Raw genomic sequence first — 71080 nt, 5'->3', positions numbered from 1 at the left:
ACAACAACATAATTACTGAACCAAAGCATATAGCAAACATTTTTAACAACTACTTTGTATCTATAGGTGAAAATAGCAACCCTTCTGGAACTGAACCAATGGGTGCTCCGGTAGTTTGCCCTACAGAAAATACTATGTTTCTCAGACCAGTGGACGGATACGAAGTGAACCGAATTATTAAAAACCTACAAAATAAAAAAAGTCAGGGTATTGACGAACTACCCCCGTTGCTAATTAAACATTGTGCCGACGAACTAACTATACCCTTTTACCTTTTAATCAATCAATCATTTGAAGAAGGAATATTTCCTAAAGAATTAAAAAAAGCTTTAATAAAACCTATCCACAAAAAGAATGAAAAACAGACCCAGTAACTACCGCCCTATAGCGTTATTACCTACGGCATCAAAAATTTTTGAGAAGGCAATGTGCAACCGTGTATACTCCTTTTGTGAAAAATATAAAATATTAGACGATTGCCAAAACGGTTTCCGGAGAAATAGATCCACAACCTTAGCTGTTTACAAATACGTACAAGAAGCCCTAAATATGATAAACAATAAAGATTATGCAATAGGAATACTACTTGACATGACTAAAGCCTATGATAAGGTGCAGTTTAAAATACTTCTAAATAAACTACACGGGATCGGGATACGGGGAAATGCTTTAAAATGGTTCGAGTCCTACTTAAAAGATAGAGAACAAATTGTAGAAATAGAATATTATAACGAAAGCAATAACAAAATACAACATATCAGATCAAGCCGTAAAGCAGTGAACGCCTCTATCCCACAAGGGAGCGTTATAGGATGCCTTCTATTTCTCCTCTATGTTAACGACCTTCCCAAAACAATCAACGGACCATGCGTGTTATTTGCAGATGACGTCTCCATACTCACCTCGTGTCAAAAAGTTGATAATATAAATGAAAAACTAAACTCTCTTCTTACTTCAACCTTTAGCTGGATGGAAAACCATAATTTAGAAATAAACTTCTCAAAAACTAAATTAATTACCTTCCACCCCCATCAAAAAGCCCCGATAAAATTAAACTACTCCTACAATAACACAAAACTAGAACAAGTCAATGAATTCACACTCCTTGGTTTAGTAATAGATACACATGTAAATTGGAAAGCACACATACAAAAAATTCGAGCAAAACTATCAAAATTCTTATACGCCTTATGCGAAATTAAAAAAACTACCAACCTACAAACAACACTTGCCACATACTATGCCTACGCCCAAGCGTGGCTTAGTTATGGCATCATATTATGGGGTAATAGTACAGATTCGCACACCATTTTTACCTTGCAAAAGAAGCTCATCTGGATAATAACCAATATAGAACAAACAGACAGCTGCAAACCACATTTCCAAAAGCATAAAATTCTCACACTTACCTGTTTATACATCCTAGAAGTATGCAAATTCGTCCGTCATCACCCTGAATTCTATACTACCCGACAAGATATTCAAAGTAAATATAGCCTACGACACAAGAATAGATTAAACCTACCTACATCCCACCTTAAAATACATTCTTCCAGTCCGCTAATAATGTCAATAAAAATATACAACAACTTACCTAAAACGATCAAAGATGAAACGAAAACGACTATGTTTATAAGTAAATTAAAGAAATTTTTACACTCTAAATGCTACTATACAATAAAAGAGTACATGGACGATAAGTCAATAAAAAAATAATAAACACCAATACAAACAACTTTACAAGTACATACACACTCTCACGCACACACACATACACAACAAACACACACACACACACATAACAAGATAAGAATATAACATGTTAATATATTTCAGTCTTTTTTTTAGTCTATATCTATACATATAATAAAACTGTAAAAAAACTGTGTCTGTACATTGAATATATTAAAAAAATAATAATTGGGTGGGGTTTAGAAACAGTAATGGAGCACAAATCCAAAAAAAAAAATTCTGTCTGTATGTCTGTATGTCTGTTTGTTTGTACACGCTAATCTTCCGAACTACTGAACAGATTTCAATGATTTTTTCTTTGTTGTATCAGTATTAAGCCTGGTCAACATATAGGCTATAATTTATCTTCGAAACTTGAAGACCTGATGCAGAACTCCAACAGACCAATAAAACTATAAGAGATACAAATACGGTGCCGTGGCAAAATTTGTTTCATTTGATGAGCATTTTCAGCTGAGATAATAAATTTTAAGATCTGGAGCACCTGATGTGGAACCCCAAGAGCCCAGCTTCTCTGTACCATATACAGGTATGACGTTTTAGCAAAAGTTGTTCAATTTGATAAGCACTTTCTATTGACTTATACAAATTGAAGATCTAAAGCATCTGATGTGGAACTCCAGGGGCCCAGCTAGACTATAGCATATAGAGGTATGACGTTTTAGCAAAAGTTGTTCAATCTGATAAGCACTCTCTGTTGACTTATAAAAATTGAAGATGAAAACACCTGATGTGGAACTCCAGGAGCCCTGCTAGACTATATGAAGCATATGAAGATAAGACGTTTTAGCAAAAATGGTTCAATCTGATAAGCACTCTCTATTGACGCATTTTTCTTTTCTCTCTCACACAAACAAATAATAACGAAGATACAACAACGCTTGAATTTCGTGTTAAGTCACAGCTTAGTACAAATTTTACATACCTAGATGTGGCGTCACGAGCCCCCACTCTCTAACTTTGTTGCGTTATATCTCATTATTATTTTGTATGTCTCTTCCAGACCTCGGGACTACAGAGTTCCGAATTTTTGGGAGGCAAACGTGGGGCCGAAGCCAACACGCTGAAGTCCTTTTGAGACAACTTTAATGAAATGGTGACACAAAACCGACGATTATCCCTTTATACACTATAGAAATGAACCCAAGGACAATCCCCGGTGGACGTCGTTAAAAAAAAGACAATCCCCGGTTCTGTGCTAAACTATTGCTAACTATGGAGGAAAACTACTTGGGCTATTGTGATGGGATGTTAGTGGATGACAATGTATTAGGTACATGTAAAAACGGCAGGTGGAGACTCGCCACCTCATTTACTGGGCCCCCGGGAACCAGTCACTGAATAGCAACAAGAGGGCAACAGGGACATGAGCGGCTGAAAGGTGAGGATACCTCGGCGGACTTTAAACGCAGATTACGCGCTCCCTGTGCTTACCATGAGGCACCTACCCTCCGAGCACGGCTACTAATCCTGCTCTAGCGACTCCACTCTGGACGGCCAAGCCAAGCCAGAGGCGTGAGACCTACCCCCGTCATGGTTCACTCCGACCGGCCGGAGATGGGGGACAGTATACACTCCCTGGAGAACTCAGTATATATAGCCCCGCGGGGTCGCTACTCCCCGTCATCAGCCTCAGATGTTCTGCGGTGCCTAAATCTCATTATTATTGTCGTTATTATCTCAAGAGCCTTTGTCCCAATTATGTTAGGGTCAACTTCCAGTCACGATGCAACTGAGTACCAGTGTTTTACAAGGAGCGACTGCCTATCTGACCTCCACAACCCGGTTACCCGCTCAACCCAACTCCCCTTGGTAAGACTTACTGGCTTCTGACTACCCATAAGGACTGCCAAGAATGGAATGTTCAATGACAGTCGGAATCTACAGTTTAACATCCCCTCCAAATAACGGTCATTGGTATCCAAAATATACGTAGAAAATACATACGAACTTAGAAAAGTTGCATTGGCAGGCACGTGCCAGACCTGGAATCAAAGACGCACGCTCATACTTAAGAGATTGGTTCTCTACCCACTAAACCACCACGAATTCCACTAAGTCACCACGACTTTGTCATCTATTTAATGTTTTTTTTTTTCGTAATATTTTTGCCACACACAACATAAATGCGGACTAATTAGAATCACTACTTTTATCCCTATGTTCACGTCTATTGCGACCATTCAGATCTTTGATTTTGCTGACCCCGTAGTCGCTGGCATAAGGGACAGGATCCGCGTACGAAGTCGCGGGCAGAAGCTAGTAATAAGTATAGATTTAATAAAACTAAACTAGGTAATAATGATAAGTACTGCGAACCTCTCCTACCTGTTTATGCTGTGCCCTACCGGGTTCATATTGTTTCTAATATAATGTTTAAACTTTATAAAAATACCACCTGTATTACATATGGAACGCAAATAAAGATTTGAACTGCAATAGTGGTACAGATATTACTTGGACCTTCAGAAGAGTGCAGCTTAGCGCTATGACGCGCAGAGAGGAGTTTTTAAGGTTGAAGTTGCAACTTAAAGCTGCTTTCAATGGACGCCATGTTTACAAGATAATTATTTATTAGTAATCGAGAAATTTATAGGTTTTTATCGCATTTGTAGTAAAATGTATCTAAATATCGAACAAACAACTTACTAAAAACGAATGTAGTCCAGTATGTAATTTCAATATCGTGTAGGTATGTGATACAAAAATATTGATATAATAATAATTTATATATTTTACGATATTCTGAGGTAATTATTGAGGCGCGTTAAAAATACTTCAACAATATCAACTATATTCACGATACATTCCATCAGGCAGGCAGGCTTTTCCATCAGGCAACTCCAGGAAAAAAGCCGAGAACAAGGCCAACCTTTGTGTATGTGCTTCGTGGACTTAGAAAAAGCTTTTGACTGCGTGCCGAGGGAAGCCCTCTGGACTTTACTGGCAAAATTAGGTTGTCCTGAGAAGTTTGTGAGAATGATTCGCCTTCTGCACGATGAGATGACCTGCTGTGTTACCTATAATGGTGACCAGTCAGAGTTCTTTCCTGTCACCTGTGGGGTCAAACAAGGTTGTGTGCTTGCGCCAACACTGTTTGCTCTCTACTTTTCTGTCGTTGTCAGTGAAGCGCTCAAACAAACTTCTGCTGGAATCAAAATACGTTTCAGGACTGATGGGGGACTTTTCAACCTGGCCAGATTAAAAGCATATACTAAAGTATCTCATGCTCTTATAACAGAGATCATGTACGCTGATGATCTGTGTTTTGTTACCAACTCTGCACAAGAGCTCCAGAACCTGATGACTAACCTTCAGGGAGTCTGTTGTCGTTTCGGTCTAAAAATCAGTGTTAAGAAAACTGAGGTAATGGCAAGCGACTCTCAAGGAGCTACAGAACCTGTCAAGGTAAACATTGGCGATACTGAGCTGAAGCAAGTGAATACCTTCAAATATCTGGGCAGCACAATTACATCCAAGTGTGACCTTGATACCGAAATAAACCATCGCATTGGCGCTGCATCAGCTGCTTTCGGTAAATTACGAGCCAAGGTCTTACACACACATGATTTGAAGCTTTCGACAAAAATCTCCGTTTACAAGGCCATAGTCCTCCCAAATCTTTTATACTCGGCTGAAACATGGGTCCTCTATCGGAAACATATACGGGCGCTGGATCGATTTCATCTAAAGTGCATAAGAGACATTCTGAAAATCAAATGGTCGGATCGGATTAGAAATACCGAAGTGCTACGACGCGCGAATGTCTGCGGCATAGAAGCGTACCTGATGCGGCGACAGCTCAGATGGTGCGGTCATGTTTTACGCATGGATGATGATAGGGTGGCCAAGCGCATCTTCTTTTCTGAACTCCAGAACGGCAGACGGAAACAAGGTGGCCAGTTCTTACGCTTCAAGGATGTTCAGAAAAGACACATGAAAAGGTGCAACATTGATCCTCAGAACTGGGAGACAAAAGCCATTTGCCGCCCTGAATGGAGAGGCCTACTTAAAAATGCGATCAAAGATTTCGAAGAGCAAAGGAAATCCGCACTGGATGCGAAGCGTGATGCTCTTAAGGCTAAAACACCAGTAGCCATTCATTATAACTACGTGGACGGTATCCTAACGTGCAGCCAATGCTCGCGCACGTTTACGCATAAAATAGGGTACTGCAGCCATCAAAGGGCGCATAGAAGAGCTGATCATCCTAGTTCTTCTCTCAATGATAACTGAAAGCAGTCACCATAGCCGAAATCGGCAGGGAAGTATATATTCACGATAAACTGATCTGCGTTTGTAGCTACTTACCATATAATACAAAATATAGCTCAAAAACACTTACCTTCACTTAATATTTATTTGTATTCAGTAATGTCTGACTCAGGAACAACAAATATATTTTATAAATGAGAGACAAGGTGAACGATCAGTGAAGTTTTCTTCATTCAGCTAAATTTGTCATTCATTCAATCATCGCCATAAGAGCTTTAGTATGGTGTTAATTATTAGTTGCCTGTATCGCTTTTATGCCTCTACTATGAAGTTCTAATGGAACTATAGACTGCAAAAAGTTGTGCCCCTTTGGCTGCAAAGCTGCTGCATAAGGTCTGTAGTGCACGCTCTGGCGCTTAAGCTTGGCACCTTTAGTAATAATCGGATTGGCTCTAAAGCTCTTAAGCAACAGTTTTGTGCTACTTGGGTAGTGATCACTAATCAGTAGCTGGTGATGGTGACTTGGTCTCGGTCGCGTCACCGCTGTCGTCCGCGCGACACGTGCGACACGCGCGACTCACTCACGGCTTCAGCTCGGGTTAATGTACGACCGGCCAATGTATCGCAAATATGAAGCCACAAAATTGAAAGCTTGTCTGTTTGCTGAGAGCGAGAGACACAGAAGGCTCCCTGGTACTGCTGAATAGAATTGCACGACCTCGATGGCGCAATGGTCACCATGCCGGATTGCCGAACCTGAGCTCCCAGGTTCAATTCCCGGTTCGGTCGACATTTGTGTGATGAGTATGCTTGTTGTAATATGTGTCTATGTATGTAGTTTATCAGTTGTGCTAGCACCCATAACACAAGTTAATTAATAACTTACCATGGGGCTATCCGACCGTGTGTGAAAAGTACTTTTGGAATGGGCAACTAGAATCAACTTTATTTATATTTTGTGTGCTTTAGTGCTTGTGAAGGCCTAAATGAAATAAATGATTTGACTTTGACTTTGAAAGGTGTCCCCATATACATGTTATATTACCTATCTTATTATGTACTAGCTTCTGCCCGCGACTTCGTACGCGGATCCTGTCCCTTATGCCAGCGACTACGGGGTCAGCAAAATCAAAGATCTGAATAGTCTGATATTGAATTTTAAGAGCCTGTTGACTTGAAAACAACGGAATACGCATAGCCATTAGAAACGTTCCATATATTTAATTTTTGTACTTTGACGGCAAAAGCACAGCAGACTAAACAAAACGCTGAGAACTGAACCGCAATAGACGTGACCATAGGGATAAAAGTAGTGATTCTAATTAGTCCACATTTAAGTTGTGTGTGGCAAAAATATTACACGTATTATTACGTAAAAAAACATTAAATAGATGACAAAGTCGTGGTGGTTTAGTGGGTAGAGAACCAATCTCTCAAGTATGAGCGTGCGTCTTTGATTCCAGGTCTGTCAAGTGCCTGCCAATGCAACTTTTCTAAGTTCGTATGTACTTTCTACCTATATTTTGGATACCAATGACCGTTATTTGGAGGGGATGTTAAACTGTAGGTTCCGGCTGTCATTGAACATTCTTGGCAGTCGTTATGGGTAGTCAGAAGCCAGTAAGTCTTACCAAGGGGTATTAGGTTGAGCGGGTAACCGGGTTGTGGAGGTCAGATAGGCAGTCGCTCCTTGTAAAACACTGGTACTCAGTTGCATCGTGACTGGAAGTCGACCCTAACATAATTGGGACAAAGGCTCTTGAGATAATAACGACAATAATAATGAGATATAGGCACCGCAGGACATCTGAGGCTGATGACGGGGAGTAGCGACCCCGCGGGGCTATATATACTGAGTTCTCCAGGGAGTGTATACTGTCCCCCATCTCCGGCCGGTCGGAGTGAACCATGACAACGGTAGATCTCACGCCTCTGGCTTGGCTTGGCCGTCCAGAGTGGAGTCGCTAGAGCAGGATTAGTAGCCCTGCTCGGAGGATAGGTGCCTCATGGTAAGCACAGGGAGCGCGTAATCTGCGTTTAAAGTCCGCCCAGGTATCCTCACCCTTCAGCCGCTCATGTCCCTGTTGCCCTCTTGTTGCTATTCCGTGACTGGTTCCCGGGGGCCCAGTAAGTGAGGTGGCGAGTCTCCACCTGCCATTTTTACATGTAGGTACCTAATACATTGTCATCCACTAACATCCCATCACAATAGCCCAAGCACAGAACCGGGGATTGTCTTTTTTTTAACGACGTCCACCGGGGATTGTCCTTGGGTTCATTTCTATAGTGTACAAAGGGATAATCGTCGGTTTTGTGTCACCATTTCATTAAAGTTGTCTCAAAAGGGCTTCAGCGTGTTGGCTTCGTCCCCACGTTTGCCTCCCAAAAATTCGGAACTCTGTAGTCCCGAGGTCTGGAAGAGACATACAAAATAATAATGAGATATAACGCAACAAAGTCGGAGAGTGGGGGCTCGTGACGCCACGTCTAGGTATGTAAAATTTGTGACTTAACACGAAATTCAAGTGTTGTTGTATCTTCGTTATTATTTGTTTGTGAGAGAGAGAAAAGAAAAAAAAAAAAAAGTCGTGGTGGCCTAGTGGGCAAAGAACCAACCTCTCGAGTATGAGGGCGCGGGTTCGATTCCAGGTCAGGCAAGTACCAATGCAACTTTTCTAAGTTTGTATGTACTTTCTAAGTATATCTTAGACACCAATGACTGTGTTTCGGATGGCACATTAAACTGTAGGTCCCGGCTGTCATTGGACATCGTTGGCAGTCGTTACGGGTAGTCAGAAGCCAGTAAGTCTGACACCAGTCTAACCAAGGGGTATCGGGTTGCCCGGGTAACTGGGTTGAGGAGGTCAGATAGGCAGTCGCTTCTTGTAAAGCACTGGTACTCAGCTGAATCCGGTTAGACTGGAAGCCGACCCCAACATAGTTTGGGAAAAAGGCTCGGAGAATGATGAGAGAGAGAAAAGAAAAATACGTGTCCATTATATTAGGGTTATCTAAAAGACGGACTAATTACTTTTTTAATACCTATTTCATAACATTCATTTCTATACATTTCTAGTGTAGTATTGCTCTTAAAGTTCCACATCAGGTGTTCCAGATCTTCGATGTTTATACGTCAATAGAGAGTGCTTATCAGATTGAACAACTTTTGCTAAAACGTCATACCTCTATATGCTATAGTCTAGCTGGGCCCCTGGAGTTCCACATCAGGTGTTTTAGATCTTCAATTTGTATAAGTCAATAGAAAGTGCTTATCAAATTGAACAACTTTTGCTAAAACGTCATACCTGTATATGGTACAGAGAAGCTGGGCTCTTGGGGTTCCACATCAGGTGTTCCAGATCTTCAAATTTATTATCTCAGCTGAAAATGCTCATCACATGAAACAATTTTTGCCACGGCACCATTTTTGTATCTCTTATAGTTTTGTTGGTCTGTTGGAGTTCTGCATCAGGTCTTCAAGTTTTGAAGATAAATTATAGCCTATATGTTGACCAGGCTTAATACTGATACAACAAAGAAAAAATCATTTAAATCCGTTCAGTAGTTCGGAAGATTAGCGTGTACAAACAAACAGACATACAGACATACAGACATACAGACAAACAGACATAATTTTTTTTTTGGATTTGTGCTCCATTACTGTTTCTAAACCCCACCCAATTATTTTTTTTTTTTATATATTCAATGTACAGACACAGTTTTTTTACAGATTTATTATATGTATAGATAATAATTTGGCACTTGAAATCATGAAGTACTTTAACTAAAACGGCATCTCTGCTACGGATACTAATTTTGAACTGCTAAATAACAAATTAGCAAGCCGAAGCCGAAAATCGATCTCAGTGGCGTGCACTTGGAGAGGCCTATGTCCAGCAGTGGACTGCGATAGGCTGATGATGATGATGATGATGAAATAACAAATATAACTTCATTATCTTTTATGCAACTTTTATTTTGTATTTAATAAGAAGCCATATTAGAACATAATAATTCGTGGCAGTCGGGTAAAGTAGTTAATATTTGCCAACTCGCAATGATACTTCTGCAGGAGTGCTGCTGTGTTGGACATAATTGTCACGATTATTGTTGATATTTGTTGTGTACAACTTTGTTACACTCCCAACTGCTGTTTTACTTTGAATGAAACCCGATGGCAGACAATTGTTTTATCATAATGTCTTCATGATTGGCACATAGCGACGGTGACAACATTCATGTAAATACACATCCTTCGTTACAATTTTGATAATCTAACACAATACTATATTGCGCTATAGTTTCATGACCTCTCTTGAGATACTCGTATTAACTCATTGCGAAAGTTTAACAGAAACGTTACTAAACTATAATAAACTGAAAAGTTGTGAAATATTGTTCATATCCAACTCCGGTGATCTTGTTGTCGTACTAACTCAACGATTACTGGAATGATATACGTGAGTCTCCAGCGAGGGTAATGTTCGCCTAATATACGCGACTAACGTATCCGAGTGCACATTATGCACAACTCCGACTATTCTTTAAATTGAACTTCGCAGAGAAACTGCATAAAAACCCGCGGACGTTATCGCCGCGCAGCCATCAGCGCGGGCGCCGGGAGTGGGGGCGCGCGCGGGGGCGGGGGGGGGGCTGCTGGCAGGAGTACCGGCTGATAAGGCAGATCGCTGCAGCTCGCGACGCTATCTGCTCCGCCGCGCCATGAGCCGGTGCCTTGACGCTTAATTGCCCAAACTCGACATTAATGTTACATTTGTCGATATTGATTTCGCGTTTCTTTGTTAACTTTTATACAGCATTGAATTAAACAACATTATGTCATCAATGATTATCAATATATAAATGATGACGTCACTGGCAGTCGCGTGGCGCGCACCAGTTGAGCGCAGCGGTACATATTCATGCGCATCACTTAGCGACGCATTATGCGGCATGAATATGTATGTGCATGCCCCCCCCCACCAACACGCTTTATAAATACCACATTATTATTTATGAGTCGCTAAATTTACTCACTCTTATTTGTGAAGTGGACAGACGAAGACTCGAGTGTTCACACCTTAGCGGCTGAATGTTAATGCGAGCCGGCGGCGCCCGCGCTGCAGCGCTTCAATATTAATGTCATGCAAGTTGCTAACTTTACACCTCGCGATAATGCTCACGTATATGCAATCTATTTCTACTGCGTAGTTAGTACACGAACACATTAACCTGCAAAGATTAAGGAAAGTATTAGTGTGTTAGATACGTTCCTCGTTATGATAGGTAGGGTGTTATCTCCACATTAGCCGCGACTGTGCTCGAGCACTATACTATATAAACTACTGAGCTTTAAAAGTTCGCACTCATTATGTACCGAGTGCCAAATATTAGGTAAAACTATCTATGCTTGTCAATAACATAATGCGATGTCTTTGAACTAAACGTGTTAACAGTTTTAGAATTAGAATAGTTTGGCTATATATCACTATTGCGTAGCAATAATGCTATCGTAGCAGCTACGTCGTAGTAAGTGTTACGGCGTAGTAATGAATGTTGGTGGAGGGTCAAGGATTTGTAGTGAGTGAGTGGTGCTGCAAGAATTGATGTCTAGTATATATTTCATGTAAATGTGGCGCGCACCTCAGCGGCGCCTGATCCCCTGACTGATGGCACTCCCTCCCCGCGCCGCTCCCCCGCTGTACACACCGACTGACGCCTTGTTGTTGTTGAATATTATACCTACTGAATTTACTTGGCCACCTTTAGAATAAAATAATGATGACCCAACTTGCTTCGCTTCATACAAAAGTCATTGTTCATTCCCTGCCTCATTTTATATTATTATAGAATGGGTGCTCGTGGCGTGAGTCGCCTGTCGCCTCGTGCTGAGCAGTGAGTGTGTCTGTCAGCGGCGTGACGTGTGCGTTACTCGTCTGACTCCGCTGGGAACAGGTTACAGGATTTTCGGCTTAGGCACCGACAAAATTATTAGCAAAGCATGAATAAAGCGATCTTGTTTATTTTCCTCCGCGGAGGGCGGCTTGTTAATATTTGATGCTCCTTCATTTTTTACTAGCTGTACTAAACTCTCCGCATAAAATATTCATTTTTACGATCACCTTATTTTGACATTGAACAATAACTTGTATACAGCAAGTTGTTCACGAAGTAGCGCTTACCCGCACCGTGCGGCAATGGCTCACTAGTTGACTAATGTAATGTCAAAGCGATCACAGTAATGACAGTATCGTTTGTCGCGCGGTGCGGTGCGGTGCGGTGCGGTGCGGTGCGGTACGACGCGGTGCACTTTTTGTCCGCGCACCCTTTTGTCCGGCCGATGTTGGCCTTTGACGGGCGCTTGTGTCCCCGACAGCCTCTCAGATTAGCCTTTATCTGAAGCTCAGCTCGTGGCGGGAATTAATAGCCTTTTACGACGGAGTTGCGGACTGTTGCAAAGTATCAGCGTATTTTTTTTTTGTTTTAATAATAACATGAGGTTTTATGGGTAGATAATTGATAAAGTAATTTTGTTTGTAGCTTAATGAGCTTTTTTATTGAAATGAGGGTCTAATAAAGATATTTAAAATCTTGTTGTAGCATAATAAAAACTCGACGAGAGGCGGACAGCCGGCGGCGTCGCGGCAAGTTTTTATTACGTCATTAATCTGTCTCCGGAGGTCGATGGAAATCTTATAAGCCTTGATCATCTTTGTCTGCGATATAACTAAACATTGTTTTAAAATTAATGATGACCAATAAACGTGTTTCCCAACGGAATAAGTACAGCGTGGATATGCTGCGTAACGCTAATATATCGTGTCGTAGAGGGCGATGTGAGCGCAGCACACGTGCCCGGCGCACAGTGGCGCCCTCGCTGTCGGAACTACATCACAAATGGCTATGAAACCACATTATAGTAATTTACTGGATCCAAGCTCCTGGCCGAGCGACTAGAACAAAACTTTTCCATACTTTAGCATAGTGATCCACTCTGTGCGTATTATGCGCTCGCGCCGGCTGACAGACTCTAATCCGCTTCGAAATAATCACAACTGTCGTAATTTTTGTGAACGCAAAAGTTCGTCCCATGGCTCTTTCAGTGAAGTACAACTAGTCTTTATCTTAAGAATAAGAAAATTTTATTTGCACAGAATATGAGTATACAAAAGATGGACACAAAAAGTTTACAGAATCATCATATTCTACCTGGACCAGGTGTACAAATTTATGATTAAGTGTTATACATATATTTATTTCCGATTATAACCGAAATTTATCTACAAGCGTATTTACCACTAATACAAATAAACAATAGAGACACGTGGTACAGCCAGCTTCACGCGGTACAGGAGCAAATAATTAGGTAAATTTAATTAACACGAATCACATGAAGCGTAACCGATTACAGTAATTTGTAATTAAAATTAATAACATCGGCGTGACGCGCTATCAGGCCGCGGCTTATCGCGCGAGTCGCGATATCACGCGCCGCGGGGCGGGTTGCCGCGTCAGTGTGATCATTATCTAAAAATTCTGAATTATTATAGGCCCTACAATTTTTTGATGGAGACATATTTTGCATTACAAATCAAAGGTTATTTCAGTCGTTTCAACTGTGTGCTTTAAGTTACATTACCTTAAAAGTATTTGATCCAAGGAAATACTCCTATAACGTGGGTAAAAGAGTTATATACATAAAATCATACTGTATAGGTAATAGAGTTATACATATAAAATTTTAACGGAAGATATGATCACATTGTTAAGTACATATGTTCCTGGTGAGTATTTAGTGACACGAGTGTTTGTCAACACACAGCAGTATGACGATGCCGGTGAGTGGTGAGGCTCAACGCGTCGCCGACACGTCACTCACACGTCACCGGTGGCGTCAGGTAGCGAGCTGACCTCACTGTCGCTTGCTCTGCTGCGTAACAAACGACCACAATATTCTATAGTGTCTACTGCCAGATGATCATATATCGATATGATGATCGTAAGCTGTTTTTCAATTTGAACTTATCTCGAGTGTAACGGCGGCCACCCACGACACCTGTGCATGTGTGAGTAAGGGGGCACTACGGCCCGGGGCGGGGGGTGAGGGGTGACACGTGCATCGGGGGGGGGGGGAGGACAACAATTAGGCGACATTCCGCCGCCTGCAATCTAAGTGGAATGCCTTTAGGAGAGCGAACGATTTATCGGCCGCAAGCGCTTTGTAGGCAAACCACCGCCGACCGCTTTATACCGCCTGTAGCCAGTCTTACTCGTCACAAGACTTCTGTGGCTAATACTAGTCACACGTAGTGCCGGACGATGCCAGATCTTTCTAATTAGCTGAGTCGCATGCGCTTTGAAGCTCTGCCCCACAATCAATAGTCAGCATTAGTTTCAGTAAACTACGTATGTAAAATAAAGCAATAATAATACTAGTACACTTTACTTTATTTGTCAATTAGAGTACACTTTACTTTTTTCTGTTCTTTATTTTTTAGCTTGTTGGCTGTGGCACTGAAGCCTGTGCCAACAAAGAGCTGGCGAAGTCAAAGTTCTGGAGTCACAAGCACACAACACAAACAGTTAGACAACAGGTACGCGGCGCGGCTCCAATAATTATGTTCAAAACTTTGCTCTGCACTAAGCGGTCACTTCACGCTACGCGGCGTGCTACGTGCTCGTAGCAACATGCTACGGCGTAGGCGCTACGTGTAATATGTTCTAGCTACGCTTTTGTAGTTAGAAAGTTTATTTACTTGTGGCATTCATAAAAGTGTGTGCGTGTTTTATGTATGTACATATTACAGTGATAGATTTTGTAACTTGTCTGCCAAGTAGTGGCAAGCAGTACATATAGCTACCGTTAGAAATCCCCTCGTCATCCGTAAACATACACGAGTTGCTCGTCGTTTGTTTATTTAAACCCCGGACGGACGCCATCGCCCACTATGAAAATAAAATAATCCTAAAATATGTATTATCCGAGCATGTTTTCATTAGAGCAAGGGCGAAGGGTCACATTAGTTAAATATTCATGCGCAGGCCTAAGCCGCCTTATATTAAAACTAGCGCGGCTGTCCGCACACTTGAGATTAAATTATTTGCCTTAATCTGTTCCGCGCGGAGCGTCCGCGCCGACGTGACGACACTGACGAGGGTGGCGTCACGAACATTGTGTACATTAGCGTGCATTATTTGTGTAACTCTCAAATATATAATTTTATTAGCAATATTTACGAGCGATGCGCCTGATAGTGCAGCATCAGATAGCGCGATGCATGCTCTCGCGGGATTTATTATTCATTATAAATCAAACGAGATAAAATGCAAATCCACCGCGTGCGCCGCCCATCGCTCTCATACAAAAGCCTTTCATGCTGCGTACAAGACATTACTGTGTATTCACAATTCTATTTGTTAACTTTTAGTGATTGTTAATTAATGTCAATAAAGCCATATAATGTTCAACAAATAAGCAACAGTACAATTCGGTTCGCAAGTGTTATGCTCACGGATATTTCGTGAATAAGTGCAACTGCTTACTAATTCACACCATAACTCATAAGACTTGGCAAATATTGGGATTAACTCATTATTTCTAACAATCTGAGGACGCCTCTGAGAGCAGTAAGCGTTGCTCTCACCTATCTACCAACGAGGAGGATTTGATAAATAAAGCCCACTACATGATGTAATGTACCTCCAGCCCCACGAGCCGGGTGTACCCGGGCCGCACACTACAGGTACATACATGTTGCGTGTCCCGGCGCCACGCATGAGCTATGGCGCAATACATTACGTTTCATAAAAGGTTTCCCATCATTTGTTGCGGTTCGGTCGCGTGCCCGCGGGGGGCTCCCGGCCCGGGGGGAGGGGGGAGGGTACATAGAACTAATTGAACGATAACTCAGCTCCGCGGGGGAGCGGGGGGGGCACACCTGGACACAGTGGAGTGGACACCAGCGGAGTGCCGGCAGACAAGACAAACTGCTCGCACAGGTGACTGACGAGGAACTGTCTCCCTCACATTGTTGCCACAACAATATTTGTGAATTCTCTATCTATTGTACTCTCCACGCCTATTGTGAGGTTCCATTAATAAGTAAGAATTTTATCAAAATAAATGAACATTCTCTAACACAATTTCTAAAGGAATTTGAAATCAGTAATGAAGTAGCTTTACCAGATAAACTCTGCAAAATTAATCCTAAGAAACCAAAACTACATTAACAACAATTTGTCGACGATTACAAGGAATAGAGTATAGCTATAAGAGTGACCTCCTGCAATGGGCACTATACTCCCTTATTTACCACCCTTATGTACTCTGTTATAAGGAATACCCCCGTGTGTACTACTCCAATACTTCCTTATGTACTCCCATCACACCTGAGTTAATGTGTATGTTACAATCATATGTGATGTATGTGCCACAGTTGTCGAGCGCTGTGTCCCTGTCGGGAGGTGAACCCGGGGGACATACTTAACGTAATTACATCGGTGACGTCACGCCGCCTCACCCGCCATGCTCCTATGTACAACGTTATTGCTTTTTTGACCTTTCATTTATTTCCTATAATTGAAAAATTATTGACCTTTAATTGCCAAAATTAATAACTAGACTTGTAAGACATAAAGGCAGATCAAAGTTTATTTTATGAATAAATACCTGGTATATCAATAGATGTTACTTGAATTTTATGTAAAAATCGACCTCTATACGTCCATTGTCAAAATAATAATGAGCCGTCATATGAGTGGGGTCGCACGAGGCGCGCACTGTGTAACGCGACGCTTCCAGTACGAAGTATTGGCCGCGAGTATATCACCACACACGTGAAGCATCGGCCGCGTGCGAGGCCTGTGCGTGATGTCTCCGCTTATCGAGTTACATTCAGCGGAAATAAGAACAATAAAAGCGCTTACAAACAACAACAATGTAGTAATAATGTTCGTTTGTCGTGCGTTATGAAATACTTACGACGTCAGGCTTTTAGCTGTTTTGTAAGAAGCACACGACACATAAGTGCTCACTCGCGGCGGAGCACGAGGCACTCGCCGCGGTACAGCATAACAAGATGAGACAAGTGCAGGCTGCGGATAACTTGTAACTTGTTTACTTCTCAATGGAACAGTTAAAATAGCCGCTATTTTGTCGCTTTACAAGTTGTCCCGGCGACTCGCTAACTTGTTGCGACGCTCTCCTCTCGACGCTCTGTAGTACAGACATTACTATTCCTGAGCTTGTAATATCTTTTCGACTTCCTAGTTAGATAGTACAAGTGTTCTAGCGTTATACTAGACACACACAGAGCTTGTGAATGACGTCGGGACATCACCAACCACTTTAGTAAATAAAACTGTTAGATTAAGCTTCGCATACTGAATAAGATAATTCTTCAATTACAAAAGCTTAAAATACTCATTAAAACTTATTTTAATGTAAATGAAAACTTATTTTGAATTGAGTTGTTACTAAAACTTGGTCAGATAATTAGAAAATTCCATCGCGATAAATTATTACTTGAGCAAAATTACTTGTAGAGTGTAGATGCTTTCATTGTCTAATTTCGGGTTCATTTATTCATTCTTGAATTCTTTAAATGAGATTTGAGCCTTCCAACATTCATAGTAGGTATTTTCCAAAAAGACTAGAACACATGACAAATTATTATATTGTTTTTAGGGAAAATACCCTTAAGTAGATGTTGATTCGCAAGAATAGAAGCAAGTTAGTGGACAGGCACAGATTGAGCGTCAGTACTAACATCCCCCTCCCCTCCTCCCCTCCTCCCGTCAGGTCGATTGCTACATAAGTACGTCGTCGACTATCCTTCATATCCTCAAAATAATAATTTCCCTCTGTTGGTAAATTTAATGAAAGTGCTGAAATATTGAACGTGAGGTCGGCAGCCGGCCCCGGGCCTCACGCACACTCGCTCATGTCCAACAGTTATTGGAAATTATTTTGTAAGCTTTATTAATGTTCCAGATTTTTATAATAAAGAACCACGGAATCAATTGAGATATTTTTTTATTACTGATGGTGTGATTTGTTTTATTAGTTAATGTAATTAAGTGCTCCATTCCATATTCGTATGATAACCGTTCGAGTCTCACCACGATCTCGTACAAGCGACGCGCGGTGAGACTCGTCTAATAGAACCGACACACGACTGTTTTATTGGACACCCACCGTATTACATTTTATGTTAATTTTTTGCGTATTTCGGACGGAATGCGGTCAATGGCGCCTCTTCGGACACAGAATACTTGTCTTATACAACGTTATCGCATCTATTCAACTCCGCCAATAGAATCTGTTTTCGCGTTTTTACTTCGTACGGCGATATCTTTTCGTGTAGTTCGTTAACAGAATTTGTTTTCCGCGCTGTGGTCGGTGACACAATACCATAGATTCATATTCCAGTCGCTGGTACATACATCTGGTACAAGGTATACATGTTATACAACGGTTTTGCACTTAGTTATAGGACTAAGCAATGCAAGCTGTGAGCAATTGCATCAGTGCAGTATTTTAACGAACATCTCGTACCTATATTATTTTGTATCTAAATAGGTATCTACGAGAGTGCAGTTACAAGAGCTGCCCCATTCGTTATCGCTGTTACGAATGTAGTAGCACACCCTCCTCGTGCCTCGTGCCTCGTGCCTGTTGCCTCGTGCCTCGTGCCTCGTGCCTCGCGCCTCACGCCTCGTACTAAACTAGTTGAACATTCCACGAGCAGGAACATATGGAACAGTAAATGATAAGTTACACACGCATGAGTACAGCCGCACGGAATATACTAACATTATAGAAATATACCATTTGTACGCAGATACGTATGTTACACGCTATAGTTATATAACTTATAAATATGGTATTCTTACGTACAGTTACACACTTTACGACTCGCGAAGGGCGCGGGGTGCGGGGAGGTGGGGGTGGGGCTTGTTTTACGACACCGATATAAACCTGCATCATAACAGCGGCTCCACACTCAACCCGATAATGAGATTACGTGTTCCTTTACATGCGCCATACAAGCGATCACGATTGATGACATCACGCACATAAACTAGAATAATTTTGCCGAATATCAGCTTCCTAATATCAAAATCAGGAAAAAGTGAAGAAAAGTCCACTACTGGCTGCCATACCCTGCACTGTTGGAAAATAATATATTGGTGTAAAAGCAATTAAGTGATTGAAATGAACATGTTTATGACATTGTTAGCTAGAAGTTAGTTGAACTGGAAGAACACGGTTGTGTTACGTATCGCAGGTACAGGCTCGCTACTCAGAAGTGCTGTTGTATTTGTGTTGAGCTGTGAGCTGGCAATATGAATAGTTTCACCGCGTGTACTTCACTTTACAACTCACAACAATGTTTGAAACGGCTCACGTTATTGTTTCATAGTCCCGACACCCGACACCCGACACCGGCTCGCGGCGCGGGTGTCACGCGCTGTGTCGTGTCGCCGAGCAGCGAGCCCTCGCACGATCACCAGCATTGCGCATGAGTCAAGTGAGTGTCACAAAAGAGTTTCAACAAAAATTCACCGTTAACATTTTCCAAATATCGACGTAGAAATTTATTTGTTACTTACATATATCTTCAATACAATATGAGAGAGGCTGAAGCAGAGTAATATGGAGTTATTGTCTTATTAGAGCAATAAAGAACAAAGTAGTAAATGATGTCAGGTGTGCGAGGTCAACGCCCCGCGCCATATATCCACATCTCGGTATCAGCGCCACTTCACTGTACCTTTTTGTGAGATAAGTGCCGGCGGCGGGTCGCCTTCACGCGACAATTAGCGAGTGAACATGATTGCAATCCCGTGACACCACCACTGACCCACCAGCGAGCAGTCACCCCGCCCCGACGACTGGTGCCGCTACACCTGACACTGATAGCGATGCCGGATAACTAGCGGTTACGACGAGATACACTTTTTGCTCAGATACCCTCCTACTACCGACATTCGTTTTAATGGGCCGATTAAAATGTTCATTGTGATGTAAAACAGGGATCCGCGGAGGTGAGGCGGCGCGCGGGAGACCACGAAAGATTGGAAAAACGCGGGTAATCAAAGAATTAATTGATTCGCGGCCGGCGGTCGGTACCTTTGTTCCTCGTTGTGGAATGCTCTTAAAAAAAGGGGATTACGTTTGTTCCTGAGGGGTTTTTAAGAAATTAATTGTTTTATAATTGTTGCCGAGGAGAGCTGTTTGGAGAGCTGCGTTTGATCGCCATTGGACGGAGAGGCGCGGGGGGGGGGGGGGCTTTTGCATGTCGATATCAAGTTAATTGATTCTTGTATCAATACTCATTCTTTCTTCTTTAGCTTCGGTCATTCTATGCTTTAGGATGATTCATAGTAGCTATCTATTTGATAATTTATTCAAAGTATATTTTTAATAGTGTGCTTATTAGATACTCATTCGCTAACCTAAAGATTTGTTCAGGGTCTGTGAATTGTCCTCGCTCACAGGCGTCGTGCTCGGGACACTTCGAGATCTTCGCTAAAGCATCCGTGCGAGATAGTCTGACGCTTCACTACGATAACTTTGCATCGCATGTTGGGATATTATGGAAGTTGTGCGCTAATGTGCATATGTTGTTCGCAGCAGCGAGGCAGCTAAACGCGCCAGTTAGTACGCGCTGTACGCGACGCGCGACAACTACCCTATAAACAGAACGTGACATCGCTCCGAAGCGATCAAAACTTGTGCAATGTTGGAGACATCATGATTATACTTTAATAGTTAAGTGTGGTGACTTAAGTAATAGGAACTTAGTTGCATCATGTGTACAGCTCGCGTGTCGTGTGCGTGCGCAGTGCATGCGGCGCGAGCGAGGGGCATTAAGCGAACAAAGCATTTGCCATCGAATAATTCACTCGGCGAACTAGCAGCGTTTAAGTGCCCTTCAGCCCCGGTCTAAGCTTTGTTTTCATACTTCCCGAGCATCTCACCAGGCACATATTCAGAATTGTTTCTAACGTGTATTGAAATAAGGTCCGAATTTGTTTGCTGGCAGTCGTGATTTACGTCTTTTACGGTCGTCAAAGGAATTTCTTCCGAATGTCTTCTATATATCTCGGCGGGTATAATCCGCTGTATTCGCGGGAAAAATCTCTATTGCACCGGGAACAGATGCATTTCCAGTGATTTTCCACTTTCACCCCCTCCCCCGGCCCCCGCACCCCGCGCCCCGCGTCCCTCGCCCCGCGCCGCGAGATCTGCTCAGGTTGGGTCGTTAGGTTCTCACAGTTAAACTCTATCAGTTTTGTTACATTAACTGCTGGAGTTAGTGAAGTCGTTTTCTTCGTCACAACTTGTTACTTGGCGCGCCGCCTGTAAGCACAGTTACTTACGTGTTCTATATGAGGTAGGTACTACTATATCTGTAAACTATCGCACCCTTCACTCCGTATAACATAATTAATTCCATGTATATATCTATGTCGCAGATTCGAACGGATTTGAATCCACGTGTTGGTGATGTTCATCCGCCATCTTAATATTTCTCGGTCAGTGCGCACACCCGGCGCCGGCGACGTCTCAGGAGCAAGAGAGCGAGCTCCATCGACATTCACACTACTGACAGATTGAAATGACACAGACAACTGTCACTGTCAAACATCAATATGAAGCTCACAACATTCAGTCTAGTGTTGCTACTCGAAAAATAAATAATTATTCATTCTCCGACACGGCCATACTGACAATCAACGCGCTCTCGCGTTGTCCGTTGAAACCATAGAAACAACAGGTCTGTCTCAGAAACTTAAATGATTAACCCGCAAAGCGTGGAAGCTTTCAACATAAGGACCTTGATAACACGTTAGCTTAATAAGCCTACGAAGCGTAGAAGCTTCCAGGAGACACACCGGTTCAAGCAGCAAGCTTTCAATCTATGCCTTAGACAAAGCGTACTAATTTTCAGGCAAAGCGTAGCAGCTTTCAGTCAAATTCTCAGACAAAGCGTAACAGCTTTCAGTCAAATTCTCAGACAAAGCGTATCAGCTTTCAGTCAAATTCTCAGACAAAGCGTAACAGCTTTCAGTCAAATTCTCAGACAAAGCGTAACAGCTTTCAGTCAAATTCTCAGACAAAGCGTATCAGCTTTCAGTCAAATTCTCAGACAAAGCGTAACAGCTTTCAGTCAAATTCTCAGACAAAGCGTATCAGCTTTCAGTCAAATTCTCAGACAAAGCGTATCAGCTTTCAGTCAAAGTGTAATAAAAAGTTCTCACACATTACAATCCACTTATTTGGGTTGGGTCACAATCACAATCATTTTTAACCCCCGACGCAAAAACGACAGGGTGTTATAAGTTTGACGTGTCTGTGTGTGTGTGTGTGTGTGTGTGTGTGTGTGTGTGTATGTGGCATCGTAGCTCCCAAACGGATGATCCGATTGTAATGCGGTTTTTTTTGTTTAAAAGGAGTGTCATTCGGGAGTGTTCTTAGCTATGTTTGGTGGAAATCGGTTCAGGTCTTCAAGGTCATCAGCTCGTTTGTTAGGTGTGAGAAGAATGTTACACGCTCAGTTTACTTGCAAGCATGTGTGGGATCTGAAATTTGAAACACTAATGTCTTCTGGAACCACCGAGCTGGTCTGCTGTTAGGGCACGAAGGTAGGAGACGTAACCCTGAACTGCCTTTTAGTAAACCCATCGAGTTTGGGCTCGTTGAATTTGTCTTGACTAGTTCTCTTCAATTTACGAGAACCTGATACTGGAAATGGGATGTGGCGGATGAAACCCTGGAATGCCGGAATGAAACGGATAAACCGATTTATATCTTCGCTGAAAATCTAGAATGACCAAAGGTTTATGTTTCCTCAATCTGTGCAATTCTCCCAGAGCCAGTATGTTATGAGGATTGTTAAACAGCATCCTTTGTCCGAGATCGCATAGAGCGACCCCATCTTAAAATAAAAGAAATTAACTGAAAGAAGAAAAAATTAAGGAGCTCCTTCAAAAAGTATGAAATAAAATTAAATTATAAATTTAAAAAAACCCCCGACCCAAAAAAGTACGTAATTAGTATGACAAAAGGTTAAAAACGCTAAACCCTATAAAAAGCAAAAAATAACTTTTAACACTACGTAAGTACCAACTAAAGCATGTCAGACTAAACTAAATTTTGACGTGTCGGGGGACCGCTTTTTACCTTCAAAAATACTTGCATAAATCAAATGATACCTACCTAATTACAACATTAGTATAAAACAAAATTATATACACAGTTATAAGTAGTATATACTTAATTACTCCTAACGTTAGGCTAATAAATTATATCAAAACAAAAAGCAAAATAATTTGTAATTCTTATAACGTCTCAATCAAACAAAGGAGGTTAGGGTATTTTTAAGTAAATCTGACCGTACCTGGGCATCCGTAATACCAGAAACTACAACTTCAAACTTGTTGGACTCGTTCCAGCCAGTCTCCAGCCGATCTATCAGCGCCAACTTATTCGTAGCAGCTAGATCGCTCTTGTACTCCACCATGTCACGAAAAAGTTCATGAAACCTTTCTGTTACTACAAACTGCCGTGTAAACCGCTTTCAGTTTTCTAGCTAAGCCGGCACTCGTTGAAGGTTGTTGGTTAGAATTCCCAGCTCCATCAGCCATATTCTCTCGCGCCGTAGATTGGGACGTAAAATATCCATGTTCTTGTGTACCTGGCATCGCAGTAGGCTCGCAGGTTGCCCCTTGGGGTAATCCCACCGCTGCTGTCGCAGATTCGAACGGATTTGAATCCACGTGTTGGTGATGTTCATCCGCCATCTTAATATTTCTCGGTCAGTGCGCAAACCCGGCGCCGGCGACGTCTCAGGAGCAAGAGAGCGAGCTCCATCGACATTCACACTACTGACAGATTGAAATGACACAGACAACTGTCACTGTCAAACATCAATATGAAGCTCACAACATTCAGTCTAGTGTTGCTACTCGAAAAATAAATAATTATTCATTCTCCGACATCTATATCATAAAACAATTATATAGTTGTAACTGATAAAGAAATTATGAAAATGATGTCATCCAAAGAGTATTCAACCGAGCTAACTGTGGTTGGTTATAGAGGTACATAATATTTGAAAGACATTACAGCCGTTAAAAATCACAAATCGAAAGCCAAATCAAAGATGTAGAACAATCCACTGTATAAGATGGGCTCCGTGTATTGTGTCGTTCATTGGGCATATTTCTCGAGTGAAGCTGCACTGTATTGTCGCGGCTGCACTTTTAGACCTGCTCAAATATGTGAACACAGCAGCGGCCGGGACTCGAACGCGCATTACTTGCAGCGCGCGATCAAAGCTCCGCTCATCTCACACACATACACAAGCCTGGGGATACAATGGATTATGTCTTAAGTTATTTCTAAGTTCATTAATAATTTACTAAATTAGATCAATTGTTGTGACAAAGATCCTATTGTGTCAACTTGATTGTAATCTCCACTGTATCTGTAACTTTTATTTTGAACTATTGAACTATACATATAAACAGCATTTTTATCTTAGTATTGTTTGTGAGAATTGTCTAATTATTTAATATGGCAGAACTCAGCCCCAACAACTTGCTGTGTGCGCGAGGCAGCTGCGTCAACAACACGACGGCAGTAAAAATACGTTGCGTTGTGTCAGAAGCCAAAGGCTTTAGAGGAGTACGTGTCGGTCGCGGAGCACGCGCTTCAGTGGCGCACGCGCTGCAGAAGCACATCGCGTGCACGCCGCGTGCACACCGCGTGCATGTGTGCGTGCGCGCTGCTGGGATACCTGCTGAGTTGGCCATTTTACGAAATCCCCAACATTCGTTAAATTATACAGGTGTGTACTCACTCACATAAATTACATTTACCATTCTGCTATCCACTGTACCTGAAAATTTAAAACCCGCCCGGTTCCTACACTCTTTTATTATTTTAAGCCCAAATAAATTTCAAAGTAATTATACGAACTGCGGTCGTATGTTATTGTGTATTTTATACGTCATGCGCCGACGGTGGTTATTACTATTTATGGCTTGGACTTGTTCCAATTGTAGTGTTTTTTGTTTTGGTCGCTTAGTTCCCGCTGTGTGCACGGAACATGCACGCACAGGTGAACTAGTGCTTTGATCTACGGCGTAGCAAAGTGCTACGAGCTACGATTACTGGCGTAGCACCGGAGTGGCGTAGGCTGGGAAAGCGATAGTCATTTGTTGGTTGAGTGAGGCGATACGAACTTGACAAGATGTCAATGATCTGTCCACGGCACATGATGCCACAGTAAACCGGACAGCGATCAGTTGTAGTGTGTAGCCGACCTTACTCCCGATCTATCTATATACATGTACTTAGTATTAAGCTTAGGTTAATGAATTCAGTACAATATACGCCTTAGACATAGCAACACGTCTCTATCATTCATCACCTATAACTCCCCACATTGCACAGTACTCAAGTACTAGTTTTGGCAAAATTCTTAGTAACAGTAAATAATAAGAGATGATAACTTTCTCGCGAAAGATAACGTGGGATCGAAAAACCTTCTGCTTCTCCAAAAACAATTCATCAAGCTAAGCAAATATAACAATTATCACAACGACGACGGGAGGGGGGGTAATGAACCTTTCCGTTGCAAACAAATATTGAATAACGTTAATTAGTAGCGCTAATCGCGGCCCCGCACGCGCCGCGCCGTGCTATGTCACACCGTGCCGCACCGTGCCGCACCGCGCCTCACCGTGCCTCACCGTGTCACACCGTGCCTCACCGTGTCACACAGCGTGACCACGTGAACTCCCGGCGGCTGCGAGTTCTCAGTGCGAGTCACAGTTAAAAGCGTCTTCTAAAACTGCGTCTAAATACATCAAAGTGTAGCTCTCAGTGGTGCATGCCGATGTTCTGAGAAGTAGCTCGCGCTCGAGCGAGTCGCTTTGTGAACACACAGCACCACGCGCCACATGCTCCTTCAATAAAATTCTATACATCAAAGGTAATCTCAATTGAAAACCGTAAACACCTCAACTTTTACTGTAGCATAATTCTTATCATTACTAAGAAAATAATACCGAGTACATACTTCGTAATGAACCGAAACGTGCGACATTCAGTGAGACCTCACGACGCCACTCCGCCCCGTGCTGCCGCGCGTCGTGTCAGCACACTGCGCGAAGCACAGCCAGTTGACACCGGTGCACTGCAGAGTGCTGCCATCCATCATGCAGCCACAACGACTGTTACTCTTTACAAAGGATTAAACCGTTCCTTAAACACCACATCGCTTGAAAACAAAATGCTCTTCATTCGTATATATAACATAATGTAACAGTTTTTACGAGTACCTGTATAATGCTACTAACATTATAAACGTGTTCGTAAAAGTGTATGTTCCCTTGGCGAAGCTTGACATGAAGGCAACTCTTTGTCCATGTGCAGGATGTTGTTTCCTGGAGACGCGGGTGTTACCGCGGGTATCAGCTAGTACACTAATGTCACCGCAGTTGTAGCACCTGGCGGCAGGATATTATTATTTGTTTTGACTGCAAGTGTGCAGGAGCAGTTTGCTTTGCAACTGTTAGTACAACTTAATTGCATTGGGATAATGGGTGCCATGACGGACACTTTCGACATATTTCATCATTATTGTTCAGCATGAGATTGTAACTGGCGAGCTGGCCGGACTCTAGTCATTACCGCGTTCAGTTGTCAAAGTAAGCAGTTGTTTTTTAGAAAAGGAAGTTGATAGTGTCGGTGGACGTGGCCCTTAATACAAGTACTTGATATCTGTACCGGTTACCGGTGTGTACGCGCTTTAAACTTAATTGAATGAACTATAAGAAAGTGTTCGCTTGATTGGCGCGCCTGATGAGATTTTAATGACACTTTTATATCGAGGCGCTGAGCTGTGCGCTCGGCTGGCTTGTTTGTGATGAGATTGTTCTTCTTTTGTTATTACTTCAGATGAATTAACTTATGTATCGAGGTTAACGTTGACAAACTTCAGCTCGTGTAACAAGTCATGGCTGACGGTTTCTGAATTGCCTAGGCAAGTCAAAGGCAGGCAAGTTGAGAGATCCTTCGTTTGAGCTGATCAAATGTAAAGTTTTAATCAATATACTGAATTTTACAATTTGCAAGTAACAACTAAATATGCTTGACTAAATCTGTACGTATGAATGTACGTATGTGCGTGTGAACAGGCAGTTTTATTTAATTGTTGCTATAAAGGTGCGACTACTGTCACTGGCTTTCTAATCAAATATAGTTATGATTCCATAGATGTTGTAGTATATACATGCCTACAATACACGACCGCGTGCGGGTGCGCGTGCGCACTCACACGGTAATGTAACAAGTGACGAACTAAACTCCGCCAAACTTTATCCAAATTATAAGAACATTAGGTATTGATAAACAAATGCTACTCAAACAAACAAACAAATGACAAATGAACGACAGCCGCGTATTTTCGTAACAGCAATCAAATTCAGTTCTGCTCATAGATTTTATACAATTTTGTTCTTACCGAATGATTCAATTAAATTCAGTTGGTCTTGAGAAATTAATAAATATTTGCCTACGTTGGTTGAATATGCAGTTCAATTACATAGTTAGTAGCATGTAGCACGTGGTGAGTAGTATGTAGTACATTGCACATCATGCTTGTTTCGTTGACATGGACCGTCTGACAAAGTGGCGATTTCCCAAGACGGGTCCCGTCCGTAGCGGCGTAGCGCACTGCTACAACATGATAATGTAGCCCCGCTACGGCGTAGCACACGTAGCGGACGCGGCCGGTAACCGGTTTAAAGTAATAACTGCAGTTGGCAGCGCGAGTTAAGTTCGGTAACGCGGTTACCGCGGCTTCCTCTAATGAGAACATGACAGCTCGCCACTACACGCCGCTGTGACTGCACACACACACACACACACACACGTGGGTTAGTGGTTGATTCTGAAGAGCTTACCTGCCACTAATCTTCGAACCTGTTTCCAGATTTCTTTTAAGAGCAACGTTCATAGATTACAGTGTAATGCAACCAAGTGAGTGTCACCTCGACGTGACGGCAGATACTACTTATACTACAGACTACATTGAGCAGCGGCTATGTAACACTGCTGAGTATGTTCAGCTACAGCTACTGAGATATTGTTCTGCAACTTGTCACGTGCGCTATTCGTGTTCGCGATACTTTGACTCCTTCAAACAAATATGTTTATTTCCAGTTAATGCTGAAATGAATTCCCTCGTGGCGGGGTGCGAGGTGAGACGGGCGGGGAGGGGAGGGGGGGAGGACGCGCTCTCAGCAGTTTATTTCATTATTTTATTCGTACAGCACAGAACGTACAAACGGAGTCAATTAAAAGTTTCCACCTGCAGTCCGCACACAAAGCCGCCTCTAATGAAAATAACTTGAAACAGTTCACAGTAACAGGATTAGTTCGTGGCTTTGGGTGCAACGCTTCCTGATCATCATGCTGTACGTCCTCCGTGCACTGACAGCTGTCACGCAGCTGCACCACGTGACCAACTCCGCGCAGTCGGTACATGCACCCGGCTAGTACTCGCAGCGTGGAGTCTCTCGTGTTACATACGCACATACTGCGAGATATATGATACGCATCAAATAAGAAAACTTTAATGCAAACGGATCTCTTATCTTCAGAAAAAGGCCATAGCACTGTTTACCACATTCCATTCAATAAGTATTATTATCCTTCGTAAGAATTCCCTCAATACAAAGATATTGACGCAAATATAATTTCATAGGAGGCGCCAATTCCTGTGACTGGAGTGTAGCCGACGCCGACAGTTGGAGGCACGAGTTGTGAGCCGGTAACCGCGGAGGCGGACTCACTAACTTTCTGTTCAGACAATAAATTACAGATTATAATTCCGATGTCACATGAAAGGGCCTCCGTCGGGGCGAGGGGGGCGAGGGGGAGAGGGGGCACGGGGGGGGGTGAGACGCGACTTGAATATATTCGTAGTGGAATTAATTGAAGCAATGTGCGAGATGGCCTGTGGCTGCTGGACGCTGGACACCGACGTAATAGCGCGGAGCGACCCCCCTTTGTAGCTGTCCTCCTTTAATTGATAACTATTCACGTAGTACTAAGCAACATCTATGCAAAAATCGTATTTTTGGTAGAGAGAAGAACATGTAGAAAGTGTTAAAATTACACACCTACAAATACCGCGAAGTAACGCCTGATTCTGTTGTTTATTTTAAGGAAGTCTACAGCGACTGTCGTCTGTGTACAACGTTTATAAAGCAACAATGTTAAGTGAATGTTACACATCACATTATTATAAAGATCAGCTGAAACTCGTCGAGCAGCTGGTGAGAGACGAGGACCTACAGCTGCCGGCACCTACACGCGATTATAAATTAAAAAAATCTTATAAAGTTAATGTTTCTGAAGAACTAATTTATAAAGTCGTTCGATGAAAGTAGTTCCGACACTAAGCCATAATCCACGCCTCGTCAGTTGGTCACTAGTGCATCGCACAATGCTCCGCGCGGGTCGCGGAGTGGGCGCAGCTCGCGCGCTCGGCAGCTCGCGCGCTCTAGCGTCGCGCCCAAATCCTCAACACATCATAACGAAACACTAAAGATAACAGTTCAACCCATCGCCTCCAAATAATTATCCGGCAGGTCTCGCGGCTTGCCTCTTTGTGTCCTCTTAATTGGCGCGCCTCGAGGCCTGCCTCGCCTCGCCTCGCCGGCCACTCAGGAAGAGCCTCGTTAATCCGCTCCTCGGGGCATCCCGCACCGAATTCTCTTTAATGAACAACATTATTAATTTTACCATGGGTTACTGTTAATTACATTACCTACTTATAATGTGTAGTTCAAATCAGTGTTCGCAACACCAGTGTAGCTCGTCGTTGTGTTAAACTTGCGAACTATCGCAGAACAAGGCATATTCTGCTTGCTGCGTTGCTAATGCCGCACACACGTAATGCCCACAAACACCAGTTACGCTGCCTATATTTATTTATGTGAGTATCAATTTACTTCATTTGGTAATTATTGGTGCTAACACTCGGTTATCTAGTAGGCTCCCCTTTCTTGTCGCATATTTTTAAGCCATGTATTCACTGAGAAACAATTGTTTATAAACACTGTTTCAGAAACAATATCTACGTGTTTCTGAAACAAATAATTTTGTTTCAGAAACATATAATTTTGTTTCTGTGGACGATGTGGTCGGCAAAGTTTCCGAAACATTGTTGCTGTAAACATCTACGTCATGTTTCAGAAACTGTGTATCTGAAACATTGTTTCCCAGTGAATACATGGCTTTAGCATATCATACTTTGACAAGGGTCTTTGTCAAAGGTGTCAACAATTCAAAACATTTATTTACGAATCTTATGTCTACTAAGGTAACAGCAGTTCTATGAGTAAGGAACCTTCGATATGATCTATAGGTGAATATGAGAAAGAGAGGCAGGCAGGGTTGGTCCGGCGACGCCACGCGTGTGCATCGTCACGGGTTGCGACACTTATCGGCGCTCGCTCCTCAACTCACGGCTCGCGCATGTCTTTAGGATTCAGAATTGCACTCAAGGGTTGACGGTCACAGAAGAGCAGAAATAAACTACTTCACGTCTACTCCATGATAATACCTTCTAGATCCATCCAAATTGCCATTGACTAATGTTAAACTAGTCGGCTAGCTGCGAGCGAGCGCTGCGCGAGCGCAGGGCCATCGGCGCGGGCGTCTGTCGCGATGCACCCGCGATCCAAAGTGTGCCGCGCTAGTACTGTAAGCACGCTCCTTCATCAATTCTAAAGTTAAAAGCAGTTGATCAATCATTCCGACATGGTTAATCTGCTGATGAACTGTTTGTACACAACTTCGCTAAATTGTTACTCAAACATTGGCTTGTGAACGACTATAATTAATAGAACGCTGGACACTCGTTTTTGACGTGACACTCAAAGTTCGACGCCAAAGGTTTGTAGCTATAGTCTATACAGTTTTTACAAACACCATATTCCTTAATTTATCAGAACAATTTAAGTTCACTGAAGCAGCTTGTCTCAACATTTCATTAAAGCAATGAAATCTCAAGGCGTTTTTCTGTATCTTCCAGCATTATGTAAATAATCCCAAACAGTAATAAAGCGGCTTTAAACCTGAATCCTTCGCAGACGTCGCGCGTCGGCCGGTGTGACGTCACGGAGCGCCGACGACGACAACGAATTAAAATCGGACTCGTCGCACTTAAATCCGTTTAGAGCTCTTAATGCGATACAGCGGACGACGCGTTTGTCCCGCACCGCGCCGCACCGCGCCGCGCCCGCGCCGCCTGCCGCCACAATATCATATTTACTATTTTCATCCGACGCGAATTACTTTTCATTTTCCGCTGCGAGGCTCTTTCGAACCGCTTGCTATCCTCAACTGGATTTATATAACTCGTTTCGTAAGTTTAAATGAAATTCAAACGGTGTGCGGCGCGGTGCGGCGCGGTGAGGCGCGGTGAGGCGCGGCAAGACGCTGCCGTTAATCGAATATGTCTTCTGTGCCAGATAAATGTAATTCGAATGTTTTATAGCGAGCTGAGCGCGCTGTCGCTCCGCGCGGGGATTGTACCAGCCTCGCGGTATACTGTCGATAACTATCACAGCTGTTCTTATCATATATTATTTTATCAGTTGCCCTGACTGCGGTTTACACCACAAAGGGAAGAAGTAATGTTTAGAAATATTAAATAAATATAGTTTTACTTTAATACAATTTTACTGTCAAAATGCATATTCCTAAGTGGGTTTTGTTATTGCTAACACAAAATTTCGGCACATTACACTTTCGCGTTATGCTAATATAATATTGATATTAAAATATTAGCTACTAGCCGTTTTCTCGCGGTTTCACCCGCGTCTCGTGGCAACTTCTTCCCGTACAGGGACAAAATATTAGCCTTGTTACTCGGAAATATTGAAGCTATCCAACAGTAAAATATATTTTCAAATTGGTTCAATAGTTTCGGATCCTTTACGTTATAAACAGACAAAGAAATGTTTCTTCTTTATTAAGTATATTAGTGCACAGATTTATATCTGGACGCGGAATGTGCGTGAGTAACAGATACAAGGGTGTGGCTGGGTGCAGCCGCCGGCGCGTGGTCGCGACGCGCGCTCACGTCTCACCACTTCATGTTAGTCATTTGTTCCGGCCTATTATTCTTCTCCGTTAATCTGAGCATCATTTTCAAACGTTCATTATTTTTTGACGAGGACTGAAATATTTTCAAGAGTAATGTGTGTGGCGCGAGGAACATGTAAATCAATCCGCGGCGACCTGATAAACGCGCTGCCGCCGTGCCGTGCCGCGCCGTGCCGTGCCGTGCCGCGCCCGTACCGTGCCGCGCCCGTACCGTGCCGCGCGTCAACATATCTATAATTTCCATACAAACTTTACCTCTTATTTTGAACCCAACATAATTGGGTATGTACTCCCCTATGTTCCGTCTTATTTCCTCTCTCATATACCCGTGTATGAGAGGGTATATAAGGGGAGTAGGTATATACCCGAGATGCATATACTCTCTAATGCTACTAAGTACCTACCTACTTTGCTCCCGCATTGGTGGCCCGGAAACCAGATTTAGGGTTTTCGGCCATATTGGATAGAAGTACCTACCCACAGCCCCATTGAGAGTCTGAATCCTATGAGCGTCCGGTCGCAACAATCAACAAAATGCAAAAGTGCAAAGTTACAATAAATTGTCGTTGTAACAATGGAGTAGTAACATTGAACCTCCCCCGCCTCCCCGCCTCCCCGCCCGCGAGCCGGCAGCGTCGCCCGCGCCGTGCGTGCGGTGTGCACGTGACCACACACGCGACTGTATGTAGTTACGATAAACGTTTTCACTTAGCTAAATAGGTACTCTACATGCACATAAATAAATAGCGGTACTTGTAAGTATGTGCACGCAACACCGGAGTTACATGGGCCGTGTAATTGTGTTATTTGTCTATATGCACCAAATCAGCGGCGCGAATGCGCACACGCAGCGCGCGCATGACCGTGACGTCACACTGCTCCTGCTGTCTGACACACACTTATTGAATACCTAGCTGTTTCCTGCAGTGTCACCTGTGTCCGTGGAAATATCTTCTCGAACCTGATAAAATACAGCCTTTGTCACCCGAGGATAGTGTAGCCTCCTAACAGTGAAAGATTTTTTAAATCTGTTCAGCAGCTTCAGGGCCTTTAGGGTACAAGAAAACAATCAGAAAACTATTTCCTCTTTATTATAATTATAAGACGTATAAACACAATGCATTAGAAGAGATGTTTCCGTGGCACAGGTATGGCAGGCACCGCTCGCGGCGCAACACGCCGGCGACAGAATGCAGCGCGCGACATAAAACTATTTGCTTCCGCGTCGTCCTCATTATAGCAAGAAAGCGTCTTCTTTTGTGTTTGTATTTATTTCTGTTTCCCAACAATAGCGCATTGTGACGCGGCGGACGCAATCAGCCGTCCCGCGCCGCGCACCACCCTCTAATAACTTTAAATGTTTCATATTGTTCATTACAACTGAATATATTATTATTTATAAGTGCTTACGAAAACTTAGATTAGGTACTTCATCAAACTATGCACGAGATCCAGTAACTATTGACACAACATGGCCCACTAATCGTAGGGAAAAACGAGACCCCATTTCTAGAAGATCGTCAAATTGAAGGAATTACTTATTGTAAAAGAAAAGTAGATTTTATAATTCGCAACATACACAGTAGAAATATGTAAGTATTAGCAAGTGTCAGAAGTGTGGCCAATACAGTAGCGGGTGTCGGCGCGGAAGCAGCAGCGTGTGCGGGCCCAGCAAGCTCAGCGGCAGCGCCCGCGCGCGCGCCAGCTGCCGCTGCAGCAGCGCGCCGTACAGCGCGTCCTGTCTGCTCCCCGCGCCGCCCGCCGGCAGCGACTGCCGGGACTGCACCGCCGGCAGCTCTACGTTATAAGTCTGCGGTTGCTCGTCGTTTATGGATGTTTCTGACTCAGGTGTAATTTTTATGGTAACTTTAAGTGTGTGTGGTGATTTTTTCTTGGAGCGTTTTGATTTTGTGGGTGTTGGAAGCACCTGTTCTGTGGTAGATGCCACGGTAGGAGGCGCGGTCACTCTTACCGTGGGTGGTAACGGGGGCGTGGTCGTGGTGGTGGTGGATGTTGTCGTCGCTGCAGTTGATGTCCATTCATTCCACTTGACATCGTTTGGCTCCGAGCCGGACGTCACAATTTCTGTGGAAACATGATCTTTGGAGCCTAGTTCCTTGGAGCCGTCCGTGGACCTGGTGTCGGCGTGGTGCACCGACGTGGTGGCGAGGTGCGGCGCGAGCGTGGCGGTGTCGGACGCATCGGGCGGCACGCAGTGCACGGTGACGTTGACTGCGGCGCTGTCGGACAGGTTGCCGGGGCGGTGCACGCGCGCCGTCAGCGCGTCGCTCATGGACACGTTGGGCGGCGCGTCGGCGTCACACACCACCATCTCGACGCCGGTGATAGTCGCATCGCGGCACGACGGCGGGACCTGCGGAGCGACGTCGCGTTACTCACGGGGCGGGGTGCGGGGGCTGGAGGGGCGGGGGGGGGGTACTCACGGGCACGCGGACAGTCCAGTCGGCGAGGCCGGGGCCCAGCCGCGTCTGCACCAGGCGCTGCGCGGCGCCCGTCGGGTGACCTGCGCGCGACACAACACTATGCTAGAGTGGCAAGCACGCAGCAAGCAAGCAGGTACGGTATACTTAAATTGAGGGAGAGTCATGGAGGTCATGACTCCAATGGGCTGGGTCCAGGTTCTAGGTCGGCTTATTGTTAAAGATGTTGAACGTTATGTTTTGTTTAATTTTTGTCACATTAAGTATACATTAATTTAGTTAGTACTGGCTTCTGCCAGCGACTTCGTCCGCGTTAGATTCGGACTTTGTGCAAAAAGAGGAAGAAATAATAAACACCAGCCTATCCAATTATCTACATCTATGCGGACCTACTACTTCTTCACCTAAAGTTAAACGTAATAGACAAATATAATCAGAAAGCTCTGAACTGTTAAGCTATCGAGAGTTACACGTGTTATTGTGAGCCAACCATAAAAGATAGACATACGGTGTCATGATATATTTTTTACATAATTTTAAGGAGAACATTTCCGTGATACATGGTTTCTGTGTAGCTTTAACCATTATGCTGCACACGCGACGGAAGCTTAAAAAATGAAGTAACTTCTCCCGTTTTCCCAACATTTCCCTTCACTGCTCTGATCCTATTGATCGTAGCGTGATGAAAAGTATCCTATAACCTGCCCAGGAATATGAAGAATAATTGTACCAAGTTTCGTCAAAATCCGTCAAGTAGTTTTTGTTTCTATAACGAACATACAGACAGACAGACAGACAAACAGACAGACAAAAACCGTTTTGTTTTGGAAACTTTGACAAAGCAGCCCAGAGCCTGAAAGTTGGTGATTGACACACCCGTGCATCGGAAAGAACATAAATGTAGGTCCGGTCGTCTCGGATTACCATCTCATGGGACTATGAGTAGGAAGGAATAATGAGTGCACCTTTGTCTGCGCAAATGCGCCTAAACTATATATGCAGGACATATTGGCGGCTTTCGTCATCAAGTATTTGGTAACAAATTAACTAATTAGTATACTTGTGTCTGCGCAAATGCTCGTGCACTGCTGGCTGATCTCGTTATAAGAGAACAGTTTACCTATCTGTTTAGTTGTCAACTATACCCGTCTGCTCCGACTTTCGGTTCACTCGTCCAGACAGTCTGGCGAAGTGGACCGAGACGTTACGCATCGAATCAATTGCGGATGGATGAAGTGGCGATAGATCACAGGTACAATTTGCGATCCACGGATGCCCTTCAAATTGAAGAGTAAAATATGCAAATTTAAATATGTATGAATAAAACATAATTAGACCTGTCGTTCTGAAAGGATCTGAGTGTTGGGTACTGAAAAAGAGGGATGAGAAGCAAACTGACCGTAATGAGCGACGCCACAGTTGTCGGGCAGAGCGACGGCGAGCGCGGCGCACGAGGCGAGCGCGAGCAGCACTCCCGGCGCGCTACACATGCTGCGGCGCTGTGCCGGCCGCCGCCGTAGCCGCCCGTGCCCAATCGCGACACGCCTGCTCGCCAACACAGCAATTACTCGCATTTAACGAACACCCTATACATATACCTTAATTTGACCATTTACACTTTGTGACTATATCATTAAATAACGTAAGTAGTAAACAGAAACACGTAGGCACAATTACGGAATAAAAGCAAACCATAAACACATCTAAATTCGTCAACTTGTGAACATAGGCCACCTTGTTGGTCTTCTCGGGCACCTGTCAGTATCTCCGATTCGATATCATTTCAAATTCCGAGCATAAGGGAAGGTGCATACATATCTGACGGGAACTGCGTCGAGCGTATCGTAAATGTATGCACTAACGCATCATCGGTTAGGTGTGAATGATTAAATGTTTTAAGTATCGAATATTTGTCTGTTTTGGCGTTAAACGACCGATAATACGCGACACATGTCTAGTCGGATATGATCCTTCCCTTAACCTTCTAATAGGAAGTGGAGAGACTTTAAGCTTTATAACGGGGCACTTTAGGCCTTCAGACTGCATTTCAGAGCCTATAGTCAGCACCGATGGCTTACACATTCATTACCTAAATACTAATAAAAATCTTAAGGTATTAAGATATTAAGACATGTTTAAGTTTCCGAGTTTTTTATGTTCTAGCTAGAGTTTGCTTAAATGATACTAGGATCTGTCAATCACATACGGCAAATGATGGTCCTTGAGATAAAGCTGTTGGGGGCCCAACGCATTCTGTCTTTGCTGTGGATTTCACCGTGAACTGGACGCTTAATCACACTGTGACTTTTGAGGTGGAATGCCCTCGGCCTTGGATCGCGGCTGAAGCTGTGGAGGTCCGTGTGGCGTCGCCGGCGGGGTCTGGTCTGGCGCGAGGCGGCGCAGCGTGGTGAACAGCCGGTCGATGTCCTGCTGCTGCAGCGCCAGCTCGCGGCGCAGCTCCTCCAGCGACAGCCGCAGCGCCAGCCAGCGCGACTCCTCCTCCAGCACCTGCGCACACGCTTGCTCACTGCCGCACACGCTTGCTCACTGCCGCGCACACGCTTGCTCACTGCCGCGCACACGCTTGCTCACTGCCGCGCACACGCTAGCTCACTGCCGCACACGCTTGCTCACTGCCGCGCACACGCTTGCTCACTGCCGCACACGCAACTTTTATATTTGTTTGTTAACTATACGAACCTTGTCCTCCTGCTTGATCGCTTGTCTGTTTACTTCCAGAACAACGATAAGACCACCCAAGGCGAATACTGCTGCTTCACCTGACAAGTAAGCTCACTTGTAACTATTTCCGAACTTGGTAGCTTCTGCAACGCAGACCACCTGGGCTCGCATTGTGTTTATCTAAAGGTATGGAGTATCTAAAGTAATAAAGTAAATAAGTAATCTAGAGTATCTAAAGGAGAATGAACAAATAAATACATATACATATATGAAATCCGTCTACACTTTATCCTCTTTCTTTCTAGAAGTGTTAATTTTCTCACAAAAACCCAGGTTTTGGAGTATTTGGACAAAAAACGGAGATAACCTAAAAATCACGTACCTAACTACCCAGAACTTTAACAATAAGTCCTCACATTTCCGCATTACCACCGGTATCGATTAACATTAAATAGAATCAAGCATCGACATGATTACAGTACACAAAATAATTCAAAAATACAACATAATATTTGTATTAAAGAATATTTGTATTTGTAACATATATAGAACTAGCTGGTGCCCGCGACTTCGTCTGCGCAGGTTTAGTATTTCGAACAATATGTTTACAAATTGTAGCCTATGTGTTATTCTGATGTATAAGCTATATTATTGTAAAATTTCATTAAAATCCATTCAGTAGTTTTTGCGTGAAAGAGTAACAAACATCCATACATCCATACATACAAACTTTCGCGTTTATAATATTAGTAGGATTCTGGTGAATCAAAATAGTAACGGTCGCCACAGTGCAGGCGTCTGTCAATATGCCCTGACAGTTTGTATTTGCGTGATACGGAACACAAATAAGTATTATTTTAACAGAATTATGAAATATAAAATATAAGAGTTATGTATGTTTTTATAAAGAATTATTTTACTATCATAAATAATGATTTAGGTATATTATTATATCAACACGACGAATCCTTGGCTAAAGGCTTATACATACTTACGTAAGTATGTAGTACAAACGATGAGAACGAAACGTCGATCGTAATCTGATACGGAAATATCTAGCAATCGTTAATTTTCTCTTTTACTTAAAAAGAAAATCCTGATGGGAAAACAAAGTTTTTTGAAGTGAAAAGCTTGTAAGAAATAATTTCTCTGTTATTTTGATTTTCGTTTTTGAAAGATTACTAGACGTATTTTGGTCATTCTCCTTCATATTTCAGCGAACTGTTATGATTGTCAAAACGTTCAACATCATCATGTACAAGTGATTGCATTGTCGTTGTTCCGTAGAATATTTCGTGATATCGATTGAGTACAAGCATGCGAGTGGGGTACCGAGGATGTTGGCGCCGGTGTCGAGCGCGGCCTGGTCGGAGATGGAGGGCAGGTCGCGCGGCGGCCGCAGCGCCAGCGACCACAGCCGGAAGCGCAGCTCGGCCGCGTGGAAGCAGCGCCCCGCGCGCCGCACGCCGCGCCGCACCACGGGGCTGTGCACCGCGTACCTCTGCCGCACACGGTGCCATATACTCACTCAACTATTACACATACACTACAATACATTTCCTAAATATAGTAAATATCACAATGAAAGCTACAGGGTACAGGTGATGCAGTGGGCGCACCTTGATCCGTTGTGCGACGGGCACGCTGAGCTGGCGCGCCAGCAGCGTGCCGAGCCGGAACAGCGGGAACCGCCCGAGCTGCGCCATGCCGCGCCGCCTTAGACCAACATCGCATATATCGCACCAAACCGGATACCTATATGTAGATACTGTGCAAAATACTATTTCGCCACAAAGAAATGTGATTTGAAAACAAAAGTAAATAAAGCGCCTGTGAGATCGGCAGTGTCACGGCACTGTGGCGAACTTCATGCGCTTTGACATGGCTTTGACATGGCTTTGACAAGTAACCACACCGATCACGTCACAAACACGTCACTTCAACGTACTATTTTTTTAAAATAAACCTTTACTTAAATATAGAGGTCAGTGTTTACTATCAACAACCAACAGACATCTATGACCCAAAGTCTATGGGCCATCTATACAGAGTGTGTCGTATCTATATAATCACATTAAATCCTATCAAACATAATTTATGATATTCTATGGTAAAAAAATAACCTTATCCATTCAATGGTTTAGCCATTTTTCGTTTTTATAATTTACAACATCACATGTAAAGCAGAGAAGAAAAGATGAGAAGTAGAGGATTGTCATGGTATGAGCATATAATGAGGATATAATGATGGAGGGATGATATGCATGCAACAAAGTGTGCGCTAAGTATGAATGTAGATGGATGGAGAGGAAGAGGAAGACCTAAGAAAAGATGGATGGATTGCCTGAAAGATTACATGAATAGGAAGGAAGTGAGTGTCAGTATGACGATTGACAGGGGAAAATGGAAAAGAATGACATATTGCGCCGTCCCCAAGTAAAATTGGGAACAGGGCAGGAGAGAAAAGATATGTAAAGCAGAGATGAAGTTGGGAGTATCGAATGTTTAGACCAGTTGACAGCTGTCAGTTTTCAAGAGAGAATTTCAGTTGTTTGTAATGACTGACTCATAAATGGTGTTCTAATTCTAAAACTTAATTTTTATACTACATACTATACTAATATTATAAAGCTGAAGAGTTTGTTTGTTTGTTTGAACGCGCTAATCTCAGGAACTACTGGTCCGATTTGAAAAATTCTTTCAGGTTTAGATAGCCCATATACTTTTTATACGGGTTCGTGCAGTGGTTTCCACGGGATGCGGGTGAAACCGCTGGCAGAAGCTAGTATTGAATAAAATGAAATTACTGGCGATTTAATCGCTTGAACAAAATCTAATGTTAAGTCAAAAAACGTTTACCTAATTTGGTCCTACGCAGAACTCTCTACGGTCGTGTAGGATTGCCGATCCATCGGGCTATATTATGAGAGAAAACTTATGCTGTAAGATAACTATTTCTTTTTAAAGTCTATTTAAAGTTATTTCCGGTTCTTTTCTATTCCTATTCCTTCGACGACAATGAGTGGGATAGATCGTCGAAGGAGCTTCTATACTCATTTGGCATTGGCATGCAAATGCTTTTGCACTACCAGCCGTCGTGGCCGAGATCGCCCTTGGACACCATCACATATATAAACAACGGATTTCCTTTCTCCATTTTCATACTTAAATAGATAATGGAACTCCAAATTAAAATTTAGTTTACCGAGGTACCTTCACTCATTTAAACACTCTGTGTTGAGAAAGTAAGTTACAATACTATTAATTTGTTAATTTTTATTTTTATTTCCTACATATGATATATTACTTCTGAAATTATATAAAAAAGTCACAAAACTAATTTACCTAGATTAGATATAATTCCTCTTCCATATATCTTAATATGTATAATACGTATGTAATATCTAAGATTTATTCTGTTCCCTAAGTTATCAAAACCTGCCATGCCGCGGTCAATTAACATTAGGCGTAAATCTAGATCAAATTGTTGCTTTACTTTATGATTTTACTGATGATAATGATGATTTGCGGTAAATATTAAATCACTTACCCTTTTTATTTTGCCATTTAAACCCCTTCCGGGTGTACGCGTACTTTTGTAACAACCTGACAGCACGACAGCAGAACTGTCAATGTTTCATTTTCAGGTTCCAGTTTATATGAGTTGTGTTGCTCTTTGATATTTCTTTTAGTTTTTATACATAGATATTATTTTGATACTTATATAAAAGAGTAATAAGTAGATAAAAATATGGATTTGAATTATGTTTACTCGGTGAAGCGGGCAGCAATGGGTCGGCAGATCATGTTCTGCGAGCAACCCACGGAGATGTGCGACAGCGTGCGGCCCGACGCGGTCGAGGCGCGCCAGTACGTGCTGCGCAACCCCGTGCACCGGCTGACGCAGCACGCGCCGCGCTACTCGCACTGCCTCGTCAACACCGAGCGGTGCGTACCCCGGCCTCGCCACCCATGCCAGCAACACGCGCGCTCACCACGCGCTCTGTCCGCAGGGCCGAGTACAGCTGCAGCGGCGCCAACCACGCGGAGGGCGGCTGGCCGCGGGACATCAACATTAACGACCCCGAGGCCACGCAGAGGTATCGCCGCAAGCTCGAGAAGGACGACGGCTACGTTCGCTGCATCGCCAATCTGACTCCGGTGAGCCTAAACCCCTTCGAACCCCTTCGACACCTCGTACTGTTTGTACCGCGATGGTGGAGAAATTACTGATTATTTATTTATTTTCTAGGGCCTAGAACACTATATCTTTCAAAACAACGCAATCGACATGTATCAAACGTATTACTCAGAGTTTGATGAACTACCGAAACTGGAGCAAATGGACTGCCGGACTGTAAATATCTTCCGCGATAACCCGTCAAGCGGTGACCGCCGGCCCGTGAGCTCTATCTGTTGGCATCCCGAGGGTGGGCAGAAGCTCGCGGTATCATACGTCAACGTAGACATGGACCAAAACGCGCGGTCATCCGTCGAAGCTTACATATGGGACGTGGAGAACCCGAACAAGCCCGAGATGGAGATCAAGCCACCATGCCCCTTGCTGGACCTGCAGTACAACCCGAAGGAAGGCGCGGTGCTGGCAGGCGCGCTCATGAACGGCCAGGTGGCGGCGTGGGACACGCGGACCCCGCTCGCGCCGGCGCTGCTGTGTCCGCCGCACGTGGCGCACCGGGACGCCGTGCGCAGCGTGCTCTTCATCAACGCCAAGTCCGGCATGGAGTTCTTCTCTGGCGGCACCGACGGCGCCGTCAAGTGGTGGGACATCCGCAACTTCAACGAACCCACCGACGAAATCATTTTAGATCTGGTGAAGCTCAACGAGTCCCAATCGCTTTCCAACGCCAAGGGCGTCAGCGCGCTCGAGTTCGAGAGTACGATACCTACGAGATACATGTTGGGTACCGAGGACGGATTGGTCATCACCGGCAATCGTAAAGGCAAGACTTTACCGGAGAAACTCCCTGGCAAAGTATGTACCAACTAGATTTAAAACACCGAATTTTAATTATACCCATAATTCTACCCATTACTAAAAACGACATTTGTAAGACCTTATTTGCACACAGTAGTTGCATCTGCAAATAATCAGAGGTCGGTTATGTTTGGGGGCACACATAAATGTTTTCCAGTTCGAGGCGCACGTGGGGGTGGTGAGGCGCGTGGAGCGCAACCCCAGCTACCCGAAGAACTTCCTGACGGTGGGCGACTACACGGCGCGCGTGTGGAGCGAGGACTGCCGCGAGTCCGCCATCATGTGGACGCAGCAGGACCGCTGCTGCATCACGGACGGCGCCTGGAGCCCCACGCGGCCCTCGCTGCTCATGCTGTGCAAGTGGAGCGGCGTGCTGTGCATGTGGGACCTGCTGCGGCGCCAGCACGAGCCCGTGCTCAACATGCAGGTCTGCGACGAAGCCTTAGTCTACGTGCGCCCGCACGATGCTGTGAGTGTTTCACACACTTTTCTGTTTTTAGTAAATCATATAGTTTCACAGTTAATATAAGGTGACAGCACCTTTTTTGCAGTTAGAGGAAGCACTTAACGTAATCAATCTTGATACGACTTTTTACACAATTACATCTAAAAAAAGTACTTATACCTACTGCTTAAAATTAGGTTTCAACTGAACAACTAATAGTGATTATTGTTTTAAACATAGATTTTTAGGCACATTTTATTTTGAAATGTAATTAAGAGTAGTATAGGTAAGTGCGTAGTACAAGGGAGTACAGAGACGGCGTGCTTGCATGCAGGGCGCGCTGGTGGCGTCGGGCAGCAGCGCGGGCAGCGTGTTCCTGCTGGAGCTGTCGCGCAACCTGGTGGAGGCCGAGCCGCACGACCGCCTGCACCTCACAGCGCTGCTGGAGCGCGAGAGCAGGCGCGAGCGCATCCTGGAGGCGCGCCTGCGCGAGATCCGCCTCAAGCAGCGCCAGGCGGAGGAGGCGAGCCCGGCTCCCTCGCTCGCCTCGCTGGACGCGCCGCCCGAGGACCTGCACCACCTCGCCGCCGACTACTTCGCGCAGGTCAAGAAGGAGCACGCCGCGCTCTAGCCGCCGCCTGCCCGCCGCGCCGCCTGCCCGTCGCCTGCCCGTCGCCTGCCCGCCGCCTCGATACTAAGCTTATTATTCTTATTACGGTATATCGTTTCATTTTTATATGAGTTTTTAATTTGTAGAGGTATACAAGTTTTTGTAAACAATTACATACATTCGAATGCCTGTAATGTATTACCCCAATGTAATTATATGCAATATACATAGTTTTACTTTTTTATCCTTAATATATAACTTCTACTTATTCTATTGTCTTATTGGAAACAATCATAGCATTTCACTCATCGCTATCTACATATTTTTATTTTTATATTTATAAACACAGTTTAAGACGCTGACAGCAGCCAAAACAATACATATAGGTACGAAATAAATAGAAGTCTCGTGACGGGGAGTTCGTAACGTTCGCAACATAATATAAAGTAACTAGCTGATCCCGCGAACTGTCTGCACCTGCCCTGGACCTCTACAAACATTTTAAAACCAAAATCAGTGCAGCCATTTTCGTCAGACTAAGGAATAGCAATTTATTTTATTATAAGATAACTTTAAAATAATTTGAGTAGCCAAAAATAAAAATCAACTAAGTTCTCTATTTACATATGGATACGTTAATGTTATAAATTTTATCAATGTACCTTGATAAGGAAAACAGACATTTTTGTTAGAAGATCATTTTAAGAAGTTAGTTATAAATTGTTTTGTATCAAGTGATAGTTATAGCCATCTCGTGAGATCCAAAATAATCGGCTCCAGACTACATCTAGGACAGGCTGGTCAGACGACTATACTTACATACGCCTTCACTCTGAGGACATACGACCTGCTGGACCAAAAGCATCTTCGTATAATCTTTTAAAGCAATCAGTATACTGTTGCTTCAACTGTGTTCTTATTTTATGACAAACTAGCCGTTTCTCGGATTTCACCTACATCCCAGGAAACTTCTTCGCATACTAGGATAAAATATGGACAATGGCAGCCGGGATACCTGCAAATAATGTAGCTTCCCAACAGGGAAAGTATTGTTCAAAAGGGGTTCGGAAGTTTCGAACCTTTCAGGATACATAAAGCCATACAGGCATATTATACATAAAGGCAAAAGCAAAGCAATTAAACGCTGAGATATTTTTTTAATAGGGGGAAGCATTCGTTACCTATGTTCTAAACATAAATGAATGTCACTCAATCTGGCACTTATAGCAATATTAATTTTGTACTTGCATAAATAATATATACCTATAGTATTTTTTTTTATTTACATAAATAAAGTAGTATTTGAAATAGATATATAACTTAAAATGGATTTAACATATGCGTATAGCAAATTACGCAGCCAGTTCGGACGTCAGATAATGTTCTGCGAACAAAGAACGGACATGTGCGACAGCATCAGCGTGAACCCCAGCGAGCACAAGCACTACATCCTGCGCAACCCCGTGCACACCATCACGCAGCACACGCCCAACTTCTCGCAGTGCGAGATCAACACCATCCGGTAGGCGAGCGAGCGAGCGAGCGAACGAGCGAGCGAAGCGCCCCTCCGCGCGACCGCTCGCTCTCACGCCCGCGCCTGTTGCAGCGCCGACTACTCCAACAGCGGCGCCAACCACGCCGAGGGCGGCTGGCCCAAGGACGTGAACGTGAACGACCCCGAGGCCACGCAGCGCTACCGCCGCAAGATCGAGAAGGACGACGCCTACATCCACTGCATCATGGCGCTGTCCCCGGTGAGTGCAAGCCTTCTCTACTACGCTACTCGCTCTGCATAGCCCACGAGCCAGCGAACGCCACACCTTGCTACGTTAGGTATATGTGTGCGTCTACCACAGAGGGTATGAAAGATGAAGTGCGCCCCTAAGACGACCCACTGACCGAAAGATGGACTACTACGAAGTTTGACTAAAGGTGGTTTTGAAAATGAGTTTGAAAAATAAAAATACATAACTCAATATTATTTTTTGACAATCGTATCCCACTTTATATTAAAAATTATATCAATATGGGCACTTATTATGTGACAGTTTATTTCGTACAGGGGACAAGACATCTTCGTTGTAGATCATGATGTTCTACAACCAAGGATGTTTAAAGGTTAACTTATATTTTTCTCCCGTATGAGATGAATCGTATCGATCGTATCTCCCGTATCGATATAGTCTTAATAATGGAGGATTCGACGGAGTTAGGTAAAGTATTTTTTTTATATTTTCAAAACTACCTTCAGTCAAACTTTGCAGTAGTCTATCGTTCATACCCACTATAAGGTTGTTGTTGTTACAGCCTTTTTATCGTCCCACTGCTGGGCACAGGCCTCCTCTCACATGGAGAAGGATTGAGCATTAATCACCACGCTTGCTCAATGCGGGTTGGTGATTTCAGACTTTATAGTCCAGGTTTCCTCAAGATGTTTTCCTTCACCTTTTTATCAGCCATTGGTGTCTAAGTATACTTAGAAAGTACATACAAACTTAGAAAAGTTGCATTGGTACTTGCCTGACCCTGGAATCGAACCCACACCCTCATACTCGAAAGGTTGGTTCTTTACCCACTAGGCCACCACGACTATAAGGTAGATGCACACAAAAACTTTCAGCCTTTATAGAATACCGTAGGTCTGGCAGACGCTGGCTCTCGATCTAACAGCTCCGGGTTTGTCATCTTACAGGGACTGGAACGCCTTGTATTGCAAAATAACGCTATAGATATGTACCAGACCTATTACACCGAGCTAGCAAACATGCCTGCGGTAGAGCACAACAGCTGTCGCACGGTGAACGTGTACCGGGACGGCGCCGGCGCCACCGCCGTGGACGAGACGGGCCGCACGGTCGCCGTCAGCAGCCCGTGCCGGCCCGTCAGCTCGCTGTGCTGGCTCCCCGACGGCGGCGCGCGCTTCGCTGCCTCCTACGTCGACGTGGACTTCAACCGTGAAACGACCTCTCCACTGTTCGCATACATTTGGGACGTAGAGAACTCCAACATGCCCGAGACGACCATCACGCCGCCGTGTCCGCTGCTGGACCTGCAGTACAACCCGAAGGACGTGAACGTGCTGGCGGGCGGGCTCATGGACGGCGGCGTGGCGGCGTGGGACGTGCGCGAGAAGGCCAAGAAGCCCATCGCGGCCAGTCCGCCGCACGTGGCGCACCGCGACTATGTGCGCAACGTGCTCTTCATCAACGCCAAGACCGGCATGGAGTTCTTCTCCGGCTCGCCTGACGGCGTCGTCAAGTGGTGGGACATGCGCAAGATCGACGAGCCCACCGACGAGATGATCATAGACGTGGTCAAGACGCAGAATGACGTGCAGAGCATGGCCAAGTCCAACGGTATCAGTGTCATGGAGTTTGAACAGACTATACCGACGCGTTTCATGGTCGGAACAGAAAATGGCTATGTGATTAACGGTAATAGAAAGGGTAAAACTGCATTGGATAAGTTACCAGCGAAGGTATGCACAATTTTTTATAAGTAGTATGTATAATACACATACATTGTATATGTTTCGGCTAAAGCCCCGAAGTGGGGCTAACGCTTGGTGTAACTGGCCACAAGCGGCTCTAAACTTCGTTGTATCCTCTAAGCTTAGGCTAGAACTAGGCGTAGCCGCATACCCGTGGCTATAGTTGGGTCTATCCTATTTACCACGGTGGCGGATTTACCGCAAGGGCTCTGTGGGTGTCCACAACCCTGACGTAGGTACTCGTGACGTCACGTCACAGTATTTCTGCCTTTTATGAAAAATAACGAAGTAACTATTAAGTACTACTTTCCAATCCAACAGTGAAATATTTTTTAAATCCATCTAGTTATTTTTGAGTTTTTGAGTAGCGCGGCGGTCACCGCCGGCGCCGGCGCTTGGTAACAACATCTCCCAAGCCTGATCGGAAATCCCCCGAAATTGTGTCTTGGCTAAATAGCAGACCACCACTGGTGGCAAGACACCGAGGCATCGCAGGAAGGCCTAGAGGCAGCGATAGGGATCGTGTTATCGTATGTCAAACTGCTGCATCTAACATCTCTCCGATCGTAGCGGTTCATCGTTCCATCGGATAAAGGGATGTTAGACGAGAGAGTGCTCTTGCGTTTGCGCGTATGTTTGAGCACTATAATATATCCTGCGCATCTGACTGCTTCCGTATAATGGACCCCGATTTGGCGAAGACTAGTGGCGATAGGTTGAGGTAGAGAGGTTCGGGCTGATGCAACCTGAGCTTTGTCTGAGACCTGCACACTAGCGGCTCTGGGGGTGTGAGTACATGCCGTGGTCGTTTTCTCTTTGAGCTGGGGGGACAGAGGGAATCCGGCAGCACCCAGAGCGACAAAGCAGCCCTTTTTAGGGGAGCACTGCTTTCCTTGCTCAGCCTGGGAGGGGGCTAGAAAAGGTGCCCTAAAAAAATGCTCACCCCAAACACTCTTTGGATAGCAGTAACCACGGCTGCTTCCGCATCTTTTTATTCGTGGTCGACGCAATAGTAATAAACTTAAAACACCTTTACTGACTTTTGGTGCATGGAATGTTCGCACCCTTCTCGACCGGGAGACAAACGCCTGCCCAGAACGAAAAACGGCCATAGTTGCTCGAGAACTCCGCCGCTACAACATTGATATAGCTGCTGTAAGCGAAACCCACCTTGCCGATGAGGGCGAGCTAGTCGAGCATGGCGGTGGCTACACTTTCTACTGGAAGGGCACTGCTGCAACAGAACCAAGAAGATCGGGAGTTGGTTTTGTGATCAAGAATAGTCTTGTGAAGACACTTCAAGAATGTCCAATCCACATCTCGGACCGTATAACCACATTGCGCCTTCACTTAGACGGTGACAATTTCCTTAATGTTATCAGTGTCTATGCACCGACGCTAGGTAGTTCTGACGACATCAAGGATAAATTTTATGAAGAACTTACACAATGTCTCCATAAAATACCGAACAGAGAAAAGATTCTCTTGTTAGGGGACTTCAATGCTAGAGTTGGTCGAGATTATGAAGCGTGGCCTAAAGTTTTGGGTAGACATGGGGTAGGCAACATCAACTCTAATGGCCAGTTGCTGCTTAGTTTATGTGCTCAATTCCAACTTGCAATCACAAACACCATGTTTCGCCTTGCTGCTAAGCACAAAACTACGTGGATGCATCCACGATCTAAGCACTGGCACCTCATTGACTATACCATCACGAGGCAGCGAGACATCTCTCAGGTCCTAGTCACTCGTGTTATGCGCGGTGCTCATTGCTGGACGGACCATAGACTAATTGTCACCAAACTGCGTCTTTGCCTTCGGCGACCATTCAGGGCTAGCAGGAAAAAGCCTCAGAACATAAACATTGAGAAACTCAAACATCCGGGACCCCGAAGCAAGTACGCTGAAACGCTGGCATGTGATATACACTCTCATCAAAATACCGGTGATATTGATGCAGACTGGAACGCTTTATCGTCGTCCATTCTTGACGTAGCCATTAACACTATAGGTCTAAAAAATAAACGCAAGCAAGACTGGTTTGATGAGAACGACGAAGTTCTTTCTAAAGCTATTGCCAAACACCGAGAACTTCTCAAGCGCAGTAATAGCAGCGCACTTATAAGAGAGAGTGACCGTGAGTTGCGTAAACTCGCGAGACACACTAAAGATAAATGGTGGCAAGACAAGGCTCAATACATCCAGTGGCTTGCTGATAGTAATCAGCTCGGTGATTTCTATAGCGAAATTCGCAATCTCCTGGGTACCACCAACTTCATAAAGGTACCACTGAAGTCGCTGGATGGTAAAAGTCTGCTGAAAAGCAAAAATGAAGTGTTAGATCGTTGGGCAGAACACTTCAATAAGCTACTTAATGTAGATCGAACAGCCGATCTACACTACATAGACAGTTTGCCTCAACTTCAAATAGCAGAAGAATTGGATGATGCCTTGTCTAAACATGAGGTGCTTTGTGCCATCAAACAACAGCAAAATCAGCGTGCGGTTGGCCTAGACCTTATACCAGGTGAACTTCTGAAGTACGGCGGCGAGGAACTGCATTCGCGCGTCTGGGAAATGTTTGTGCTTATGTGGGAGAAAGAGAGAAAGAAAACTTTTAAGTTATCACGCGTCAGGGCTCTCTATAAGAACAAAGGCGACCGGTCGGAATGTGGTTCTTACCGCGGTATTTCACTGCTCTCTGTCTCTGGAAAAGTCTTCGCCAGAGTACTTCTGAACCGCCTCAGGAACCTCTCTGAAAAGATTCTGCCGGAAACCCAATTTGGTTTCAGACCAGACAGAGGAACTTGTGAGGCAATATTCGCAGTTCGTCAAATCCAGGAAAAAAGTAAAGAGCAGGGACAGCACTTGTATCTCTGCTTTATTGATCTGGAAAAAGCCTTTGACTGCGTCACTCGCGAGGCCCTCTGGAAGGTACTGAGAAAGTTGGGGTGTACAGAGAAGTTCATAAGACTCCTGCGACTCCTGCACGATGACATGCAATGTTGTGTAGCGGTTGAAGATGACCAATCGAGCTTCTTCTCCGTCACCTGTGGAGTGAAGCAAGGTTGTGTCCTGGCTCCCACATTGTTTGCATTATATTTCGCAGTTGTAGTCCGGGAAGTATTGAATTCTTCTCCTGAAGGAGTTCGTATTCGTTATCGGACTGACGGCAAACTTTTCAACCTGAATAGACTCAAGGCGACCACAAAGGTGTCCTATGCACATATACAGGACATTATGTATGCAGATGACCTCTGTTTCGTGGCTGAATCCCCTGAAGTCCTGCAACAGCTAGTCACGAACCTTCACAAGCAGTGCTGTACATTTGGTCTAAAAATCAGCATCAAAAAGACAGAAGTGATGTCTTTAGACAATCACGGACGTCAAGAACTGACCATTATGCTTGGTGAAGATGTGCTGAAGCAGGTCGATAAATTTCGATATTTGGGGAGCACTATAACAGCAAAGTGCGACCTTGACGCCGAAATCAATAGCAGAATTGGTGCTGCAGCCGCTGCTTTCGGCAAATTCGACAAGAAGGTCTTCAGCTCCCATGACCTAAAGATATCCACAAAAGTCTCTGTGTATATGGCAGTTGTGTTGCCTTGTATACTCTACTCAGCGGAAACATGGACACCATACCGACGCCACATCAAGCAACTAGACCGCTTCCACCTCAAATGTCTGCGCAAAATATTAAATATCCGTTGGTTTGATCGTGTGCGTAACACAGAAGTGTTGAGGAAAGCCAATGTAGGTGGCATTGAAGCATACCTCATGAGGAGACAGCTTCGTTGGTGCGGGCATGTACTGCGCATGCCGGATACTAGAGTGGCCAAGCGCATCCTCTACTCCGAGTTGCAGGAGGGCAAGCGGAAACGTGGCGGACAGCTGCTGCGATACAAGGATGTGCTGAAGCGCCACATGAAAAGCTGTTCCATTGAACCGTCTCAGTGGGAGAATCTGGCATCCAACCGCAGAGACTGGAGAAGCCGCGTTAAAGCCAAAGTCTTTGACTTTGAAGCACGCCGGCTTTCTGAGTTGGATGCCAAACGAGATGAGTTGAAAGCTCGACCACCTGTAGCTATCAACTACAACTTTGTGGCTGGTACCCTGACATGTCCGCAGTGTGCGCGGACTTTCACGCACAAAATTGGATACTCCAGCCACATGAGAGCACACGCACGCCATTAGGGTCGAAGTGGTTGCCGTTGCCGAAATCGGCGTGGAAGAGAGAGAGAGATTTTTGAGTTTATCCATCTATATAATAAATCTGTAGAGAGGTATTTTTTGTACGTTGAAAAATAATAAGCCAGCATTTAAAGGATAACCAACATTACCCATTTCTAACGTTTTTTTGATTTTTTGTCTTTTAATCTGTTTGATTTGCGCGCATCACGAAAAATCTACAAACTCGATATAGAAAACGGATATGTTAAAAAAATTGTATGTAATTTGCACCCATAACTTAATCTTTGTTTCATCGAAATCATCCTCCGAGCCTTTTCCCAATCATGTTGGAGTCGGCTTCCAGTCTAACCAGATTCAGCTGAGTACCAGTGCTTTACAAAAAGATCTTTTATTAAATAGGGAACATTTTTTTGTTTATATGTACGCCGAAAACTCCAAAACTATTGAACCAATTTTAAAAATTCTTTCACTGTTGATAAGCTATATTATTGCCGAGTAACATAGGCTATTTGTCTGGGCACGGGAAGACGTTCCTTCGGGACACGAGTGAAACCGCGGGAAACAGTAAGAAATAATCCAAACTAATATTATAAATGCGAAAGTAACTCTGTCTGTCTGTCTGTCTGTCTGTCTGTCTGTCTGTCTGTCTGTCTTTTCTTCACGCCTAAACTACTCAACCGATTTGTGTGAAATTTGGTACAGACATAGTTTGAAACTTGAGAAAGGACATAGGATAGTTTTTATTACAAAACAAAAAAAAAAAAAAAAAAAATTATTCCGGACATATAGCGCCATCTATTGGTCAAATCAAAAATCTGCTGGTAGTCACTATTCCACGCGAACGAAGTTGCGGGCAAAAGCTAGTTAATTATATAATATATATCTTCCTTTCATCTACGTTGGTGCTAAATGAATTAAATTAATCATTAATAACTGAAAGTTCGAGGCACACGTGGGGCCCGTTTGGCGTGTAGAGCGGAATCCTGGCTTCCTCAAGAATTTCTTGACGGTGGGCGACTGGACGGCGCGCATCTGGAGCGAGGACTGCCGCGAGTCCTCCGTGCTGTGGACGCCACCGCTGCGGCACCGCGTGACGGACGGCGCGTGGAGCCCCACCAGGTACGACGAGCGGCGCGGCGCGGCGTCCGTCACGCGGTGCCCGCACTCACGCGCGTGTGACGCAGGCTGTCGCTGATGATGCTGACGCAGTACGACGGCGTGCTGTCGGTGTGGGACCTGCTGCGGCGCCAGCACGAGCCCGTGCTCTCCATGCAAGTGTGCGACGAGCCGCTGGTGACGCTGCGCACGCACGAAGCTGTGAGTGCCACAGCTTGTCGTGTAACACGCCTCTGCAATGATTCTATAACGTTAATCATAGGTACCCTCTACAGTACGCGGGTTTTCACACTAGCGGATTTTGACGCGAGTATACACTCAAAAAATTGGCCAAGAGCTTGTCGGACCACGCTCAGTATAGGGTTCCGTAGTTTCCCGAATTTAGCCCATACCTATCCCGACCCCATCAACTCATAAACAATGTTAACAGCTCGAAGTAGCCCAATGTATGCCCGATGTACAGCGACATCTTTCGGGAAATTAGATGCTACTTAAAATATTGCAAATACGGTTAAATTAAAATGTTAATTTAGAAACATTTTGTTAAATTTTTCAAAATCTATTATATGAATCGAGTTCGAGATAATTTTCCTAGAAATCTTATGTAAAGTTCTACATATGATTTTAATTTTCTTATTTTTTAAACTTATACCTATTTCAAAAGTAAGGACACATTTACAGTCGTGGTGGCCCAGTGGTTCGTGGTTCCTAGCTGACTACGGAACCATGCCGTGTCAGCTGACACGGCATGGTGTCATCGGTGCCCCGCGCGATAACGAAACTAATTCAATCAGTGGACTTTGTTTATTAATATCCTATATTCTAACAGGGCTCCTTACTAACGTGTGGAAGTATCAAAGGGAATATATACTTATTGGAGCTGTCGCAGACTCTGGCTGCCTCTGACAAAAACGACAAACTTCTATTGACTGCGGTAAGTAAAGTAGTACGTCCCGCTTCCGACGAGCGTGGCGGTCGCGTGGCGGGCGCGTGACGGTGTCGTGTCGACCGCAGGTGCTGGAGCGCGAGAGCAAGCGCGAGCGCATCCTGGAGGCGCGCCTGCGCGAGATCCGCCTCAAGCAGCGCCAGGCGGAGGAGGCGAGCCCCACGCACTCCGGCACCGACGTGGACGCGACGGTCGGCGACCGCGACCTCGCCGACGCCACGGCGGACTTCATGCAAGCCGCTAAGAAGGAGCTCGCCTCCATGTAGCCGCGCGACGTCCACTCCGTCACTCCTCATTCTACGATTTACTTATAGCTTCAGATTGAGCCTAGAGTAGGTATTTCGAAGTAAGTAGGTACATTTAATTTTTAAAGCTCTATATTATATCTGTATACATAAGTCGACTTAATATCCACTATACCGCGGATCGTTTCGTGTGTTTAAAGTTATATACACCTATTATTTTGTTGATAAAATAATTATAACTTTTATATTATGAACTTAATTAAGAACAAAAATTATACCTAAAGTAAAATGTATAAGATAACTTTTATTCAATACCTAAAGCAATTTTTTGCTATTGAAATATTGCTGATATCTCTGTGTCATACATCTTTATATAGTCACTCCAATTTTAAAGTTTTTTTGTAGATAACATCATATTCACAATTAAAAAGATATGTAGTTTATATAGATAGATATAAAACACTTGTAAGTATCTAAGTATATATTGGACATCAATGGCTAGTAAAAAGGTGTAGGGAAACATCTTGAGGACTAAGTATAGTCTCTGAAATCACAAACCCGCATTGAGCAAGCGTGGTGATTAATGCTTTAATCCTTTTCCGTGAGACAGGTGGCCTGTGCGGTGTGCCCAGCAGTGGGATGATAAAAAGGCTGTAACATATGTATAATAATAATTATTTAAACCTAAATCCAGTTTTATTCAAAAGACAAATATCTCAATTAATTTTATGCGTCGGTAGCTAGGTTAGCTTCCAGTTATTACTTTGAGATCCTTTGACTCGAACACTGACAGTGACAGATCACGAGCCGTCAATGTCATCATAACGTAAGTATTATTTGAGTGCCTACATTGACCAGCTGATTTCGAATTTGTATAATTTAGTTATTTTGTAGTTTCTCAAAACGTAGCTAACTGCGGCAAGTCTTGTGTATATGAGATATGTAGCATAAGAATACCTAGGTATTTATAGTTACACAAAGATATTACAGGGATCCCATCCAATGCAAGTAATGTTGAGCTGAAAGCTTGTAGGTTATGATTATTTAAGAATGTCGGTATGGCAAAGCGAGGAACAGCGGTGCGGCGTGGTGCTGCGCGAGGTGTTCGCGTGGCTGGAGGGGCGCGAGCTGGCGCAGGCGGGCGCCGCGTGCCGCGCGTGGCGCCGCGCCGCCGCCGCGCCCGCGCTGTGGCGCCGCCTGCTGGTCGCGCCGCCCGGTACCCGCACGCATGCATGCGCCCTAATTACACAAGCTTGTGTTATTACTGTGTGGGTTTACACTCAACTTGATTCTACTGGTAACATCCAAAGACTTCATTGACAACATGAACTACTGTTCTTAATTCTACTAAATGCATCATCTGAATATTAATACACCGGTACGTTTTCGATAACTAGAGAAGCTCTCTGTAAATCAAGGTAAAATAGACTGCATGCTATATTGAAAACTAACTTCTGCTGACAGATTTACCTGCTTCCTGAAGAGTTAGGTTACTGTCTAGGAACTACTTCCCACACCTCAATACATAAAGCCAACTATTTTTAGTTTTAATTGTGCAGTTTACAAATTACATTGCTAGTTCAACTAAGGTAAAACTGTACAGTTTACAGTTTTGCCTACATAGGTAAAACTGAAGGTCGGCTGACCGGCTGGTCGGCTGACTGAAGCTACATACTGAGATAGCTGCTTCCCGCCGGATGTAGCCGGATGGTAACCAAGACTTATGCTACGTCCTTCTCCCAGGTCAAAGTGCTCTCCTCTCCAGTTATCATCTTAAAAGGTTCAGCAATCCAATTCTTGGGTTATAAGTAGTGTAACTAATACAACTTTCTTTTATATAATAAAAGAGACAGATAGTTATTCAGTTTATTACAGCCAGTTTTCATGAAAATCTATTTGTTAATCTTTTGTGTGTGAAAGAAAACCAAGGGGTTCCGTACCCAAAGGGCAAAACGGGACACTATTGTTTTCGCTCCTCTGTCCGTCCATCTGACCGTCTGTCACCAGGCTGTATCTCATGAACCGTGATAGTAAGAGATCTGAAACTTTCACAGATGATGTATTCTTGTTGCCGCTATAACAACAAATACTGAAAACTAGAATTAGGTAAATAAATATTTTGGGGCACTCCCATACAACAAACGTGATTTTTTTTGACCGTTTCATAAATAATGGTATGGAACCCTTCGTGCGCTAGTCCGAGTCGTACTCGGCCGGGTTTATTGATTTTCCTCATTGCAATCAGTTCATATGAATGTAGCATTGATGTCGGGTATTTTGATAATTTCTACAATATTGAGATATTACTGAAGAAAGAATTCTGTGTTGATGGATATTTTTTTTATTTTGTGGGAAATCAAAAATTTATTTTATTTTGACTCTTTATCAGGGGCCATTTCCCTCCTTTTTCAGCTTACGGGTACTTTTGTAACGGTACCTGATTTACTTTTTCATGTTTATACCTAACCAGCAGATTTTTGATTTGACCAATAGATGGCGCTATATGTCCGGAATATTTTTTTTTTTTTTGTAATAAAAACTATCCTATGTCCTTTCTCAAGTTTCAAACTATGTCTGTACCAAATTTCACACAAATCGGTTCAGTAGTTTAGGCGTGAAGAAAAGACAGACAGACAGACAGACAGAGTTACTTTCGCATTTATAATATTAGTTTGGATAGTAGGATTCAACCCTTTGGGTTTGTGTTATTGTGGTAGAACAAATGTCCACACCACCATAGTATAATATTATAACCAGCCACAGTGGAATTTATTCTCTCCCTGTCTGAGTGAAACCCATATTACCCATATGGTAGCTACTTGTGAAAATTAGTAGGAACGATTTACAAAAACCTTTGGTATGGTTTATTGTCAGATATTATTTCCACAGCTTTACCATTTACGTAACTACTTGCCTAAATAAATTATCTATCTACATCTATATATCTTCTTCTTATATATAAAAATGAATTGCTGTTCGTAAGTCTCGCTAAGGCACTTGTCTCACCGGCAACGATTAACGAGTAACGAGTTCTTAGAGCTAGAACTAGAAACGACTTAGCGAGACGCGGGGAGCGAGTGCGTAGTTCCAATATTTGTGTAGCTCGGCTATAAGCGAGTGTACGAGTGAGGCGGGCGATTACTCGCAGAATTCATCATCATCGTCGTCTGAACTAGATAATAATGATAATTCAAATGATTTTTCGATATTCATAGAAAATAAAAATAAAAACGTGTACTTTAAGATACGCACTGTAGAGAAATGACCACACCACACAATGACCTACACAAATATCGGAAATACGCACTCGCTCCCCGCGTTTCGCTAACGCTAACTCGTTTTTAGTTCTAGCTCTACTCGTTAATCGTTGCCGGTGAGACAAGTGCCTAAAACTCGAGAACGGCTGGGCCGATTGAGCTGATTTTAGTTTTTAAAATGTTTGTCGTTGTCCAGGGCAGGTCTAAATGGTGAGCAAATAAGGAAAAAAAAAATTGCGAGTAAGATTCCCGGGACGGGAGTGATTAGACAAAAACCAACTTACGGAATGCCGCAGAACCACAAAAGTAAAGTACTAGGACAACATAATTCACCTTAGTAAAGTATACCAATAACGAAATTTCGATGCAACTGCTCACCATGTACCAGAGCGGCAAAAAATACACCGGGCGCGGGTAATACCGCGGGGAACGGCTAGTATATATGTTATGGACCATGTGATTAATTCGGGCATTATTAATAATGCCCGAGCATTATGAATAATGTCTAGCTTTATCGGGCCAAGTGATTAATAACTATCTTAACTTCATTATTTATCACATTGCACGGGCATTATTATATTGCTACATGACAGTTGGGCAATTTGATAATAAAGCAAAAACTTGAAGTTAGTGACGAAAACGTATCCCACGTAACAGTTGCCCGGGTAACTGGGTTGAGGAGGTCAGATAGGCAGTCGCTCCTTGTAAAGGACTGGTACTCAGCTACATCCGGTTAGACTGGAAGCCGACCCCAACATAGTTTGGGAAAAAGGCTCGGAGGATGATGTGACGAAAACGTATCGCTGCAAAACCGACTCCACGTAGTCTTGTCTGTCCTACCCCTAGAGTGCAATTCAAAACCGCGTAAGTGTGGAGGGGCGAGGCGGCCTGCGAGCTGAGGCGCAGGTAGTTTTAACGCTCGCCGACGCGGCTGAGGCTGGCCGGCTGAGCCGGCCAGCAAGCCGAAGCTGCGGCGGTGAGCGTGAAAACCATCTGCGACGATAAGCTCGCATGGGACCGCCGGAGCCCCGCAGCACCGGAGCCGTGACAGAAGCCATGCTTGCTGCATGTTGCTTGCTTACATTTTAAACGTACTGAGTTAAAAAATTAGAAGCTAAATAAATAAATTTTATGATGTCATTTAATAGTATTTTAGAAGTTTACTGTTAGAACGCATGCTACAAATTTAGATGCTAAAAAATAACCATCATGCGGAGTTGTATTTAGAGCGGTTTACTTAGAAGATAACGAGTGGCTGAGATAGTATTATTTAGATGCTCGTTAATTGTGGCTGACTTAGTAATTTAGAAGGCAACATACATTATTCGGGGCGAATAATTATATTAAAAAGGAGCCTGTTTAATAAGCACCCTTTAAATATGACTTTCCTTAACTTTCAAATGCAAAAACTAGTGGATTTTTAAGGCAGAAGTCCTTCATAATTAATCCAAATCATGAGGCTGATTATTTAAGTGGTTTAATATTTAGTTTATTTTAAATTAAATGGCAATAACAATAAAAAATTAAATATATAAATATGTTATTACTTTGCTTGTATTACTTTGCCCAAAAGGTCACGGGCAATATGTATAGTGCCCGGTCAATTTGATTATTTGAATAATTATTATCAAATTGCGCTCTCATATTGGGCATTTTTCATAATGACCGGGCATTATGTATACTGCTCAATTTATCACTTGGTCCATAACATATACAGTCGCGGTCAACTAATTAAAGACACTGTTGGAATCTTAAATTGCCGCCGCATTTTATCTGTATTTCTTATTTCTGATTGCTATTGGAACTTTATTTTCTATTTTAAAATATTTAAGAGGGCATTGTGAAATATTAAAACTAAAGACTATCTTCAGTGATCCTCCGCGACAAGATTTTTTTCGCTTTATCCGAATCTCGAGTGGTATAAACCATAACGTGGCCTGGCCATATAATTAAAGACACTCCATTTGCTCAGAGGAAGAAATGCAAATTATTAATATTATTGATGGTACTTTTCTATAACAACATTCCCTGCACTATAACTAAGCATACTAATGAGTACTAATATTCGGTTTATTTCCTTTTACCTCAATGACAGCACGACATCCCTAAACGTGCAAGCGGTCAGTTTTGCTCGATGGTTTTGCTTTAAGTCGCTACGGAATTTTCTTCCATGCTTCATAAAAATCTGTGTCAAAATTGATCAATGTTTCATGTATGACTTATCGCCATTGTATTTCTGGCCGATTACCAGTTTTTTTTCTATTAAATTTGCAATGGGCCAAACCAAAACCGTCATAAGTTGCTCGATCAAAGAGTCCTTTTTACTACTGTTACAGTGTTTTTCAGAACTTTTCTAATATGGAAAGCGCTAAGGACCGGTAAATTATGCTTAGCATATAACAACATGCTTATTTCTAAAATATTATAGTACTTGAATTCGCCTATTTTTAAAAGATTCTTTCTAAAAGATCACCACACCAAGTAGTGGAGAGAAGCCCCACACTATTACTTTTTCGCCTCCTATGTTTGAGAACTTTCTTAGTGTAGGTACTTTGGTTCCATCTCAGGTTTTGGAGGCGACTAATTTCGATGCATTATTTTAGAATTATGCGTATCCCTTTGTTTAATGAGAAAAAAAAATACATTTTTGAACACTTGTTCACTGCACCTTTCACTGAGGTAGTTTAAATATTCAGTTGTCGAGTTCTCTCGACCTTCTTTCGTCTCCAACATCAGGTCAGTTCCAAATCTTCACTGTTGCATAGTGTTATAAGACATACACCTTATAGTCAAGTTTTTATCCTGCGCACGTTTGTTGCCCGTGGTACTACCAATAGTACTACCAGTAGTACCACGGGCAAATTTTTCTTCCCGTAGTACTACCAAGCGGTCTGGTAGTACCACGGGCAAGAAAAAACTACCCGTGGTACTACTGTCAATATTTTAGTTTTTTTTCAACCCTTTTGTTGTCACAGTTGATATTGACATCCTAGAAAGAGAATTGAAATATATATTTTTTTAATGTGGATATTTTTGGTACTGTTTCGTAAATAGGTCTGATGCCTACAACTTTCAAAAATTGCCCTGGATTTCTCAGGGTTTCCATCATCAGATCCTGACCTAATGATTATGGGACCACCTGTGAGGTATACCCTATCAAATAAAAAAATAATTAAATAAAATAGTCCTATGAACGATGTGTTCATAACAGCGCCTGAACAATTTTTAAAGCATGTTTTTCGTATGAAGGTGTAAAAAAAAAAATTAGAGAGTATGCCATATTTTTTTAAACATTTTTATCTATTTTTTGAGATACGTCACATTGTTATAGGACGTGGGGCAATTTTGTATGGATTGTGATCCGTCTTCTTTGGTGGTCGAATACAATTTAAAGTGGAGTCGTGACTAAAATAGCTGGTACTATTATATTTTTAGACTTTATTTTTCTGGTGTTAAGTAGATATTTTTGGTTACAAAACTAAGGGTATCAAAGCATTTTATGGTGGTCATTATATTTATCCCCCTGTTATGGTGCCGATTGTCGTTACGGCCGATGATCTAATAGCCAAGAGCCTAAGAGCCTCGACCAACACCTCATGAGGCTCTTGTTAGGCGGCTGGATCAAAGGACTGATTTAGAAACAGATACCTACACGAAAACTCACACACCCACTCACATAGTATCTATTAGTACCTATGTTGTTAAGTATAATCCTAATTTAGTAATACCTAAGCTACAGTACTCTCAACTTTATCATTGAATAGGTAGGCATTTAAAAATGAATAGGGGTTTTATGATAACATTAGATACCTAATATTTTCGGAAATAATCGCTCCGAAAGTTGAAAACAATGGGTCGGGGGACACTATTTTTAGGTACCTAATACTATGTATTATCATCAGAACTCAGAGCGTGTGCAAAATTTCGTCCTAATCCGAGACCATAAAGAGGGTCAAATTAAGAAGTCAAACCATTTTCTTACATACATAAATATATAGTTACAAGTGAAGCTAATAGTGAAGCTAGTGTTGATTTGCATTTGTGCCATAGTTCAGGAGGAGGACATAAAATACGTAAATAATCGATTGGAATTACAGTAGACGGGAAATAGCTAATATGCACTGCTTTTTTTGTCATTGTAATGTCGTGGTATTTCAGAAGTAATCCAATTTTATGAATGATCGCTGCGTATGCTTTATGTTTGCGTTTGTGTGAGGGCGCAGCACGGTTTTAAGGCCAGTAACATACGCGCCAAGTTTAAATAAGGCTAGATGACATTTACGGAATTCCGAAAAAAATGAAAGAAAAAAAATTACGTACAAATTTTTTGTTGATTTGGGTACTTACCGTTTTAGAAAAAAACACAAAAATTTTGACATTTGACCTCGAATAACTTTTGACGCACACATGGGATCGATTGGGACTTTTATATAGTATTTTATTTATAATGATCAAATCTAGCTCTCCACCAAAAATCAGCTTTCTGGGAATTTTTGTTATTTGACCACTACTTTTATGTCTATTTTGAGCGGGCTATAAGTAAGATTAGGAGAATCGGGCCCCTAATAGCCATTCCTCACTATGGCTATTCGTACATACAAGTAACTTTAAAAGTAAGTTAAAAATTCTTTCAGTGTTACATAGGTAGCCCATTTGTTTATCGAGGAAGGCTGTTGGCTTTTTATACGGGTTCGTGCAGAGGTCCCTACGGGATGCAGGTGAAACTATATTTTTTCTTAAATGTCCTACGGGATGGCACCCATCGTAAAAGTCCTGATTGATTACAAGAGCTATCATTAAATTTGATTCCAATTACATGACTGCTTTTGCGAAAACGTGAGCTTAAAATAAACCTCGTATTTAGAATCCTTACGAAAGTTTATAATTTTCTTAGGAAAATAAAAGATGTATCTGACCCATTTGCAGAAAGTGACAGACATTAATCAAAATAAGAGCAAAATTTAGTTTAAAATTAAACCAAATAGTATGACATTTTCTATGAATATAAATATTTAATTAATTTCAATTTAGTCCATTAGCCAATTTCATCGAAGCTGAAGTAGGTAGGTACATGATCCGTGGCGCTCTCGATTGGTCGCTCGACGGCAATGCTAAGGACGCTAGTGGTTCCAGCAGCGGCGGGGGTGTCGTGGCGGCAGGAGTACGTGCGCGCGCACGCGGGCTGGCGCGCGGGGCCGCGGCACCGCGCCGGCGCGCCGCTGCTGCACGCGGCGCTGGCGCCGGGCGGCGCGCTGCTGGCGCTGGCGGCCGCCGACGCGACGCTGCTGCTGTGGGCGGCGCGCGCCGGCGCCTGGGCCGAGGCCGGCCGCGCCGACCTGCGCGCGCGCGGCTGGGCGACCGTGGCGCGCTCGCAGTGGGCTACTGCGGGCCGCCTGCTGCTGACTGGCTCGCTCTCCCTCGTGTCCGACTGGGAGTTGTTGGTGCTTCACGTTGATGGTCACCGCCGATTCTAATAAAAATGATACCTGACTCGTAAAGAATATTTTGAAAAAAAAAGAAAATTTTCATCCGCAGACGATGGCGGTTGCGGGACGGTGTACAGCCGCGTGCGGTGCAGCGCGGGCGCCGCGGGCTGCTGGGCGGACCCGGCGGGGGAAGCGTTTCTCTCGTTCGAGCTGCACCGCCTCGGAGCCGGTATCTACTGCACTACAGTCTGGCTCAACGCTGCCACCCAGGTTCTCTACACAATGTCGCTGTGACACACAGTTCTTCTAGGGAACTTTATTCGTTGTCGCCCTTTTCACTATATTATTTTTAGCTACCACGTTAAATTATAGAATCAAGTCATATATTTTCGCATACAGGAGACGGAATCTGAATATGCAGGTGTAACTTCGCCCCTGCTAAGAATCTTCAACGAAGAAGGCGCCCATTTGACGTGAGGAGTTCTGGACACCAGTGTGGTATACCGCGCTAGTATCGGCCGCCACTCACCCCGGCGCCTGTCGCAGGCACGCGCTGGTGGTGCAGTCGGCCGAGCCGCTGTCGGTGGGCGAGCCTGCGGCCGAGCCCGCGGCCGAGGCGGACGGGCGCGCCGCCTACCTGCGCGCCATCGCGCCGCGCGCGGCGGACGAGCTGCAGGCGCGCGTGCTAGTGGCGGGCGCCGGGTGCCGGCTGGGCGCGTGGCCGGTGCGCGCGCCGCGGCCGCCGCCGCTGCAGGCGAGCGCGGGCGGCGGGCTGGCGGAGCGCGTGCGGCGGCAGCGCGAGCGCCGCGCCGCGCCGGAGCCGGACGCGCCGGAGCCGGACGAGGCGGCCGTGCGCGCCGGCTGCACGCCGCCCGCGCGCCTGGCTCGCCTGCACGCGCCGCTCGTCGGACTCGCCTTGCAAGAGCGGTGAGCAAATCGATACACATCACACAAAAGCACTTAGGTATACAGGAATGAAAAAAAAACTGGTGGTCCAGAATCGTTAACAGAACATATCTGCATCATCAGTAAAAAAAAATGTTCATTCTTTTTGTTTGCCCTAAAATCAGCAAAATATGGATACCAACTATTCTTACGCGCGCCGAGCGGAGCTCCGTCAGTAAACCGTTTTCGCGTTGCCGCCGTGCATACTATGACGACTGTGACCGTACTTCTTATCGGTTACAAAATAGACATCTTTCGATATCAATAACTTTTCTTTTTTGTACTAAAACACTACAAAAAAAACCATTGTCTGTAAAGTCGTTTTGACGATAGTTGAACGTGACAACGTGAGTAGCTGCCGATTGTGCCTCTTTGTCGCTCGCTGCGTGCTCTCGCTTGCACTTCAAGCCTTAAACGGAACGCCTCAGAGCGAGGTAACGCCTCAGAGCGAGATAACGCCTCAGAGCGAGGTAACGCCGCATGAGTCATGTTTTTTCGTGCGTGCAGCCGGCTCCATCGATTTATAAGACGTTGTCACGTCAATAAAAATATACGTATCTATCTATAAAACTTATTTAACTATAAGTTGTCAAAGTTTGCGCACTGGATAAAATTCATTCCTGTATTACTTACTGAATGACGTCATCTAGGTACTTAAAAACCTATTCATAACATTCGTGTTTCACCTAGGTAGGTAAGTAACCTAGCGAATCCTGTTGTAAGCATAAAAAACCAAAATGTCGTTTAATTCAGGCAGGTCCACCTATATCAGCTTTTCAATCACACAAAATCATTACCTATTACTTACTTATTACATAGCATTCTGGAAAAGGCAAAAAACCATTGTCTGTAAAGTCGTTTTACTGACGATAGTTGAACGTGACAACATGAGTAGCTGCCGATTGTGCCTCTTTGTCGCTCGCTGCGTGCTCTCGCTTGCACTTCAAGCCTTAAACGGAACGCCTCAGAGCGAGGTAACGCCTCAGAGCGAGGTAACGCCTCAGAGCGAGGTAACGCCTCAGAGCGAGGTAACGCCGCATGAGTCATGTTTTTTCGTGCGTGCAGCCGGCTCCATCGATTTATAAGACGTTGTCACGTCAAAAATTTACGGGAGAAACGGCCAATCGAAATGTTTCACACTGGTCAGGTGGTCACCCATTTTCTCAAAAATATGCTTAAGTACCCACTAAAGGTAGTGGGAATTAGCTATTGCAGGCCTTAGAAGGTAAAATAATGGCAGTAAGCACATTACCTGGTGAAAGTGAATTTGGCAGCGGGCGGTGTATGTGGGCGGTGAGCAGCGACGGCAGCGCGACGTGCGTGTCCGTGCCCGCGCTGCAGCTGCTGGCGCGCGTGCCGGGCCGCGCCGGCGCCGGCGACCTCCACTACGTGCAGCCCGCCGCCGCCGCCGGCCTCGTGGCGTGGTGAGTGCGGGTGTGGGAGCTACAGCTGTGGACCACGTGAGCTACAGCGCGGCTGTTGCAGGCCGGCGGGCGGGCGCGCGGGCCGCGTGCACTGGGTGGCGGCGGCGGCGTGCGCGGGCGGCGCGCTGGCGCACGGCGCGGCGGCCGTGTGCTGCGTGCTGCCGCGCGACGGCCTGCTGCTGGTGCTGGCCGGCGACGAGCTCTACGTGAGTGCCGCCCGCTCCCCCACCCCCCTGCACCCCGCCCCGCCCCCGCCCCGCTGACGCGCGTGTGTTGCAGGAGTGGCGCAGCCGCGCGACGCCGCAGCTGGACGCGCGCGGGTGCTAGCTGCGTCACCGCTGCTCGTCGCCGCCGCTCGACAGACAGCTTCACTCACCGCATTCAAATGGCAGCATTACTTGCTTTCATTGGGTATGGCAAAATTAGTTAATTTGTAGCAAATAAATGAGGATTTTGGGTTTTCGTGTGGGGGTTTGTTATTTATGTTTTGTATTTTATCCGAGTATTTACTTGAAGTACCTACTTGCCTAGTTTTCTTGGGAGTGGGATGCGCGTTTAACAAGTTTAACTGGGGAAAACAATTAATTTTTATTTACATAGATTTAAATTTCTTGATAGGTAAATCACGAACCGCTTTGGGAAGTTTATTGTAAAAGCGTATACATTGACCCATGAACGAGTTGCTTACCCTGTGGAGGCGGGTAGCATGTACAGCAAGATTATGTTTATTCCTAGTATTTATGCTACGAACATCAGACATTTGAACAAAGTTAGATATGTTTTTACGAACGTACATTTTTTCAAAAATATATTGAGAGGCAACAGTCAGAATATTTATATTTCTTTGAATTTCTCTCTGAGAGAAACTTTGGACCCAGGTTATAAATGGCTCGAACAGCTCTTTTCTGTAAAATAAATATAGTCTCAACATCCGCACAGTTTCCCCAAAGGAGGATCCCATACGTCATTGAACTATGAAAGTAACTAAAATAAACTATTCTGGCTGTGTCCACATCGGTGATTAGTTGGATCTTTTTAAGGCTTGTGTTTAAACACCACCCAAAAAAGTACCTATTTTACTACCAAAAAAATTCTAAACGGTTACCAAAATGGATAAATGGTCACCAAATAACGTTTCCAAAAATATTATTAGGTAAAACCATTTTTTCGTATTATTGACTACTAAAAAAATAAATGGACGCCTTTAAAATACACTTTAGACCAAATATTATATATTGTCACTACTTAGATGTTACCAATTATGTAATACCATGACTCCTAATTTGGTCATTTTTGTTAGACTAAAAAAGCTAACGATCGCTAGAATATTTCCCAAATACCAATTAATATACTGGGGTTCCCAAACGTACGTCGCTTATTTATTGTTATATGAATTTGTGTGTAACTCAGTAGTAAAATGTAAGCACGAAACATGCAGCAAGCATGGCTTCTGTCACGGCTCCGGCACTGCGGGGCTCCGGCGGTCCCATGCGAGCTTATCGTCGCAGATGGTTTTCACGCTCACCACCGCAGCTTCGGCTTGCTGGCCGGCTCTGCCGGCCAGCCTCAGCCGCGGCGGCGAGCCTTAAAAACTACCTGCGCCTCAGCTCGCAGGCCGCCTCGCCCCTCTGCGCCTACGCGGATTTGAATTGCACTCTAGGGGTAGGGCAGACAAGACTACGTGGAGTCGGTTTTGTAGCGATTCGTTTTCGTCACTAACTTTGATTTTGGTAGTAATATTAATCTTTTAGTTGGATAGAATTTGGTGGCCATTAATCCATTTTGGAAACCAAAAATAATATTTGTGCGAGATTTGCGATTTTTCTGATGTTATTTTATTTTTTTTGGATCATAATATTATATACTTTAGTGCCCTTTTAATAATGTCAATTTATTTTTTTGGAGTTGTTTATTTTATTTGGTGCCTCAGCTTAGAGTCTTAAAAATATTTTTGGTGATCGCCTAAATTATACCCTCTTTTTAATAGCATAGGCGGCTGAACTAAGCCTTCCTGACAGTTTAACAATATGTGGGCCCCATTGGAGTTTGGAATCAACGGTCAAATCAAGAAATACCGTTGACTCAACAGGCTTCAACTCTACTCCATTTAGTTGTACATTGGTTGGTAACTGCCTTACGTTAGGCGTTGAGAATTTTAACTTTTTTTAGATTCATTTATAAAAAGATTTGTGATAAGGGAGGTCATTAATATAAATAAGGAACAAAAAAGGGCCTAGAATTGAACCCTGTGGAACCCCCATGGTGACCGTAGATCCAGAAGACCTCTTACCGTTGACATCCACCCTCCGAATTCTATTATGCAAATAAGAAGTCAGAAGGTCAAGAGCCTTATTTTTGATACCATAGTGGTGAAGTTTCCTGATGAGTATATCATGGTGCACGCAATCAAAAGCCTTGGACAAGTCGCAGAAAATACCGAGCGCATCCTGCGAATCCTCCCAGGCCTCGAATATATTTTTAAGCAATTCCACTTCAGTTCAGCGTTGTGTTTGATGAGTGTCAAATTCATCGCTGCACCGGTCAAACTGGTCAACAATGTGTTGGAGCTTATCCCGTTCTTCTGTGATGTTTACTAATTGACAGTGCAGTTCTGCTATCTCACTCTTTAGTTTACTATTATTGTTTAAAATATTAAGTACTTCCTTCTCATTGTCATCCTGTTCCCTCTGTAGATCTCCACACAAATCGTTATATTTCTTAAGTTCCACTAGTGTTTGTTGAAGTTTACCTTCCTCCAAACGTGCAGTAGCTTTCCTGGTCATTATTCTTTCCATTTTGCACAGAAAAAACATTAACACAGGTAGATGTTTATGAAAGTGTTTAAGTTTGTGTGAGAAACTATTTTCTAGGCACTATTTTGATGATAATTATTCTCCCCAGTAATCACTGATGAAGATTTATAAGATTATTAAGTTGAAAAAAGATAGTACTTACAGAATTTCACGATGACAATGCTTATTAATTCAAAAACTTTCAAAGATCGTTAAACCAAGTTTCGAACTTTGACAGGTCGAGATTTGGTTATATTTACCTACACAGTAATTACAAAAAAATTTAACCGACTTCCCAAAACACTAAAAAGCAAAAAAAAAAAACTAATTTTAGGTGCATCGGCCTAGAAGTCGGTGTCTAATGGATGTTACTAAGTTAATTTCGCCACCGACTTCTAGGCCGATGCACCTAAAATTAGTTTTTTTTTTTTGCTTTTTAGTGTTTTGGGAAGTCGGTTTAATTTTTTTGTAAAAAAGTTTTTTATTTACAGCTTTTTAGTGATACGAATAGTTGTCACTATCCATATAAGTGGGAAGTACTCATCAATACAAGGAATATAAGTCCAAATACGAGGTATTTTACACTGTACTGAATACAGTTGTCGAGTTCCCTCGGCCCTCTCTGGTCTCCATCATCACGTCAGCTCCAAATCTTCACTGTTGAATAGTGCTTTTAGGCGTACACCTGAGTGTCAAGTTTTTACCCTATGTATGCCTACAACTTTCGAAGGTTGCCCTCGATTTCTCAGGGTTTCCATCATCAGATCCTGACCTGATGACTATGGGACCAACTGGCAGCTATTCCGAGTCGAACAAAAAAAGAATCACGTAAATCGGTCTATAAACCTCGGAGTAATCAATGTACATACATAGAAAAAAAATAAAAAAAAAACATACCGGCCGAATTGAGAACCTCCTCCTTTTTGGGAAGTCGGTTAAAAACACAAAGTATATCACAAAAATTTACCGTCCCAGCAATAAGAGTTTATTATTATTGCGAATTAATGTTATAATTTATAAAATAACACTAAAATTATATTTAAATTAAATTAATTAATTGGGAGAAGTTTTGTTGACGTCTTGTCAACAGGGTTGCCACAGACATCTTAGTAGTCGGCAAACTCGTTTAAATCTCAAGTAGGTACTCACCGTGGCCATCTCGTTCCGTAAAGTAGGTAACGAGGGGGCCGCCATCACATTCGGCAGTGCGCCGTCACACACACACGACATGGCCCTGCGAGTCCCGCTCGCGCGCGTGCTGCGGGCCGCCGCCGGCTCGTGCGGCGCCGCGCCGCCGCCGCGCTGCCCGCCGTGCCGCCCCGCGCCGCCGCCGCCGTGCCGCGCGCGCCCGCCCGCCGCGCCGCGCGCGCGCCGCGTGCTGTGCTGCGCGCCGCCCGCCGCGCGCCGCCCGCCCTGCGCGCCGCGCCTGCCCGCCTGCGCGCTCACCTGCGACTCCCAACTCCCGGTACTTACCTGCTCTCCGACTTGCGCTTCATTCATGCCATCGACCCTCTCGAGTTACTGAGCGCGGCCCACTAGACGCACCTACACCGCTTTGCATGTTTTGCTATTTTGATGATATTATTATACTACTTACGTGCTACGACTGCTGTCATACGATCCCTATTTGTCTCAGCTAAAAAGTTAAAGTAAAGATTTTTTCAGAAACTCAAAACTTCAAGCCGGACAAGCAGCAGAGATCCATTTCGGATAACGTCAACCGATTGCGAAGTCGACCAAGACCCGGTAGCGGAGCGGCTCAAACTCGCCAAGCGGGCGCAGCGCGCGGAGTACGAGCGCGAGGTGAGCGAGCGCGCCGCCCGCGCGCCCCCCGCCGCGCCCCCGCGGGACCTCTACCGCCTCTCCGGCGAGCGCGAGTGTGCGCGCGCCACCGACGGCTGCGTGTACGCCGTGCTGCCCGACGCGCCCGCCCCGCCCGCCGCCTCCACCCGCGCCGCCGCGCCGCGCCGCTGCGGGCCCGGCCGCAAGCCGCCGCCGCCGCGCTGCGTGCAGCTGGCGCACGACGACGCCTGCCGCATCAAGGGCGACGCGCACCTCGACCCTTGCGCGCACCTGCCGCGTGTCATGATCGAGATTGATCGCAGTTCTAATCATGTAGCCACGAGTAAGCCTGCGACTCCGAAGAGCTCTACCGGGGGAGGGTCACGGTCTGCACACCCGAGCTGGTGCGCCGACCCGCCGAAGCCGGCCTCCCCCCCACCGCGGTGTCGCCGCCCCACCATTGTTGAACGGCTTCGTAGTCACCGTCCAGAATCTAGAACTGAAAGACGCATTCACACGTCGGTGAGCGCTTTGGTAAATCAGAAATCTGGAAACTCTAATTCTAGCGGCTGGAAAGAAATGCTTCATAAAAAGAAACAGCTAAAGGTAGCCGGTGTCGGGCGGGTCGCAGTTTGCACCCGAGCGGCCGGCAAGCAGGCGCCCGCGCCGGGCGGCGAGCTGCAGCTGCGCGTGCCGCCGGGCACGACGCGCGTGGCCGTGCGCGTGTCGCTGCACGCGGCGCCGGGGGCCGCCTGCCCCGCGCCTGCGTCCTCGCCCTCCTTACCAACACCGTCTCGTACAAAACAGGCCTCATCATGCACCAACTTCACTTCCAAACCTGAGAATAGTGACTCGTGGTTATCTATAAAAAGCATTCAGAAAAAAATATCAGGCCAATGCCATCAAGAGTCTGGTAGCCGGAAGGTGGGAAGGGCGGCCCCCGACTCCCCGCCGGCAGCCCCGCACGCGCCGCGCTGCGCTGGCTCGCGGGGTAAGGCAGGAGCCAAGCACTACTCGTCCGCCGCCGCATTACTAGCAAACACTATATCTTCCTACTCGTAACTAATACAGCCATTGTCGTGTGTGTATTTTTTTATAATAAAATTTACACAGTAAGTAAAAACTATACATGTTTTCTTTATTATCGGGTTGCATCAGAAGGCGGGGTTTCGAAAAGGTCATAATATGCAATAATAGCGCTTTGCCCGATTTCTCTTTTTGAATAATAATAATTGTTAATATGTATGTTGGGGTCAGCCTAGGTTGGGGTACCTACTACTTCACTGTTCAGGTCTTACCAGATGCAGCTGATTATGTTACCAGTGTTTTTCAAGGACCGACTGCCTATTAGGTTAGGTTTGTTTGTCACGAAAGTCGTCTTTGGTCCTCGTGGCCTCTCTCTAAAAGGCAGAAGACGGCACAAAAGCTGAGGTTTTTAGTGGGTGCAAGTGCCCCACATAACCTCACCGACTCCCCGGTGGGTGTATGCGTCAAGCATTTTCCTCAGCTGAAACAAAAAAAAAAAGGTTAGGTTTGTTTAGGTTGGTTTGGAAGGAAGAATTTGGATTCCTACGGCCCCGCGCACACGTGCAAGGAGGACACAAGGGGGTTTTAGCCGGTAAGAGTCCGGCACACTCCTCCGCCTCTCCCCAATCGAAGGAAGTAATAAGGATTTCTCTCCAAAAAAAAGGTTTTATTTTTATTCCTTTTTTTTATTGCACCCGACATCTTGGGTACTTCAGTCAAGTCAATGTCATTGTGTCAAAGTTAAAGTCTGACATGACTCAAAATTACCAAATCTGACAAATTAGCAAGGCTCGCAATTACCAAATCTGACAAATTACCAAGGCTCGCAATTACCAAATTTGACAAAAAAAACAAAGCAGACAAATTACCATGACTCAAAATTACCAAATCTGACAATTTACCAAGGCTCGCAATTACCAAATCTGACAAATTACCAAGGCTCGCAATTACCAAATCTGACAAATTACCAAGGCTCGCAATTACCAAATTTGACAAAAAAAAAACAAATCAGACAAATTACCATGACTCAAAATTACCAAATCTGACAAATTACCAAGGCTCGCAATTACCAAATCTGACAAATTACCAAGGCTCG

General features: G+C 44.1%; 5 protein-coding genes and 1 pseudogene across 6 annotated transcripts; 4 read left to right on the top strand and 2 right to left on the bottom strand.

Moving 5' to 3' along the window:
- Positions 1 to 33776: 33776 nt before the first annotated feature.
- On the bottom strand, positions 33777 to 36860 carry LOC124646281 (annotated as a pseudogene).
- A 32-nt stretch (positions 36861 to 36892) lies between these two features.
- LOC124646282 (putative OPA3-like protein CG13603) lies at positions 36893 to 38996 on the bottom strand. The gene is made up of 4 exons (XM_047186399.1): positions 38910 to 38996; positions 38623 to 38791; positions 37309 to 37388; positions 36893 to 37116 (listed from the first exon to the last, which is right to left on the bottom strand). Exons 1-4 carry the CDS (start codon positions 38994 to 38996, stop codon positions 36898 to 36900), a joined length of 555 nt encoding a protein of 184 aa, XP_047042355.1. The 3' UTR covers positions 36893 to 36897.
- A 2045-nt stretch (positions 38997 to 41041) lies between these two features.
- On the top strand, positions 41042 to 43371 carry LOC124646115 (dynein intermediate chain 3, ciliary-like). Its single transcript, XM_047186190.1, has 5 exons — positions 41042 to 41238; positions 41304 to 41451; positions 41543 to 42283; positions 42444 to 42755; positions 43066 to 43371. Exons 1-5 carry the CDS (start codon positions 41042 to 41044, stop codon positions 43360 to 43362), a joined length of 1695 nt encoding a protein of 564 aa, XP_047042146.1. The 3' UTR covers positions 43363 to 43371.
- A 1295-nt stretch (positions 43372 to 44666) lies between these two features.
- Positions 44667 to 53353, top strand: LOC124646118 (dynein intermediate chain 3, ciliary-like). The gene is made up of 7 exons (XM_047186195.1): positions 44667 to 44863; positions 44948 to 45095; positions 46034 to 46819; positions 51966 to 52144; positions 52210 to 52342; positions 52971 to 53075; positions 53156 to 53353. Exons 1-7 carry the CDS (start codon positions 44667 to 44669, stop codon positions 53351 to 53353), a joined length of 1746 nt encoding a protein of 581 aa, XP_047042151.1.
- An 817-nt stretch (positions 53354 to 54170) lies between these two features.
- Positions 54171 to 62946, top strand: LOC124645688 (F-box/WD repeat-containing protein 5-like). The gene is made up of 5 exons (XM_047185538.1): positions 54171 to 54647; positions 61726 to 62046; positions 62125 to 62285; positions 62415 to 62488; positions 62562 to 62946. Exons 1-5 carry the CDS (start codon positions 54383 to 54385, stop codon positions 62944 to 62946), a joined length of 1206 nt encoding a protein of 401 aa, XP_047041494.1. The 5' UTR covers positions 54171 to 54382.
- A 1023-nt stretch (positions 62947 to 63969) lies between these two features.
- On the top strand, positions 63970 to 70084 carry LOC124646336 (uncharacterized protein C6orf132-like). Of its 2 annotated transcripts, XM_047186459.1 has the most exons (5): positions 63970 to 64384; positions 64446 to 64590; positions 64664 to 64795; positions 68349 to 68641; positions 68842 to 70084. In XM_047186459.1, exons 4-5 carry the CDS (start codon positions 68405 to 68407, stop codon positions 70018 to 70020), a joined length of 1416 nt encoding a protein of 471 aa, XP_047042415.1. In that variant the 5' UTR covers positions 63970 to 64384; positions 64446 to 64590; positions 64664 to 64795; positions 68349 to 68404; the 3' UTR covers positions 70021 to 70084. The 2 variants fall into 2 exon arrangements, with proteins under 2 accessions (XP_047042415.1, XP_047042416.1); XM_047186460.1 differs by having other exon boundaries at positions 63970 to 64590; positions 68352 to 68641.
- The last annotated feature ends 996 nt before the right edge of the window (positions 70085 to 71080 follow it).

The sequence above is a fragment of the Helicoverpa zea genome, chromosome 3, assembly GCF_022581195.2.
Source record: "Helicoverpa zea isolate HzStark_Cry1AcR chromosome 3, ilHelZeax1.1, whole genome shotgun sequence".
Taxonomy (NCBI): Eukaryota; Metazoa; Arthropoda; class Insecta; order Lepidoptera; family Noctuidae; genus Helicoverpa; species Helicoverpa zea.
The sequence above is the reverse complement of the archived record's forward strand: the minus strand, read 5'-3'. Positions and strand labels throughout refer to the sequence as shown.

What these genes read in the sequence shown, in the direction of transcription:
- LOC124646118 (XM_047186195.1), top strand. Translation starts at nt 44,667, where the DNA reads ATGGATTTAACATATGCGTATAGCAAATTACGCAGCCAGTTCGGACGT. An exon ending in TGCGAGATCAACACCATCCG is followed by an intron (nt 44,864 to 44,947) that starts GTAGGCGAGCGA and finishes CGCCTGTTGCAG; the next exon opens with CGCCGACTACTCCAACAGCG. An exon ending in TGGATAAGTTACCAGCGAAG is followed by an intron (nt 46,820 to 51,965) that starts GTATGCACAATT and finishes AATAACTGAAAG; the next exon opens with TTCGAGGCACACGTGGGGCC.
- LOC124645688 (XM_047185538.1), top strand. Translation starts at nt 54,383, where the DNA reads ATGTCGGTATGGCAAAGCGAGGAACAGCGGTGCGGCGTGGTGCTGCGC. An exon ending in GTTGGTGCTTCACGTTGATG is followed by an intron (nt 62,047 to 62,124) that starts GTCACCGCCGAT and finishes TTTCATCCGCAG; the next exon opens with ACGATGGCGGTTGCGGGACG. An exon ending in GAAGAAGGCGCCCATTTGAC is followed by an intron (nt 62,489 to 62,561) that starts GTGAGGAGTTCT and finishes CGCCTGTCGCAG; the next exon opens with GCACGCGCTGGTGGTGCAGT.
- LOC124646115 (XM_047186190.1), top strand. Translation starts at nt 41,042, where the DNA reads ATGGATTTGAATTATGTTTACTCGGTGAAGCGGGCAGCAATGGGTCGG. An exon ending in TGCCTCGTCAACACCGAGCG is followed by an intron (nt 41,239 to 41,303) that starts GTGCGTACCCCG and finishes CTCTGTCCGCAG; the next exon opens with GGCCGAGTACAGCTGCAGCG. An exon ending in GCATCGCCAATCTGACTCCG is followed by an intron (nt 41,452 to 41,542) that starts GTGAGCCTAAAC and finishes TTTATTTTCTAG; the next exon opens with GGCCTAGAACACTATATCTT.
- LOC124646336 (XM_047186459.1), top strand. Translation starts at nt 68,405, where the DNA reads ATGGCCCTGCGAGTCCCGCTCGCGCGCGTGCTGCGGGCCGCCGCCGGC. An exon ending in CCTGCGACTCCCAACTCCCG is followed by an intron (nt 68,642 to 68,841) that starts GTACTTACCTGC and finishes AGATTTTTTCAG; the next exon opens with AAACTCAAAACTTCAAGCCG.
- LOC124646282 (XM_047186399.1), bottom strand. Translation starts at nt 38,996, where the DNA reads ATGGCGCAGCTCGGGCGGTTCCCGCTGTTCCGGCTCGGCACGCTGCTG. An exon ending in CCGTCGCACAACGGATCAAG is followed by an intron (nt 38,792 to 38,909) that starts GTGCGCCCACTG and finishes CGTGTGCGGCAG; the next exon opens with AGGTACGCGGTGCACAGCCC. An exon ending in CGATCAAGCAGGAGGACAAG is followed by an intron (nt 37,117 to 37,308) that starts GTTCGTATAGTT and finishes GCGTGTGCGCAG; the next exon opens with GTGCTGGAGGAGGAGTCGCG.